We start from the raw sequence: 72,089 nt of genomic DNA on the forward strand, positions 1-72,089 counted from the left end.
ACTTAGGTGAATGATAGTGTCATTGAAAGAAATAATGACAGTCAGAAGGAAGAACAGAATGGGGGAAAGACAAAGAATTTGGGTTTGCGCATGTTGAGTTTAAGCTACTGGTGGGGGAGATTAGTGAAAGCGTACTTACTGTAAACTGTTCCAATGCAGGGCTAGAGCTCAGAAGAGAGGGCAAGGTGGGAGATCTTGGGAGTCAAGTGGGAGTCATTTACAAGAAGGTAGTAGTTAAATTCATGAGGGAGAACATAGAGAAAGTGTAAAGGTTGAGCCTTGGAGGACATATATTTGGGGGTGGGGGGAGGAAAAGGATGAACATTCAATGAAGGAAAGAGAAAAGAAAAGGAAAGTGAGAAAGTCCAAAAACCAGGAGGGCAGATAGATGAAATATGTCACTGAAATCAGGAGAAGGGAGGGAGATAACTTAAGGATCTCTGATTTAAAGGAGTTTTTAGAATTGGGATTAATATTATGAATATGGCATGGGAGCTCTTTAATTTGAAACAGATCAAACAAAGACTTAATGATAATTGTGGCTCACATTTACATAGCAATTTAAGGCTGCAAAGCATTTGATATACATTATCTCCTATGATCCTCATAACAGTCCTAAAAGAGAGACTTCACTAGAGCAAAGAGATCTGGGGGAAACAAAAATGAGGTGGTAACTATGTGATTTTAGGAGTGAAGTTCTAAATTCTGTAGATCACCACAAAGATAACTGAACTTGATTTGGGAGTGCCTAAAAAAGAGATCCTCTTCAACAGTAAGAATGCACCCTAGGGGAAAAATAAAGGTGTACAAATGTTTGCAAACCAAATGTCCACTTTGCTCTTGTGTCCTCCAGACCACATGAACATTGAAGAAGAATTCTAAAAGCTACTAAACAAATGGTACTGAACACTGTAGAAGTGGTAAGGAACACAAGGAATGATAAAAAAGAAGCCATGTTTTTTTAGTTTAGTAATGAAGGAAAAGGGGGAACAGAGGGTTAGAAGTCTAGAGCTAGAAGGCTATCTACTTCAATCTCATTTCTCAGATAAAGGGCCCAGGGAGATCTGTGTAATGAATTATTTTACCAATGTCATATGGATAGTAACCTTCAAATACGTGATTTGAACCAGCCTTTTGAGTCCTAAATCAGAACTTTTTCTACAAAACAAATGTACCATAACAATAGCTGGATAGTGGAGAAGGATAAAGTGAAGACTTTTTGAATATTAGGTAAAATTGAACATGTTAATGGACAGATTTCAAATACCAAGAGTAAGAGGGTGATTGATGATGCAGGAGTGATAAATTGATCAATGAAGCAAAGTCCAGGAAAAGTTTGGAGGGAATGGGATTTTAGTGTAGAAACTCAGATATTAATTAGCCTTAGTGAAAAATAGGAATGTCTTCACTGTGACAGCAGAAAGGGAGGAGAAAATAAGTGAGGATGCTAAGAATTAGGAACTAGATGAGGGAGATGAGAATCTCACTAGGGTGTCTTCAGTCTTCTCAGTAAAGTAGGAGGCTGTCATTTGCTATAAGTGAGAGGATGCTTGGTATGGTTGAGAGATTGAGGAGAGACAGAAAGGTTTGGAACAGTCAATGAAATAGGGAGCCAGTATACCAATAACAGCTGAGGAAGTCTCCAGGTGTAACGATTTTTCGTGCCACTGGACCCAGGCTTCCAACGCAGAGAGAGTGGGACTGTCTCTGTGCATCGGCTTTTCCACTTAAATCTCCTTCATGCACAAGTGTCTTTGTGCACACTCATCTATCATAGATGAAAATGCACAGAGACAATCGTCATCCTTGGTTACCGAGAGACTACTACTATATACCAATAACAATTATTTATATTTATGAAGAACAGACTTTTAAAGTTAGAAGGATCTTAGAGATATTCTAATCCAGCACCACATTTTTCAGATAAAAAAAAAAGGCTGATTGATGAGAAACCAGTTCTCACAGCTTGGACCACCATTTCCTGAGGCATGATCATTCTCCCAGTACTACTCACTGTCCAGATTTCTCCATCTTCCCTCCAGCAATCATCCTTCCCACCTCTCTGCTTTTTAGCTCCTCTTTATGTATTGGGTTTTTTACCCATTAGAATGAAAGCTCCTTAAGGATAGGAACTATATTTTTTTATTGTTCCAGTGTATAGCATAGTACCTAGAACATAGTATTTTGTAAATCCTTTGTCTATCCAGCTATATGCATGCATGTATGTAATTTACTATCTGTCTATCAATCTATCAATCTATCTATCTATCTACCTGTCTGTCTGTCTGTCTGTCTGTCTGTCTATGTATCTATCTATCATCAGGAAGACTTGGGTTTGAATCCTGCCTTTCATACTGTTAATTCTGTGTCTATAAGCAAGTCAAAAATTCTGAGTTGGAAGGAGCCTCAGTGACCATCTAGCCCAATACATTCCTAAAAAGCAAGCCTCCCTATAACACACCTGGCAAATGGTCATGTAGCCTCTTGCATAGACTCCCAAGGAGGTGGATTCAATTAACAAGCATTTAAATTCTTACTATATTTCATGTACTCTGCTAGGTGCTGGGGCTACAAAGTTCAAAATGAAACCATTCCTGCCTTCAAGGAGTATGTAGTCAATAATCTCTCCCCCTTTCACAATTAAACTCTTTAAAAAGACCTTCAACTATTGCCTCCACATGATCTCTTCTTACTGTTTAATCCTTTACAATGTGGCTTGAAATTTCACTACTTAAATGAAACTGCTACCCCAAAGTTGTTGGTGATCTCATATGTTCCAAACTTAGAAGTCTTTCCTCAGTCCTTATCCTTCTTCCACTCTTCGCAATATTTGCCACTATTGGTAACCATTTTTTCCTAGAGACTTTTTCTCTTCTGGGCTTTCATGAAACTAATATTTTTTTTGGTTATTTTCCTATTTGTTTGACAATTACTCTGGTGTTCTTCACTGGTTTATCATATACATTATAATCCTTAGCTACAAATGAAGCCACAATTCAGTTTGGGGCTATTCTCTCTTTAAAATATCTCACTTGGTAACCTCATCAGATTCCATAAATTCCATGATAATCTTGGTGTAGATTACTCTAAAATCTACATATCCAGCCATAATTCCTCTCCTGAACTTCAGCAATTCCTGTTGCCTATTGTATATTTCAAGCTGGATATCTCATGATTATAATTTAAAACAATATATCCCAAAACAAACTCATCTTTCATTCCAAAATCATCCTCCTTTTGAATTTACCTATTTTTTATCTAGGACACTACCATTTATCTCAGGTCCACACTCCTCATCTTACATATTCAATCACTTGACAAATTTTGTTGTCTTGTCCATACAATGTCTTTTGTATCTCTTCTCTTCTTTCTACTTGTAGGATTACCATGCTGATGCAGGTTCTCATTATTGCAATTGCCTCCTAGTTGGTCTCTTTGTTTAATCTCTCATCCAATGTGATGCTATAATATTAGTCTGACCATATTACTTTCCCACTCAATAAACTCTACTTATTGCTTTCTCTTTTTTGACTCCTTATTGCCTTCTGGAAAATTAACGTTGGTTTGAGTTATCATGTAAAATCATTTTCCCCTTCAGCTTTCCAAGCAGACTGAAACAGCTTCCTGCCACACTTGAGGCTAGTTCCAAGTTCCCCTCTCTCCAAGGTTATCAAACTGGGTTAGGATGTTCCTTCTTTTGTTAAGAAAATAAAAGGATGAAAGGATTTTAAACAGGACTGATCAGCCATGATAAACTTTGATCCATTTTGAAAGTTAGGTGGCTGGAGGGCTGGCATCTTCCAGGATTATTCAAAGATATGTACTGAAGTAATGAGGTAGAAGTTGAGGTGTATAAGTCCACCTTCTCTTTTGAAATATCCACCAATGTGGACTGTCAGGGAGATCCAAAGGTTGAACTATCAGGCCAATCAGAAAGAGAACATAACTCCCTTTAAGCAAAAATCATTTACCCTATTTTTGGGTAGAAGGAAACTAGGAATAATGATCTATTCATTGTTAATGGGAATTGCCTTCCCCCATTAATAAACAATGTTATTCTTGGAGAAATGGGATTATATTCTTTATTGATTGAAACTCAAATGCTACATTCTCTAAGATTAAAATATAAGCTGTTTTTCTCTTTTAAAATACTTCACAACCTGACAACCACCCACGTTTCCAATGTTATTATATATTACTCTCTTTATTGAACCCTCTGGTCCAGTCAAACTGGCCTTCTGAAGTGTAGAAAGGAATATAATATTCTCTTCCTGATGCCTTGGGCTTTTCTTTTAGGAGAATTGGGAAGAGAAGATAAATTTCCTTAGAGCAACAAGAAAAATGTGTGACACAAAGTGATAATTTCGATAGAAATTTTAAATAATCAGTTATTCATCAAGCTTTCAAGCACTTATTATGTGTCTGACACTGCTTTAAGTGCTGGGAATACAAACAAAAAATACAGTCTGCTTTCATGAAGCTTACATTCTAATGGAGGAAGACAATACATAAAGAGAAGTTGAAATGGTGGAGAGAGAAAGAAGGGAAGATGGTACTGGCTTGAGAGTAGAGTAGATAAAATAAAGTCCAGAAAATTAGAATCAGAGCCTAAAGAAATGCTACATTGGGCACTTTCCTTAAAATGGCAGTTCTAGGGAAAAAATGACCAAAAAAGGGCTGCAGAAGGAGAGCAATCTTCTATGTCATTAGAAGACTAATAGGGTAGAGTAATCTTCTAGAGTGAGAACACTGCTGGGTAATAGTGGAAAAAAGAAGTTCAAAGAGTGGGGAGAGAGAGAAAGAGACAAAGAAAGAAAGAAGTTAGCATTCATTTTAAGTGCTTTTAGAACTCAGGGAAGGGAAAAATTAGAGGGGACTAGAATACTCAGGAAAGACTTTGTGAAGCACAAGATTAATTAGAGTGAGCAGTGTGACATGACAGCCACCAAGTCTCCCTTAAAGTACTGAGACCTTTTCTAGACAAGATGGAAATTTCCTTTTTTTTTAAATGAAGTGCTAAATAAATGTTATTTATTATTGTTGTTAAAAATATCACACAGTTTTCTTAATATTATTGTTATAGCCTTACTATTTTAGACATAAAAGAAGAAAAATGGTATAGAACTACAAAATGAAAGGAATGAAGAGTATCAAAATGAGCTGGCAGTACCTTTCCATTATTTCCATAATTATTTCAATTATATATTTCATTTTACTTAATTATTTATCATGTTAATAATATTTCATATTTATAAAGTGCTTTAATGTTTGCAAAGTACTTTCCCCCCAAAATCATGTCAGGTAGGTCATAGAAACATCATTATTCCCATCTATTTGAGGTCCCTTAATATTACATTTTTACTTTTTTTTAACTTTTTTTCAGAAATGTTTGTTTTCTTCCTCAATTGCCAGTAAGCATAATCTTGGGCATTGGTTTTTCTAATATTTTGAGTTGCACATTTTCTCTCTCCAGCCTCCCTCACCTTCCTCCCTGATAAGGCAATTTTCTATTGGTTATACATATGATATCTTACAAAACATATTTCCACATTAATTATGTGGAAGAACACCATTTAAAAAAAAACAAAGAAAATAAAGTGAAGGATGAGCTGCATTCCAACTCCATCAATTCTTTCTCTTGCTATGTATAACATTTTTATCATATGGTCTTTGAAATTATTTTGGGGTTCATTGTATTGCTGAGATTAACTAAGTCATTCATAATTGTTCATTATGTAATATTGTTGCTGTATACAATGTTTTCCTGGTTCTGCTCATTTCACTCTGTATCAGTTCATGGAAATCTTTCCAGGTTTTCCTGAAATTCTCATGCTCATCATTTTTATACTACAATAATATTTCATTATAATCAGAGATGGGCAATTATAATGTATTGTCATTGAATGCTGATCTCATCAGAGCATATCTGCAGCATTGTATCCATATCTGATATTAAATTTATTTATGGTTGAACTTAATATTTAATTAGTAAATTTATTGTGGTTGGACTTGAATATATTAATTGGTGGTCGCCAGGGACTTAATTTCTAAATCCCAAAATGAATTACTAAAGTAGAATGGAATTTATGATAGTTTATTTTTACAATAGAGGGAAGATATTAAGGAAGAGAGAAAAGGGGAAAGAGAGAGGCAGATAGAGCTCTGGCTTCCTCATAGCCAGGTAGAAATTCTAAGTCCCAGCCAGGGGAAAGGAGTGTCGAGATGATGGGCCTTTCTCAGAAGTTCATACCTCCATAAAGGCAAGGAAACTAAGTCAGCCTTTCACTCACCATAGTGATTATCTAAAAGGAAAGCAGTCTGAGGTCTCCTGCACGAGCTCCTCCAGCGGTCCAGTTCCACAGCCAAGTGTCTTCACCCCAAGTCTGAGTGTCTGTCTTCCAGTCTCTCCTCAAGTGTCTGTCTTCCAGTCCAACTCCGAGGGATTGAAGATCTCTTGATTCATCTTGTGTGCCTCTATTTCCTCTATTCAAAGATCTTTTTCTCTTGTGTCACCTCCCCTAAATTCTACATCTATAAATCACAGCAGATGCTCCTCTCTAAGCCTGCCCACTCAATGTATGAAATGGGTGTCATACCCTTTGTAGTTAGTTAACACGTTTTTTGGTTAGTTAACACCTTTCTGTAGTTAAAATGTGTAGATCTACTTTAAATACTGAGTTAACACTTTGGGGATTAAAATCTAAAAATACACCAGGGATTACAATTTTATCTTCCCAATAAAGGAAGAGCTAATTACCTTCATTGTTGCAATCAGGAGATAGCTAAATCCAGTCTTCACACTGAGCATCATGTTTGGGGGTTGAAATAATGAATATAGTCTGGATGGTATTTTGGTAGAAGTGAGATGTCAAGGTTTGATGTTTATTTGATATCCCACAGTGAAAATAGGCCCAACAGGCCTTCCCAAGGGCCTAGGGTGCTTATTTGACTTTAGACCAGCTTAAAAAACAAAGACGGGGTTTTATTTGAATCACAGAAGAAGGTGGATGGGAGGATTAGGATTAGGATGCCCTAATTGAAAATCTTCCAGCTAAAACCTCTCCCCTTTCTAAGGTCCCTGTAAAGTTTATTCCAGCTTGTGAAGATTAAATTAACTCTCCCCTGCCCACTTTTGGATTTAATCACCAAAAGCATGTATATACCCCACTTACAGTTGAGTGGGGGAGGTCTGTGACCTACATGTGCATTAGTGGGTGACAAACTGGAATCAACTGAATTGGTACAGGTAAAATGGAAGAAAGTCACAGGAAGTGATGAAAAGGAATGATCTTTAAAAATGCCAAGAACTCCCTGTGAAGGGGCCTTTCCATCTTTCCTCTTCAATTTGACTTTGGAGGAGCTCTGACGGAGGATTTTGGATTGCTTTGACTTTCCTTAAAACTACCACGTGGGGTGAATGAAAAAGGCTGACTCCTTTCCTGGATTTTCTGAAGGGACTAACCTCAGGAGAGACCAACCCTCTTTAGAGAGGCTCCCTGTATCCCCAAGTTGCCCCTCTGGCTAGGAACTAACTAGCCCTGCCAGGGTTGAGCCAGAGTTGGAGCAAAATACTTAGTGTATACAGACTAGATATCTTACCCTATTGTCTCTCTGATTTTCTTACATATACTCTTCTATATTTTATAAGTAAATTGTTAAATAAACCTCTTTGGAATTAATTAAATTCCTGGTGACCGTACTCTTGAATAACTCAGTCCAACCTTTTATAAAAACCCTTCACATTTCTACCCCTTACAAGCTGCCTCATCCTCTACTCTGCCTGTCTATAATTTTCCCAGATATCTTACTACCTGACTAAAAATCCTCCAAAATAAGGATTGGCAAGGTTTATATAGTTCTTTAGACTCGTAGTCTGATCCTTTATTCCAAGGATCAACTCTGGCCAGTTAGGCCCAAGATGGCCATTGGCCTTTCTGGTCTTCCTTCAATGGCTGTCTGTACACAGAGCTCAGGGCAGCTTGTGAAGACTGAATTTGACTCTCCTCTGATTGTAACAATGAAGGTACTTAGCTCTTCCTTGATTGTGAAGATTAAATTATAATTCCCTGTCTATTTGTTGATTTAATCCCCAAAAATGTAAGCACAGTACTTAAAGTTGAGTGGGAAGATCTGCCCGTGTTTCATCTAATCACCAAAGATGTAAATATCCCACTTAATCATGAAGTGGGAGGTCTGTGACCCACCTGTGGGATAGTGGGTAACGAATTAGAATCAACTAACTGCCTTCTGGGCAGTTCTAGAGCAGAGAGTCTGTTGCAATTGGTAGATATGGAATTAGGGGAAGTGATACAAGAAAAAGGTCTTTAAAAAAAAAAGAGACAAGGTCCTGAAGAAGGCTGGTTTTTGAGGGTTGGTCTTCTGGGAGTTGTTGGTGGTTGGTCTTCTGGGAGTTTGAAAGAGATACAATTGGAGTAGAGCCTGCTGGAGTTGAGACTGATAAAAGAATCTGCTGATTGAACTGACAACATGGTGAGTGTAAAGGATAACTTCCTTCCTTGCCCTCTGTATCTGTCTCTCTCTCTCTCTGTGTGTCTCTGTGTCTCTCCTTTTTACTCTTCCTTAATATCCTCCCTTTATTGTAAAATAAACTACCATAAATTCCATTTTACTTTAGTAATTCATTTTGGAATTTAAAAATTAATTCTCTGGTGACCAATTAAATATTCAGTCCAACCATAAAATTTAACAATCTGGAAACTCTCTCTCCAGAGGCTGGAACATGAGTAGATGGCAAGGTGTGACAGGTGTTTTCACTCAGGATACCAGAGCTGGTGGTTTTGGTTTCAAGGGGACAGGAAACAAACCCCCTCCTTGACTTGATGGAGATCCCAAGCAGGAGGAAGTTTGAGCTTCAGGTTCTTCCAGAAACAGGAAACCAAAAAGCCCCAGACACCTCTTTGTGTTCCCTTTTTCTATTTCCCCCACATTCTAGAACATAGTCTATATATCATTCCATGGCATGAGGGTCCAGCACACTGATCTTTATGCAAAATCCTTTCACTTGCCTGCTTGTACCCATTTCTCTCCTTTCCTTCTAACAGGGAGGAGATTGGAAAAATAAGCAAGTATAGAAGAAGGTGACCATAATGGTCAGGGGACTGAAGACCATCCCATCTGGAAGCAATTGCAGGACCTTGGCGTGTCTGGCTTTGAAGAAATGAAATTTAGTGTATGATATAGTAGTTATCTTCAAATATGTAAAAGTAAGTTCTTTTGAAGGTAGATTACATTAATTCCATTGTCCCCAAAGAACAGAATTGGGAGTGATGGGCAGAAGTTGCAAAGGGGAAGTTTTCTGCTTCATGTAAGGAAAAACTTCCTAATATTTAGAAAATTCCAAAAGAAGAATGGTTTGCCCTAGAAAGCAATGGACTTCCCATTCACAGGAGAAATCTAAAAGTAAAAGTTGGATAACCACTTGTTGGGAATTCTGTGGAGGTGATTCTAGTTTAAGTCCAGGATTGGACAGGATGACATCTAAAGGCCTTCTGGACTCTAAGATTTGTAACTTCAGCTTTGCCTTGACGGGTGGATATACTCTGAATCATCAGAAAGGTAGCAAAGGTGACACTGAGATTGTCTGATAAAGAATGCAAGTCAAAACAAGTTCTAATATATCAACTACTGACTTGGAAATATTTTGCAAGCAGCTCTCCTATCTAAAGTTCAAATTTGGCCCTATAATCTAACTCAAATAAATGAGCAGATTTGAATTATTTGGGTTAGCTATCCAGGACACCTTTAATTAATCAACGAATTGTCCTCTCTCTCTCTTCTTTACATTGGTCATCTAGATTTGCCTGAGATTCAGGCCCATTTCCTCCTCACATCATTAGACGTGCATAAAAATGTAATTGAGCAATTAATTTCTTTGTCCTGGCCACTTAGAGCATTCCATTTAACCTTTTATGTCATTGATGGATATTTTATTTCTGTACATTGGCATAGAGGAATAAACATTTACTTGTAAATGGTCATTTATTGGCTTTGGGTCCATCTGTACTAGACAATTTATGACTAGAGGATTTGCTTGTTGCCACAGAAGATGATTAATTCAAGTCTATTTATCATTTCCTTGTTTTTGCCTGTGTCATCTAGAGAGCTCCCCACCAAACTGTTCAAGTATCTGATGCCTAACAATTCCAATGTTCCCATCCTTGATGAATATGCTGCTTGTGTACAACGAGCGTTAGCCTCTTTCCAGGTAAACAAGCAAGGTTTCAAGTGGAAAGAGCACCTTTCAGAGTATTTCAGAGGATCAAAGGGTCTTAGAGTGACAGCTTCATGAAAGCTCATCTTGTCTACAAATTGTTTCGGTTGTGTACCTGTACTAGTAAAACAAAATAGTATACATCCTCAGTATGTACATAATAATTACTAGTATTCATATAATTCTTCAGGATTTTCAGAACACTTTATAAATGTTATCTCCGTCACGTAACTGCTATTATTATCGTCATTTTACAGATGAGAAAACCAAGGCAACTGAAGTAAAGAGAAGTTAAATTAATTGTTCAAAGTAATCACATTGTGGGTAAACATCTGACACAAGATTTGAACTCAGATCTTCCTGACCTGAAGCCCCTTCAAATCATCCATCTATTTAAATAGCATGAGTATATGTACTAATCACTCTGTACATTATACCAGTTGTTACATGTAAAATGGATGTATAAAAATATGAGATAAAGATGAAATAATATTTTATCCTCTAGTGAATAGGGAACCCCTTGAGTTATATTGAGTAAGGGAATGAAGAATAATATTTTTGCTTTAGGAGAATCAATCACTTTGGTCACTTTGTGGAAGTGGATGGGTTAGAAAAGGAGAAGTTTGAAATGGAGATAAATTAGGTGGATATTAAAAATAGTCCAACTAAGAAATAAGTACTTGAACTACGGGATAAGATAGGAGAAAGCTATAGCAGCGTAAATAGAAAGAAGAGAATAGAAATGAAAGAAATACAAAACCGATGAGCTATTTCATTCAATTTGAAATATGGACATGTGGTAAAGGAAAGTGACAAGTCCAAGATGATTTTGAAGCTTAGAGTAGCCCTTAATATATACTTGTTGAAATGACTTGACTTGTAAGAACTTTGGTGATAGAAAGGTATGGAATATGAGGAGGTTTGGGGTAAAGGTTATGTCATCATATCTGTGCTTTAAATCACTCTCCGTCTATGTCCTCAATTTTGGGTGACTTACTCTGACATGAAAAGGCAGGAAGTGGGCTTCTTACTTATTGTCCTTAGCTCCCAAATGCCACCCTTTTATAGTCACCTGGAGGAGCTATAGGATGATTATTTAGGGGTGGGGGCAGAATTTCTCCAATGCTCTCTGCAGCAGGGGCTGAAGGTAGCAATTAGTTTAGGCTATGACTTCCCTAAGGGTCCAATGTTCTCTGGGCTGAGGTTTGGATGCCATATTTCTTTCTTGACCATATTTCCAAGTGAATACCTTCCCCTGACTCCTTTTCACCTTCTTTTAATGATTATTTTCTTTTATTGGACTATGACTTGGCAATGGGGGATGTTACATAGCAGAAGGAGGAGGGCAAAACAGGGAAACTTTTGGGATAAAGGTCAATATGGAACTGGGCGCCATCATTGTCTCTAGAAACAAGAGTGGGATGTAACTTGTCTTCCCATTCATCTGAATGATTATACTCATTCCTTGGAGTCAGGCCACAGAATACCTAAAGATGATACCTCAGATCTGCAAGAGACCTCACTCAGTCTTCACTTTTGATACCATCGATTTAGTCCAACACCTTTATTTTTTAGTTGAAAAAACTGAGATCCAAGAATTTAAATAATTTTCCCAGAATCAAACAGATATTAAGAGTCATAGCTAGATTCAAACGCAGGTCCTCTAACTCCAAATTCAGCATCCATCCCAGAGTATCATGCTGCGTCTCAAATCCAACATTATCATTGGTAGATGAGGGGAAAATGGAAAAATAGTGATGTCATAAACTAGCTGTAGGCCTATGGGCAAGTGACTGCCTCTATGTATAAAGTATAGCTAGCTATACCTCTAGTACTATACTCTAGTTTGCTGTTATTCAGACATTTTTCGGATGTGTCTGACTCTTCATGACCTCATTTTGGATTTTTTTGGCAAAGACTCTGGAATGGTTTGCCATTTTCTTCTCCAACTCATTTTACAAATAAGGAAACTGCGGCAAGAAGGGTTAAGTGACTTGCCCAGAGTCATATTGCTAGTAGGGTCCAAGCTCAAATCTGAACTCATGAAAATGAGTCTTCCTTATTCTACATCTAATGCTCTATCCACTGTGCCACCTACCTACCTATAGTAATTAAAGTACTCTGACTATTAAAAAAAAATGAAAGAATCAGATTCGATGATGACTATGGTCCCATCCAGTTCTAACACTATTTCTCAGAGACTTTTGGAGGAAGTGAACTGCTCTGAAAGAATGCTTTGATACTCTCTACACAAGGTGGTCAACCTTTGTTTGAGGCTTTAATTGTATCTTATTAATTGTGAATGAATAGGCTGAAGTTATAGTGGATTAATTAGGGATGAGTTAGTTGGCTCACTGTTGTGAGTCAGAATTGTCCTTTTGTGCTGGGCTCATAAAGAGGGAGATATTTTAACAATTATGGATAGTAACAATTTTCCACATTCATTTTCTGAAGTTCTAAGATCCAAATTATCTCCCTCCCTTCCTTCTCTCTCCTCCCAGAGATGATAAGCAATTTGATCTGGATTATACATATATTATCAAAACATTTTTATTATACACATCATTTGTCTATCAATAAGTGGCCCTGTGTTGTTTCACCAAATGTTTAGTGTCTCTTAAGTCACAAATTTAAATAATTTCCCCAGAATCAAACAGATATTAAATGGCATAGCTAGATTCAAACCCAGGTCCTCCCACTCTAAATTCAGCATCTATTATTATTATTATTATTATTGCAAACATTATTTGAAATTATTATTATATTATTATACAGAATATATTTCCATATTGTTTGTTGTTGTAAGAGAATACTAATATAAATCCAAAACTTTGGGGGTTATCTTGGCAAAGATACTGGTCTAATTTGCCATGTCCCTTTCTAGTTCATTGAACAGATGAGGAAACTGAGGCAAACAAGGTTAAGTGTTTTGCCCTGAGTCACATAGCTAGGAAGTGTCTGAAACCACATTTGAACTCAGGTCTTTCTGACTCCAAGCCCAGCATTCTATACATTGCACCACCAGTTAAACCACTTACTGCCCAATAAACAGCTAGTATGAGTGCTGATTCTGGAATCAAGAAGACCTGAATTCAAATCTAGCATCAGAACCTTATTAGTTATGTGACTTTGGGCAATTCACTTAACCTCCAATTGACTCAGTTTTTTAATGGAGCTGGTAATGACAACTACCCCCCCTCCCCCCAGTTTTGTTATGAGGATCAGATGAGATAATATTGTCAAAGTGTTTAGCACTTGGTGCTATCCAGGGAGGTAGGTGCTATTGCCCACTTTCCATTAAAGGGGCTAATAAGTTAATCAGTACCAAAGTTTGTTCATTTGTAAGGTATTGCATTGGGCAAAGGATATTAATTGCCTGGAGAGGATCCAGAGGGAGGCAACCATGTTGGTGAGGAGAACCATGTTCTCCAAAGGTGGATTGAAGGAGCTCATAATGTGAAATTTGGAGAAAAGAAAACTTGGGTAAAATATGATCTCAAGTAAAACACTGTCTGCAAAAATTTTCAGGGCTCTCCTGTAAAAGATGGGGGAGGCTTGCTTTGCATATCCCTAAAGGACAGCTGGGTGGTGCAATGGTAGAACCCCAAACTTGGAGTCAGGAGGACCTGAGTTCAAATACAGTCTCAGATACTCATTAGCTGTGTGATCCTGGGCAAGTCACTTAACCCTTTTGCCTCAGTTTTCTCATCTATAAAAGGAGCTGGAGAAGGAAATGGCAAATCAATCCAGTATCTTTGCCAAGAAAAAACCTAAAGGAGTCACAGAGAGTCAGACCCAGCTGATCCACTGGGGCAATAATGAGAAGACAGTGTTAAAATAAAAGAGGTCAAATCTCCAGAAAAGGTGACATCAGCTCAGCCATTCAAGATATTCTAAGGTAGAGAGATGGGGGACCTCCCAGTATCTAAGCCCCTAGTAGAGCCTGGGTGAATCCAGTATCAATGGCTGATTTACCTCCACTCTCTGAGGAGCCACTCCTGGCTCCAAGATTGCAACTCTTCTTTCATTGTTCTACCTTCTTCCTCTTGACAAGCAAAGAGCTATGGAAATGGACGTGGAATCTGGAGAGAGCACTTCAATGAGAACAAGTAAATTCTTTCATTTCTCCAGACCGGTGTCCTCATCCATGTTGTCGTATATGACTTCTGAGGATTCTTCTGGCTCTTCATCTATGACCCTACAAGCTCTTGTTCCCCCACCTGCATCCCCTAGAATGCAAGATAACTGAGGGCACTGACTATTTGGTTTTGTCTCTGTATATCCCATTCCTACACAGTGTTTAGCATATAGTGAATACTATGGGGCAGCTCACTGGATAGAGCATTGGTCCCATAGTCAGGAAGATCTGACACATTACTTGAGTAATCATGGGCAAGTCACTTAAGCGCTGCTTGCCTCAGTTTCCTCATCTGTAAAATGAATATACTAATAGTACCTATTTTCCAGGTGGCAAGGATCAAATGAGATTTTATTTCTTAAAATACTTTGTAAACTTTAAAAAACCAAATAATTAGCAATTATTATTATTATTATGACTTAAAAGACATTAAACATTTGGTGAAACAACATAGGGTCACTTATTAACAGATGAATGATATGTCCCCTCAGCATAATGTAATTTCCTTCAGGAGAGGGGCTGTTTGCTGACTTGGTCTTTGTATCGCTAGTTCCTAAACAAGTGTCTTATACATATACATAGTATGTATTTATTAAATATTTGTTGAAACTAATTTAATCTGTATATTTCCTACAGTGCTTGGAATATATATAGTATATATATATAGTATATATATATAGTAGGATATATATATATATAATATATATAATATAGTAGGAACTTCATAATTGTTAAATGACTGACAGTATATAGCATTAAATAGATGATCAACCTATAGGAAGTGAATCCATGAATAGGAATGGGTCATTCCAATCTGGAATATTCTTAATTATAAGTGTATAGAATTCCTCAGGTCTGCCCTAGTGTAAGGCCTACAACTCCAGATTGGATTTACTGGAAAAGGTGAAAAAACAATCTGAATAGTTTTCCCCATTACTTTACTCACGGTCTATATTTTTCTCTACTATTTGTTTTAAAAGATCAGTTGGATTTGAATGAATCCATTTCCTATTTTGAGCAAAGCTTATCCAGATTTGGGCAATATGACTGATGTCCTGATATTTGCTACGTAGCTATTTGATGTTCAAACAAGTAGCTGGCTTTTCTTCTCTTCCTTCAGTGGAAATGTGTTTTTAATTCTTCTTGGAATGATACACATTATTTTTTTAAAGAAACCTATGACCATATCAAAAAATGGAACCATGACAAGGACTTATAAAGAATCCGAGAATGGAAAAATATTTTGCAAACTTTATTGCAACATCAGGGAATTGATTATCTGCATCTTTTCTTTTGCCTAATGTGGTAACTTCTTCTCTATGCTGTCCTTGCATAGCCTTCTGCCCCTCAGGAAAGGAAGTTAAAAAGAATGTAGTTCTGAACTAGAACAGGCAGCATCAGGTTTCCCACTAACCGGTTTTGCAATGTTGGGAATCCTCTTGATCCTTCCCTCATCTTTAGCCCTGGGAGCCTAATGACTGACAAATTTCACTAACTAATTTCCATAACATCTCTCACATCCATTTCCTTCTCTCCAATCACTACGTCTCTACCCTAGATTGGAATGTTTTCACCTCTAATTTGATCTATTACAATAGTCTTATAATTAGTATCTTTTCTTCTTTCACCTCTATGATCCATTCTATACATAGATAATGAATTGGCATTCCTAAAACACAAATCTATCCATGTTGTTTCTATAGCTCAAAACTTTCAATGAGTCCCTATTGCCTTTAGAATAAAAAGTAAAACTTCCTCAGTCTGATATTTAAAGCCATCTACAGTCAGGCTCCCAAACAGCTTATTTCATAGCATTTGCATTCTCTCTATTCTAGGTAAACTTATTTGCTAATTCTTTCCTTTATATAATATTCCCTCTCCTGGATCTGTACTTTGCACAAGTTTTACCTTATTTCTCTTATCACCTGTACCTGGTAGAATACTTAGATTCCATCAAAGCAAAGCTAACCTCCTATGAGAGACTTATCCTGGTCTTTCAGGGTATTAGCAATTTATTTTTTGTTCTTATCTATTTGGGAATGCACACTGTCCTTTCAGTAGATTGCAAGCCCCCTGAGGGCAGGAACAACTTCATTTTTGTCTTTGTATCTCCAGCATCTTTGCAGAGTCCTTTTCATATACTATAGGCTTTGTTGAATGAAATATATTGAATCAATTTGGAAAGAGAATAAATTTGGAAGGGACCTTAGAGATACTAGCTAGTCTGACTCCTTCATTTTATAGATGAGGAAAAGATAAGAAATTAAGTGATTTAAGAAAGAAAAGTTAAGAAGGGGGTACTTAGAGATGCATTATGGAAAGATGGTATAGTAGAGTGTGAAACTTTAACTTCCTAACAACTCCCACAAACAAAGAAAAATAACTCCATAGAATGAACTCTAAAGGCTGTCAGAAGCAATTAGGAGTTGGCAGTGAAATTCCACAGACAGTAACAACTGTGGAGGAAGGTATCAATAAACTTTGGGGATGGGAATAGAGCAAACAATGCAGAATCCACAAGAAATCGCCGAGGTCAGGATTAGGAACCTCACTGTGTTTGCTGAGCCCCAGAGTTTACAACCAGAATATTCCTGTTAAAATTAGCTATAGTTTCAACCAACTGATTTAGCTACTTTTAGGACCCTCCCAGAGCCACACAGGTCATAAGTGTCCAGCCATTATTCATTCTCAGAATATCCAGATTCTAAATTCATAATTCTTTCCATTGTGCCATGCTGCTTCATCAAAAAGTTAGACGTGGTGAGGCTGTAGACTTGACTCTGAGATATTCCTTTTGGTAAGAGGTAGGAGATGGTGTCAAAGTTAGATCTAGACTAAAGGGAGAGTCAATAAAATTGGACAGAATCTGGGAATGTGAAAGGGAATCCTGTTTTGCCCTTTCTATAAGAATAATGTCTCCAGAACCAGCCAGGACTCATTATAGGGTCATTTATAGGACAGCCCCATAACCCTCAAACAACATTTTCATTGACTGACCATAATGCCTTAAATTCTATAAGGATGATATTAGAAAATAAGTATTGTTTTATTAGTTTAGAGCTAAGAAGTAGAGTGGCTGGCTTGAGAAAGAATCGGAGTTTGAAGCAGAGCTGAGAGAGCATGTCAATTTCAAAGTTATCAATTATATTGGTTTTCTCTTCTGATTGCCTATCTTTCTCATCTTGGAAAACATAGTTAGCAATTCTCCGAATTTCGTCAAGATCCATATCAAACCAATTTGGACAGCTACTCTGAAAATAATTTTGGACCACAGGGCATGCATTTTTCACAAACTGCCTGAGAATGTGATTTACATTTTCATCTGTTAAAATATTCAACACAATCCATTTTTCTGCACAGTCAATAATTCTATTGAAGAAAGTTGGAGGGAGTCTCTCGCCATTATTATTTTTACAATTCCCACCATTAAAATCACCTCTTGGATTAAAACATTGGTTCCAGAGGACTAATGGGAAGGGGGGAAAAAACAACAAAGGATAAGCTTTCTGGGAGAGGAGAGAGGACAAATCTTTTAAAATAATAATAGTAAGAGCAATAGAAGCACTAATCATAAAAGACACAGGATGGTAACTTGTCTTAGGATTCTTTGTGGCTGAACTCCATCAAATGAGATGACAAGATAATAACAATACTAAACATAATGATGATGACTCCTCTATGTGGTTCCCTTATGTGCCTAGTCTCATTTGAACTTCACAACATCCCAGGAGTGTAAATGTCCTTATTCTCATTTTGTAGATTATTAAACTGAGGCACAGAGATAATCTAATCAATTCATGACAGAGTCAAATCAAGGACTCAGCATCCCTAACTCCCAGTGCTAGTTTCTATATTTTTTAAAATAATATTTTCTTTTCCCCCAATTTCATGTAAAAACAATGTTAAAAATTATTTTAAAATGTTGAGTTCAAAATTCTTTTCTTCTCTCCTGCCCTAACTCATCTTCCCCCTCCTTAAATTTATAAACAATTGGGTATAGATTTGATTTTATTTTTTAAACATTTTACCTTCTGTCCTACTAACAGCTCTAATATACAAAGGCTAGGCAAATGGGGATAAATGATTTATTCAGAGTCACACAGCTAGAAAGTGTCTAAAGCCAAATTTGAATCTCACTTTTCCTGACTCCAGGTTTGGTGCTTTATCCACTGTGCCTCTGGATTCTGATATAGATTTTACGTGTGCAATCATGTCAAACGTTTTTTCATATTAGGCATTTTGTGGAAGATATATTAAACAAAAAAGAAGAAAATCATATGCAGTATATTTTGGCCTGCATTCAGACTCAAAGGCAAGGACATATGGCCAATAATTGGCAAAGCTAGGATTTAAGCCCAGATCATCTGATTACAAGGCCAGGTTTCTTTCCATAATACATGCTGCTTAGCAACACATTAATATGGACTTGCTTAACACCTTATTTCACTGCTTCCATGAAAAACAGAGACTGAGTCCCTGAAAGAATGGGGTTTGGGACAGCTACAATTTGAGTGTGTGAATGGAGGTAGAGAGAAGGAAGCTGTAGAGAAGTCAGAAACTAGAAGAGAGTATTATGGCTTTATCTATTTAGGAGAGGAAAGTGATAGAGTTTGCCCATATCACCATTTTAATCAGTACTGGCCCCAAATATGTGGCAGAAAAAAACTGGATTTATAATTCAGTGATCTGTGTCTGAATCCTGGTTCTGGCAGTCAGTAGCTTTGGAACATGGGAAAATCATTCAGCCTCTCTGTTATCATTTCTGTAAAATGGGTATAAGCGTACTTGCACTACCTACTTTTAGAGGTTTTTGTAAGACAAGCATTTTGGAACCCTTTAAGTGCTTTATTCACATATTTCCACTATTATCCAAACTGTTGGAAGCTGTAAGTGAAGTGTTACACAGACCTAGAAGGAGGGCAACAACTTTTAAAGTGAGGAAACTGAGGCACAACATGATTCTTCCAGATTCCTATTATGATGTAACTTCAGAACATGGTTTTCATTGTCAGAGGGATCTGACTACAATTATGTCTTCTGCTCTTGGTCTTTTGAGTTTTGATCTGTTCTTTTTAAGATGCTTTCCAGAAATGGAGTGCATCCATCTTCTGTGGTACTAGTGGAAAGTTTTCCTGTGAGCAAAGAAAAAGAAAAACAACCTTAGGGTGAATTCTCATGGACTGGGTTAAACCTTGACTAATTTTTTTACTTCTTACTCTGTGTTATCTGGAAAAATTGATTTCTAAGCCCAGGCATTCCTAAGGCTACAGAACCAAAAAGGGAACACTTGTCCTTGTTGTTTTTCTCAGGCCAATCTCATTCCTTGCCTCCTTGGTGTGGATTCCCTTCTGCAGAGGCTCAGGGACTTGCCCTCTTTCCACCCACCCTAGAGACCATGATGTGACGCCCACTGTGTCCAATTAGATAGAGTAAGACCAAATCTCTTCTCTGCTTCCTCATCTTTCTCACATGCTTGGTCAGGTGCTGATGTGCTCATTGCTAGGAATCTGAGGCCCAGAATCTTTAGAGGGAAAATGGGGCATGGGTTGCTAAGCAACAGCCTTAGATTAGTCTATGCTCTCCTTCTGGCTTTCTCCTCCAGAACCCCCCAAAGGGGGGAAAACAGTTTCTGCCCTTTCACCTGTGAAGGACAGAGTAGGTAGTAGTGATGATGGGGATAGTAGGAGAGAGAGGAGTAGGTAGCAAGGACATCCATTAATTTCTCCCATATGAACTCAGGAAAGCCTTTAAGGGAAAGATGACCCACATCTGAGCATGGGCACATGAGTCAGGAAATTGCACCATGTTCTGAAGTTACATCAAAATAGGAATCGGGAAGAATCATACTGTGCCTCAGTTTCCTCACTTTAAAACAGGATGAACACTATTAGGAAACTTCACTGGGGCAGAGCTGTTGGGGGGACCATAGGTAAACATTCTGATAATATAAAGCATTATAAATATACTAACCTCTACCAAACAAAGGGATTGTGATCAGTGCAAATCTGTAGGTGATTTCAGCACATGCACACGAATAAGCCCTTTGTATTGACTGACTAACTACTCACACAGGACACTTGAGATATAAAGTATTGTTATTTTTTGGTTGTTTCCCTTCTCTTTGTGACTCTAATTGAAGTTTTTTGGCAAAGATACTGAAGTAACAGCCCTGTTGTAGAGTGGCAACATCCATTGCAGAGTAGCAGCTTCTGCCATAGAGTGGCGGCTTCCATTTCCTGTGGATCAGGGTTGGCATATTTATTAGGGTCTGGTAGCTTAGCATCTCCCTTTCCAAACTCAGGTGGAGGTATGTTTTGGGGTTTATTGCCATAGGCAATAAGGAACCTGTGCAAGATTGGGGGATTCTTCTGGGTAAGAGGAGAAATAAAACCCTTATTGTTGATGTTATTTTTTTTAGCTAGGCTGGATGGTGTTTGAATCCTAGCAGGGTTGTCTTCCTTCTTAACCAGAGGCTCTCAAGGGTATGTCCCTGTGATGAAAACCGAGTATAGAGAAAGACAGGATCCAGTATGCAGATAAGAGACATCTAAGGGGTCAAGAATTGTTGACTTGCCAGGACTTAGCGAAATGCCTGGCACCCAGGTATCCTTTCTGATAAGGACCCTGTCAGGAAATCAATAATGGCGGGCAACCTTCTGTTTGACTTAATCAAAGTTCCTTAGAACTGACTCCCTGGGAGCTGCTGGGTGGCTCAGTGGATTGAGAGCCAGGCCCAAAGATGGGAGGTCCTGGGTTCAAATATGACCTCAGATACCTCCTAACTGTGTGATCCTGGGCAAATCACTTAACCCCCATTGCCTAGCCTTTACCACTCTTCTGCCTTAGAACCAGTGCACAGTATTGATTCTAAGACGGAAGGTAAGGGTTAAAAAAAAAAAAAAAGAACTGGCTCCCTATTCCCCATCACTCTCTATATCTTTGATATATTCCAAGAACTTATCTGACTACATTCAATATAAATTAACATAGTGGTTTATTAATGGAACAGGTAAGGGAAAGATTTAGGAAAGTGGGATTCAGGAGATCCTAAAGCTAATCTATTCAGACTGGTCTTGAGTTCTCCGCTGTGGCCTCTAGCCAAAACCAGTCCAAAAGCAATTCTTCCTTTTCACCTAAACTATATTAAACTTAAACTAAATCCCTAAGTATAAGTTTGAGTCTTGAGTCTTGAGAGGTAACAAAGATAGATGATTCTTCTGACCAGACACACAAACTGCCCTCCTAGGATTAATCCTTCTTGGGTCAATCTCAAATGTCCTGTCTGACCATCAAAGTTTCACAAGATGAGCTGTAAGATGATTAAAAAAAAACCCTCACCTTCCATCTTGGGATCAACACTATGTATTATTAATTCCAAGACAGAAGAGTGGTAAAGGCTAGGCAATGAGGGTTAAGTGACTTGCCCAGGGTCACAAAGCTAGGAAGCATCTGAGGTCAGATTTAAACCCAGGACCTCCTATCTCTGGGTCTAATTCTTAATCCACTGAGTCATCTAGCTGCTCCCTTTGAGATGATTAATTAGAGGCACTGCAGTCTATTTGGGACACTCCAGGCAATTAGATGAGATGAGATTTCCCCAATCAGAGCTCAGGATCCTCCTTCCAGGGCTCAGGACCCAACTCCTCTTGAGTCAGTTGAAAACCTTCTCATCATCCCTCTGGACATTCCCCCTCTCCGTCTATCATCTCTTCTCCTGTGTTCCATCTCCCCTTTCCATTTACACCTATTCCTACCTCTGGAATGCCAGAGTCCCCAGAGTACAGGTTCTATGTTCCTCCATTGTCCACCTTGTCATCATTTGTCAATGCAGGAGAGGTCTTGCTGCCTTTCTAGAGTAGGAATGTGGAAAGCAAGGAGGGATGCGCACTTCAGAGGACAACTCTAGGTAATTAATTATTTCCAAGAACATAAAGCTGATGCCTAGTATAGAATGTTACAGATCCAGTGCACAGGGTGGGTAACTGAACAACCTACAACTCATGTTTGATTAATGCTGAAACTACAGCTTTTACAGCCAATGTTTAACTAGCGCTAACTATGGAGAAATGCATGATTTCAGAATATGAGGGTCCCTTTCCTATTACTGCCCCTTACAGCCCACATCAACCTGACATCAAACCATTCACGGGCCACTCTTTTAGGTCTAGCCATTGTTAGCAAGGATAGAGTAAGATACTTTCTCAAGTATTTCAATCTATGATCTTATGAATGTGGGTGCCCTCATCATTGGTACAGATGGTAACACATCCGGTGCTGTTCTGAAATCCCAGGTAGATTCCATCAATAGTATTAGAACAGCAGGATCCTGATTCTAAGCAGAATACTAGTTCTGGACCCAGGAAGACCACGATCTCAGTCCCTTCCTTTGACATGAACTAGCTGCATGGTCTTGGGTAATTCACTTCATTTCTCTAAAGATCAATTTTTTCATCTGTATTATTCAGTCTTTTCAATCATGTCCAATTCTTTGTGATTCTATTTGGCAAAGGTACTACAGGGGTTTGCTATTTCCTTCTCTAGCTCATTTTAGAAATAAGTAAACCGAGGCAAGCAAAGTCATCTGTAAAATGGGACTAGTGTATGTCTTGTGAAGTATCAATGAAATAAGATATGTATGTAATTTATTGATGTACTTTTTATATTATGATATATTGTATCATATGATAATATAATATTAGGTTATTCTATAAATATTAAAACATTGTATAAATTTCAGTGACCATGTATTTATTTTTTCTGATTTATAATCTTGGTAATCCTATGAAATAATGAGGAAATGAGATCCATATGACATAACTTCTCTTAATAAAGACATGTTCTTTTATAGATTTTAACTTCAACCTTCCTTTCTAATTACCTACAAGTCATCCTTCTAATAAAATCTTCTTGGGGCAGATAGGTGGCTCAGTGAATTGAGAGCCAGGCTCAGAGACGGGAGTTTCTGGGTTCAAATGTGGCCTCAGACACTTCTTAGCTGTGTGACCCTGGGCACGCCACTTAACCACCATTGCCTAACACTTACCATTCTTCAACCTTGTAACCAATATACATTATTAACTCTACAATGGAAGGTAAGATTTTTTTTTAATAATATATTCTAAATTTTTTTCCAGGAACATAAAGTGCACTGATCTATATTTGAAGGTTCTACCCTCTGATCCTTTTTTGTCACTGAGAAAATTATCCTTCTTCAGTCCTAGGGCACCTTTCCTCTCCTTCAAGTAAGAAGACCTGAGTTTAGCCTGAAATCCAGCACTTGCAAGGTCTGTTACCCAAGCAAGTCACTTAATCAATTATGTGTGTATCAGTTTTCTCATCTGTAAAATGAGTTTTTTGGTGGTGAGGAAATGATTTTTCAACCTTGAGATGCTCTACGAAGGTGAATTATTTTCCATGTCACTCTTGTAAATCTTGAAATTTCTCAGACTTGTGAATGTTAAAAATTTCCACATTGAGGAATCCTCCATTGGAACAAATTCCCTACTGGGAAACATTCCCCATTTTGATGTGAGAACTCACCAGGATCAGAAATGGGAGGACCTCTACTCCACCTGTACTTAAGACTGCTTTAGGGGAGAAAACTCCTTGCTAAACAATGAAAGTACTTGGACCCATGCTTATAATAAGGCAAGGCGTTCTTTGAGCCATGCCTGTTTTTTAGAATTGATACAATGAGATGCTAGGTACCTAAAAGGGTCTTGCAAGTTTTCTCTTAATGAGATTAGCTGACTCAGCTGTGTTTTCACTGGTTCAGACTTACTGAGGAGATTAGTCAACACAGCAGCATTTTTTATGGTTCAGACTTACTGAGAAGATTAGTTGACTTAGCAGGAATTCAGATGGGCAGTCCTTTGGAAAACATCTACAGTGATTGGTAGATGTAAGGACTTAGGGGAGGTGACATAGGAGAAAAAGCCCTAAATAAGAAAAAGTAGAATCTCTTGAGATAAAAATCCTTTTGGAGGATCTCTGATGAGGATCACTTGGGAAGAATCTCTTGAGAGAGGCTCTAGAGAAGGGAAGCTCTTGGAAGACAATCTCTAAGGAGGTCTTGCTGGAGCTCATCTGAGGGGACTCTGTCCCTCTGGAGGCTCTGGAGAGAGGCCCTTTGGAACAGTCTCTGGCTGGAAGGCTCTTTAAGGAGGACTCTGGCTGGAACTCTCTCTGGTGAAGTCAGCTGAGATGGAGCTGGCCTGGTGTCACTAGAATCCTTGCTTAGACAGACCTTGTGGTGAGTGTTAAAAGACTGACTGACTGATCTCTCTCTCTTAAGACTCAGGTCTAGGCCATGTTGGCTTAAGGCCCTTCATACTTATTTCCTTTTTCTCCCTTTCTCTCTTTTCTTTAATTCCACATTTGTATTAATTAAAAATCTCTATAAAACCCAGTTGACTTGGGTATTTGAATAATTGGGAATATTTCCCTGGCGACCACCTTATATTTGATTTAAAAACCAAGACACTGTAGTGAAACATATTTTCTGCAGTCAAATTTACTCACCCTCTCTTATATCTATCACAATTTATATCTTCCACCATTTTAACTCACTACAGTTTACAACATCACTCTTTTAACTGTTACAGTTTAAGGCCTTCAACCATTTTAAATCTAACACTCTTTGAAGGGCTCAAGAACCCAAGAGGACACTGGTTAGCACTTGAATTCCAACAGTTACCATGAATCAATTCTTAGAGGTAGCTTGACAGCAAATTAAAGGGATGGGCTTGGGAATCAGGAAGAGCTGAGTTCAAATTTTGTGTTAAACATGATAAGCTAGTCACTTATTGGTAAGGCTCTAGACAAATACTTAACCTTTCTGGTCATCTATAAAATGAGAATACTATAAACTTCATAGAATTGTGAAGATCAAATTAGATTACATCAGCAATTTGTTGTTGTTCAGTCATTTTTCAGCCATGTTCAACACTTCATAATGCTGTTTGGGGTTTTCTTAGCAAGATACTGGAATGGTTTGCCATTTCCTTCTCTAGTTCATTTTATAAATGAGGAAACTGAGGAAAATGGGGTGAAGTAACTTTCCCAGGGTCACACAGCTAATAAGTGTCTTGGACTGAATTTGAATTTAGGTCTTCCTGATGCCAGACCTAGTGCTCTAGCCACTGCAATGTGTAAATCGTAAAGCACTACCCAAATTATTATTATTGTTCTGTGAACTGTAGTGAAGTCTTGATTCAACTTGGTCTTGGGTTCTGGAGATGCAACGATAGAAGCTAAAATACTTCCTGCCATCAAGGGTCTTCCAGTCTGTCCACTTGTGAGGTGAGTAAAATGCATACAAGTGAGTATGAGCCAGAGTTTGAATAGGGCAAAAGCAAAATCCAGCCAACATGCTCTAGGAAAAAAATTGTGGCGAGATCTCTCATATGAAATGCTAGAAAACTTTACAATGAGGAGGAGCCTAAGGGGAGCTTTGAGGGAATAAATGAATTCCCAGAAGCAAAAACGAGAAAGTGTTTTAGAAACAGGGGGACAGTTTGAACAGATGCTCAAAGACAGGAGAAGACAACCATTACTTCATCTGGTTAATTCAATAAAAAAAAGTCAGTTTAGTGAAGAGACTCCCATTCGATTGACTATTTGACTTTTCAGTTCATTTCAGAAGGTAGCCATGGAAGGCACTGGACCAGGTACTGCTCAGGGGAGGGAGTAGACAAAGATGTCGGTGATGAGGAATGGGCAGTCTCCCCTCAGTTCTCCCCCAAGAACACTCCATGGGGTGATGCCATTATCCCAGTCTTTCCTCCAATCAGCCCCAGCTCCACTCTGGGGTGGATGATGGATGGGATGAGCTGCAGCAGTCCAGAATTTAGGCTGCATTGCCCCTACCTACTGGCAGAACCAAAACTTGAGTGAAGTGACCAGGGCTGTGTGAGGCCCCAGGGTGCCAAATTAATGCTAGTAGTCCTTTAGCAGCAGAGAAACCAATAATAGAAGCTAATATTGGCATAGTACCTACTATGTGCAAGGCACTCTGCTAAATGCTTCATAATTATCTTATTTGATCTTCACAACATCCCTGGAAGGTGGGTGCTATTATCATACCCATTTGGCAGATGAAGAAACTGACACAAACAGGAGTTAAGCAACTAGCCCAGTTTCACACCACTGGGAAAAATCTGACGTTCTATAGGGCTCAGCTCTTCATGACACCAGGTCCAGCACTCTGTCCAATGAATTTAGTCCCTAATCATTGAAAATTGGAGGCTCCTAGATGGCTCATTTCTTTCCCCAGTGATTATACCCTAAATGAACTTATCCTCTGTCGTGACTCATCCCACCCTACTCCCTTTACCTCATTGCAGTCTTGAAGCATTCCAGGGTTGACACAGCCACCCCTCCACAGATGAATTGATGGTCCTTCACCCCAGGCACATATCTGCTGATTTCTGGACAAGAGAGATTATTACTGAGTGCCCTGCCTCCCTCTGCCTCCCTCCCCCTTCTGGAAACTTCCCTTTGAGAGATATCATCATGAATGGATGAGAGGGAAGGCAGTCTCCATCCTAATCACTTCCCACCTCCTCCTGGCTGGTATTTTCTCAGCCACGGACCTTCTTTCCCTCCAATTAGCCTTCATTCCCTAACTAGAACAGTTGAGAATTGTCTTTGTTACCCACAAGCAGGGATGCCACGCAAGCCGCAGCCTTGAGGTTTTCAATGGGCAGTACAGAAAGATTGTTTCCTGAATGATATCACCATGCTCTATTCTTTTTTTTTTTTTGTCTTTGTGGGAGTTAGTCAGAAATGGGCTTCTCCTTGGTTGAGTCAGCCTGGAAGTCCCTCTTCCCATGATGCTTTCCTCTGTTTCTCTCTCTCTCCAAATATAAAATTGTGCATTTTTTAAATTCAATTTACAGATTTAGAAGTTAGCATTCACCTAGATCCACTTCATTTTACATAGGAAGAAACTGAGACAAAAGAGGTCAGATAATAAATATTAAATGGCAAAATATATATTTGAACCCAGATCCTGGGATTTGAAATAAAGAATATTTTATCTTTCTTAAAAAGATGGGTTTGGAAAAAGAGATACAACCATTGTAGAGCCTAGGTATTCCTGAAAGGTCCATCCCTTTTCCCTCTACCCAGGATTCATGGCAATGATCATGGTGGGTTAGAACAATCCCTGCCTAGGAGGGCTATCTCACCAACTTGGACCATTTCATGGATGAATATTTGGAAGAACATTAGAGCTGCTTATCAAAGAGAACAAGTTAGGGCTGACCTGGTTTTAAGTGCCAGTGATCAAGGAATTGAATGGATGAGCCTAGAGACTGGAAGAAGAAAGTGAAGCCAATTTCCCATCATGTCCCTTGGGCACAACTGATATAGTTAACCAAAAGGAGAAGCAGGACTGAAGGGCATATTCATCTCAAGTTCAAGATAATAATATTATCTAACATTTAGATATTTGTGAAACTTTTCTCATCACAACCTATGAGGTAAGCAGTTCAAATATCATGATACCCATTATACAGATGAGTAAGCTGAAGCTCTGAGAGGGTAATTGATTTGACCAGATTTCAACAAAGAAAGAAGCATTTATTGGGCATTATCATATGCCTGGGGAAGTTAGGTGACAGTGAATAGAGTGCTGGGGTTTAAGTAAGGAAGAATCACCTTTCTGAGTTCAAATCTGGCCTCAGGCATTTCCTAGGTATGAGACCCTAAACAAGTCACTTAACCCTATTTGCCTTAGTTTCCTCATCTGTAAACTGAACTGGAAAAGGAAATGACAAGTAACCCCAATATTTCTCCTGAGAAAACAAGAGGGAGTCAGACATGGCCAAAAAAATTACTGAATAATCAGTCACATTGTATATCAGGTACCCTACTAGATGTCAGGAATTAAAAGACAAAAAATGAAACATTTCTGGTCTTTCATGGCCTTAAATTCTACTAGAGTAGGGGATTCTCCTTTACCCTGGGATCAGTGAACATTTAAAGAATATATTCTGATAACTGTATGCCAACATGAGTGCTTTCCTTTATAATTTTGTATATATTCTTTTATGAACTTAAATGCATAACTCTGAGAATGGGTCTATAGGCTTTACGTGATGACTGATAAAGTGGTTCATGGCACACAGAAAGTAAATAATCCTAAGTATAGGAATAAGTGTTGAGTCTAGATCCACTAACCATCAGTCTAGGACTCTTTCCAGTATAAGACACTGATTTTGTAGAACCATCTGTTCACTCCTTTCTACAATCCATCATCCATCCATCCATCCATCCATCCGTCCGTCCAGGCAACGGACATTTATTAAGCATTTTCTATGTGCTAGGATCCATGCTGCATACTGGGATTTGGATATTACCAAGGATAGTTAAGTAGATGCATAAGTATTCAGACTTCTTCTAGTGTACATTATACCATGCTAGACAGTTTTGGAATCAAACTAGAAAGACTGAGGCAGGATACTATCTGGGAGGCTATTGAAATAACAGTCTTTAAAGGGACAGCTAGATGACTCAGTGGATTGAGAACCAGGCCTAGAGAAGGGAGGTCCTTAGTCCAAATCTGACTTGACATTTCTTAGCTGTGTGACCCTGGGCAAGTCACTTAACCCCCATTGACTAGCCCTTACCACTCTTCTTTCTGGGAACCAATACACAGTATTGATTTTAAGACAGAAGGTAAGGAAAAGGTAAGAAAAGTGGTAATCTTAAAAAATTGATCCTTTTATATTCTAGTGGCTTTCTTCTCTTCCCTCTATTGATGTTCTCCTATTTATCTGCTCTATAGCTTGTTTGTACATTGTCATTGGAATGTTTTCTCCCCCATTAGATTATGAGTTCCTCAGTCAGGGACCATCTTTTGCTTTTCTTTGTATGCTTGATACAGTGCACAGCAGAGAGTAGGTGCTTAGTAACTGTTTACTGACTGATTGATATGGTGGCTTATGGTTTACAAAGCCCTTTTCTTACAACAATCCTGTGACATAAAGATAAAATTACTGCCTCTATTTTATAGATGAGAATCTCAAGGACCCCAAGATGCTGAGTTACTTGCTTTGAACCACACACTTAGTAGGACTCAGTTGATTCCAATCCAGGTCATCTGACCTTAAGACCAGGGGGGTAGTTTCTCTTTGTCCTATCATACCAACAACACCAGGCAATGAGTGATGAGAGCCTGGCCTTGTGCACTGGCATCAGTGAAAAGAAGGAGGAAAGAATGAGTCTGAGAGACATTTAAAGAGAGGAAATAGCAGGACTTCTTAATGAATTGTAATAATTTACTGATCCAAGTGGACTCCAAATGTTCAAACCTGGGGGGTTGGGGGAGAAGATCACCAATTAAGAGGAAAGATGATTATGCTTTGGAAAAATTGAATTTGATGAACTCTCCCAGTGGACTTGTTGTCTAGGCTGTTATAGATATGAGAATATCATGCAGATCAAAGGTTAAGGTCAGAGATGCAGAACAGAAAGGCAATAATAAATTGAGCCATGGGAGTGGTGAGCTCAGTGAAAGAACGACTCTCTCTATACTACTGAAAGAGATGGTCAGCCGACCAAGGACAGATCTTCAGGGGATTACTCATTTGAAATGGAGGAGGACAAAAAAGAAGCCCTTACAATAACTAGAGAGAGTCAAATTAGGAAAGCAATGAGGAAAAGTATTGTTTGAAGAAAACTTTGGCAGAAGATAGTTTCACAGAGGGATTGGTCGGTGGTATAAAAATACTAGAAAACAGTGTTTTTAAGATAAGTGCTAATGAAAGGACACCAGAATTGGCAATAATATCTTTTCAGGGTTAAACTCAACAAAACTATAGGAATGGAATAAATTTTTAAAACATTGGATAGGTAAAAAATAAGAACACAACATATACTATAAATGGACATTTACTAGAAAAAATAAAGGGGCTACTATGTGGTATAGTGGATAGAACACAGGACTTAGAGTCAGTAAGATGAGTTCAAACAGTTCAGACATTTGTTAGCTGCATGACTTTGGGCAAGTCACTTAATCTTCTTTGCTTGTTTCCTCATCTGTAAAATGAACTGGAGAAGGAAATGGCAACCCCCTGCAGTATCCTTGCCAATAAAAACCCAAATGGGACTGGGAAGAGGCACTCACAACTGGAAAATGACTGAACAACAACAGAAGAAAGAAAGGAATAGAATGGCAGCATATAAGAGACAGTAAAATCAAACAAAGCTCATTCTTTGAGAGTTGAGCACATCAGCAGGCAAAAGGAAAGGAGCCTATGAAGAGAGATTGAAGATTAGAGGAAAAGAAATAACTGTGGAATCAATATCCGAGAGGGGACATGAAGAAATGAAGTCAGAAGTTTAATCATTTCCCCTATTACTGAAAAAATGAATTTCAGATACATACTCTTTTTCATCATTTTATTTCTAGAATTGGTAAATAATATGATGCAGAGGAGAGGGTCCTCACCCCCTACTTTGGCATCAACTGGACTCTTACTGCAGCAGATCCCTGCAGCTGTATCTCGTGCTTTGGATCCTAATCTGCATAATAGTCCTATACTTAAAGGACACTCCACTGGATTGATACGTCAAGGTCAACTTTCCCAAGATGTAATTCATCATCCCATATCTCTTAGGCATGCTCCTTTTCTTTCAGGTGCCTAACATTGGGTATTGAGCTCTGCTTCTGCCATTTGCAATCTCCATGACCTTGGATGAATCAGTTACAAGTTAGATGGATACCATGCTGAATCACAGTTATTTGCTATTGGTTCATCACTCCAACTTAGACACTTACTACCTTTGTCATTTAGAATAAGTTAGGAAGCTTCCCTCCCTAAAGATTCTTCTTCCCTTCTAGGTCGATATTATCTTATCGATACCAAGGGATTATAGATCTATAGCCAGAAGGGATCTCAGAGGATTTTACAGGGGAGACAACTGTAGGTCAAGGAAAGTTTAGTGACTTGCCCAAGTTACACAGGTAGTAAGCCTCAGAGGGAGAATTTTGCATTTTCTGCAAACCACAGAAGGTTGTACATAATGAAAATAAACTTTGCTGACTTCACAATTTAGACTTGGATTGTTTAAATGGATAGAAACTGAGTGGAAACATTTGTTATCTTTCTTTGCTTTGCACAGTTTGGTTGATCTGAATGAGACACTTTGTTGCTACTCCCTTTATTCAGATCAATGTAGGCTATTACAAGTAGAAGGGCATTAACCCATCTAAATCCATCTCTTCATTTTACAGATAATAAAACAGAGGTCTGGATTGTCCATGGGACCAGCCCACGGTCACCAAGACAGTGACAGAGTGGTGGAATTCAGGCATCAATTGATGCTTCTTGAATTTTTTCTTTCTATAATATATAATAATGCTCTGGATTACTTATGAAGCTCAGCCTTTTTTTGTTTTAAACTCAGAATAAAGGAGCATTATTCCTAAGAATTCATCAATCCAATGTTCATGGAGGAGGATTCATTTTAGAGAAGAAAAGAGAAACCTCTCCATGTGCTGCTACAAGGCAGAATTGTGGCAGGCATGTGGTGTGAAGCAGATGTGACTCAAGATGTGGTGAGTGGTTTCTATGTCTTCCATAATGAATGAGCTGAGGCCATCTACAGGGAACGAGCAAATTGGGATTGGAGGAGGGAGTTGGAAGGAAAAGTTACTGAGAATGATATTACCACCCTGGTGTGGAATGTTGCAAACCCTTTTTGTAATTTTTTGTCTAGAAGAGACTTCTTTTTCTTTTTAATATTATTTTCAACATGAGATGGGAATCTGAAAAATGGAAGGATACTGGTAGAAATTTTGGTGATGTAAAAAAATATATCAGCAAAATTTTAAGAAAAAGAAATTACCACTATGGAGAATGTCTGAGAGATAGATAAATTGATTCACAAGCAGCATGGTAGGGCCACTTAGAACATGACATTGAAATGGGCTACATTTGCATGGAAATCTATTTTTGATTTTTTGCAACATCCCTATAAGAGGTAGAACAGGTATTATGGTCCCATTTTAATAGATGAGGAAAGTGAAGTTCAGAAAAGGTAATGGAGTGGCAAAAAGTCACAGTGCCAGCTAGTTAAGATCTGGAACTAGAACCTAGGCCTTTTGAGACCCACATCAATGATTTTTTTACTATTCGATAATGCTGCCCCATTCATTCTTCAGTGGTTCAAAATCCCATAGGGAGTATAATTCACAGGATGTTCCTGAATAGCCTTCGTATTTAACTGACAGGTTTGGAAAACTAAACTAAACAAAACCAGAATCCAGTCCAACATAACAACACATGCTGTCATTCACTGGAGACATTTCCCTTGTGACCAAGCAGCTGTGGATGCATACAAACTCAAGTCATTCCAGTTAATGTTGACAATAACTTATGCTCTGAATTCCCCCTATGGGACTGCTTCTTTCTGAAAGAAAACTTGTACTAACATTGCACCCTGATGAGAAATAGCCAAGCTGACATCCCTGGGGATGCAACCTCTTTGGATTTTCTCAGATCTGGTTTTATAAATGGGAAGGATAAGGCATACACCTCCCTAAACAGTTGCCTGGGCGACCAACATGTAGGTCACAGTTCCAAGACAGGAGAGTGCTTCAGAGCACTCAGCCTTGGGGTCCTATTCAAAATTAGTCCTACCAAGTGTTCCCAACTCTTATTTACCTTTTATTCTGACCACCTAGCAAAAGTGTAAGTAGTTTGGTTCCCATTACTCTCTTCAGAGGGAGAACCAACCCTGGTCTTTATTAAGGGTAGCAAGATGGAAGGTATGACTAGTAGCCAACATAATATACAAGCAAGTAGGTAATATGGCTAGAATTATTGGTGTAACCTGGATCACCCCTATAACATGACTCCAATGGTGTTATTAACAGCCAGCATATATAAATATATATATATATATATATATGTGTGTGTGTGTGTGTGTGTGTGTGTGTGTGTGTGTGTGTGTGTGTGTGTGTATAATCAACATAGCTGCCTTCCTGGTGCATCTTGGAATAATCTCATTAACACAGCTCCAATGATATGTCCATGGAGAGGCAGAGAGTTCTAGTGGAAAGAGCCAGAGACTTGAAGGCAAAAACCCTGACCTCTGAGTTCCCTTCATGTAAGTCTCACTGTGAGCCATTCATTTTCCCCATGAATCACTTAGTAAGTACCTTCTATAGGTAATAAACTGAAATGATTCTAGAATAGATACGATACAAGAAGACAAAACAGGACCGCTTCTACTAGGAATCATTCTAACTCTCATAGCTTTTCCCATGAGGACAGCAGTCAATAGAATAAAAGACTTATTGTGTGCCAGCCACTACACTAAGCACTTGAGGCTCAAGGAAATTTTCTAAATATAAATTAATGGTGAATCATCTTTGTATTCTCCCACAGAAGTCTTTTGATGATACCTTATGTGGTAGGAGGAGTATCTACTGAGCTCCCCTTCTATGTGTTATTTTCCTTAAAAGATACTGAAACCGTTCAGGGACTCAATTATCTCAAAATTCTAAAAGCTTTGGCCTTTGTGTGGCTTCTTGGTTCTATTATATCACATTGGTTCCTTACCTTAAATATGAATTTCTGGATTGGGCAACAAGGTGGGAATTTATAATACACCTCTCTTCCATCTCTTTAACTGAGAAAATCCTGGTTGCTTTGACTGGATGTAAGTCAAGTTTTGAGTACAAAGGCAGAGGTGATTGACACAAGAGATTATATGGAACAATGAAGAAGTAACAATTCCTAAAAGATCTCTCATGATTGATATTGCATCACCTTTTCTCAAGGTAGGAGACAAAGTAGTCAGATTCTTGAAATGCCCCAAGCTCAACCTGTATGTGACTTAAGCAACCACTAGGGTATTCAGGGAAGAACCTCTTGTATGAGGGCTTGCTGAGTCCTTTTCAGGATTGCTTTCATCTCTTGATGTCCACCTGCCACTTAGCTCTCATCTATGGCCCCAAGAAGCTGTGGCAGGCACAGTGGGCACACCTGCGTAAACTATCTCAACAGGTTGGCTACACAAAGTTGAAGGTAACCAACAGTCTTTAAACCTGTCTCAAGCATGTGAAGACTTTCCATGGTGGAAAGATAGATGAGATAGGGGATGTAATTACATCCTGATAAAAGGCAGTATGAGGATATTCCAATGAGGAAATATCAGTACTCAACATGAATGCACCAAATTGCATAGCATCCAAATTTCTAAAGGAGAAACTAGTGGAGCTCAAGGATGAAATAGATAGAAAAACTATACTAGTGGGAGACCTGAACCTTCCTCTATCAGAACTAGATAAATCAAACAAATAATATCAATAAGAAAGAGGTAAGAGAAGAGAATGAAATCTTGGAAAAAATAGAGTTAGTAGATATGTAGAGAAAAATAAATAGGGACAAAAAACAATACACCTTTTCAGCAGCACATGGTACATTCACATAAATTGACCATGTATTAGGGCATAAAAACATGGCAAACAAGTGCAAAAGAGCAGAAATGCAACCTTCTCAGATCACAATGCAATGAAAATAATAATTATTAAGGGTACATGGAGAGTCAAATCAAAAATTAATTGGAAATTAAACAATACAATTCTTTAAAATCGGTTAAAGAACAAATCAAAGAAACAATTAAAAATTTCATTGAAGAAAATGACAATGATGATACATCCTTTCAAAATCTATGAGATGCAGCCAAAGCAGTACTCAGGAGAAAATTTATATCCTTGAGTTCATATATTAATGAATTAGGAAGGGCAGAGGTCCATGAATTGGGCATGCAAATTAAAAAAACTAGAAAGTGAACAAATTAAAAATCCTCAGATGAAGACTAAATTATAGATGCTAAAAATCAAAGGAGAAATTAATAAAATTGAAAGTCAAAGAACTATTGATTTAATAAATAAGACTAGAAGCTGGTACTTAAAAAAAAAACCAATAAAATAGACAAAGTGCTGGTCAATCTAATTTAAAAAAGGAAAGAATAAAACCAAATTGACAGTATCCAAGATGAAAAGGAAGACCTCACCGATAACAAAGAGGAAATTAAGGCAATCATTAAAAATTGTTATGCCCAATTATATGGCAATCTAGGTGATATGGATGAATATTTACAAAAATATAAATTGCCTAGAATAACAGAAGAAGGAACAGATAACCTAAACAACCCCTTATCCGAAATAGAAATTGAATAAGCCATCAAAGAACTCCCTAAGAAAAAAATCCCCATGACCAGATGGATTAACAAATGAATTCTATCAAACATTCAAAGAACAACTAATCCCAATATTATACAAAGTATTTGACAGAACAAGCAAAGAAGGAGTTCTACAAATTCCTTTTACAACACAAATATGGTACTGATTTGACAGAACAAGCAAAGAAGGAGTTCTAACAAATTCCTTTTACGACACAAATATGGTACTGATTCCAAAGCCCGGCAGGTCAAAAACAGAGAAATAAAAGTATAGACCAATCTCCTTAATGAATATAGTTGCAAAAATCTTGACTAGGATACTAGCAAAAAGAATCCAGCAAGTGATCAGGAAGGTTATTCACTATAACCAAGTAGGATTCATACCAAGAAGGCAAAGATGATTCAATATTAGGGAAACCATCCACATAATTGACCATATTAACAAGCAAACTGACAAAAATTACATGATTATCTCAATAGATGCAGAAAAAGCCTTCTACAAAATAAAACACTCATTCCTATTTAAAACACTAGAAAGTATAGGAATAGAAGGGCCTTTCCTAAGAATAATAAGCAGTACATATCTAAAACCATCAGCAAACATCATCTGAAATTGGGGTAAACTAGAAGCCTTCCCAATAAGATCAGAAGTGAAACAAGGATGCCCATTATCACCTCTATTATTTAACATTGTATTAGAAACACTAGCAGTAGCAATTAGAGAAGAAAAAAGAAATTGAAAGTATTAAAATAGGCAATGAGGAGACCAAGCTATCACTCTTTGCAGATGATATGATGGTCTACTTAAAGAATCATAGAGAAGCAACCAAAAATAGTAGAAATAATCAACAACTTTAGAAAAGTTGCAGAATACAAAATAAACCCACATAAGTCATCAGCATTTCTATATATCCCCAACACATCTCATCAGCAAGATTTAGAAAGGGAAATTCCATTTAAAATTACCCTAGACAATATAAAATAATTAGGAATCTATCTGCTGAGGTAAACACAGGAACTATATGAACAAAACTACAAAACACTCTCCACACAATTAAAAATAGATCTAAACAATTGGAAAAACATCGATAGCTCATGGGTAGGACAAGTTAACATAATAAAAAATTATAATCCTACCCAAATTAATTAACTTATTTAGTGTCATACCCATTGAACTACCAACAAACTTTTTTTTACTGAATTAGAAAAAAAAATAATAAAGTTCATTTGGAAGAATACAAGATCAAGGATATCCAGGGAAATCATGGAAAAAAAATGCAAAGGAAGTTAGCCTTGCAGTCCCAGATTTCAAACTATACTATAAAACAGTGGTCATCAATACAATTTGGTACTGGCTAAGAGACAGAAAGGAGGATCAGTGAAACAGACTTGGGGTGTGACCTCAGCAAAACAGTCTATGATAAGCCCAAAGATCCTAGTTTTGGGACCAAAACCCACTATTTGATAAAAACTGCTGGCAAAATTGGAAGACAGTGTGGGAGAGATTAGCTTTGGATCAATATGTCACCCCCTACACCAAGATAAACTCAGAATGGGTGAATGACTTGAATATAAAGAAGGAAATTATAAGTAAATGAGATGAACACAGAATAGTATACTTGTCAGATCTTTGGGAAAGGAAAGACTTTAAAACCAAGCAACAGATAGAAAAAAATCACAAAATGTAAAATCAATAATCTTAATTACATCAAATTAAAAAGGTTTTGTACAAACAAAACCAATGCAACTAAAATTAGAAGGGAAGCAACAAATTGGGAAACAATCTTCATAAGAAAAACCTCTGACAAAGGTCTAATTACTCAAATTTACAAAGAGCTAAATCAATTGTTGAAAAAATCAAGCCATTCTCTAATTGATAAATGGCAAGGGACATAAATAGGCAATTTTAAGTTAAAGAAATCAAAACTATTAATAAGCACATGAAAAAGTATTCCAAATTTCTTATAATCAGAGATATGCAAATCAAAACAACTCTGAGGCATCACCTCACACCTAGCAGATTGGCTAATATGACAGCAAAGGAAAGTAATGAATGCTGGAGGGGATGTGGCAAAGTCGGGACATGAATGCATTGCTGGTGGAGTTGTGAATTGATCCAACCATTCTGGAGGGACATTTGGAACTATGCCCAAAGGGCACTAAAAGACTGCCTACCCTTTGATCCAGCCATAGCACTTCTGGGTTTGTACCCCAAAGAGATAATAAGGAAAAAGACATGTACAAGAATATTCATAGCTGCGCTCTCTGTGGTGGCAAAAAAAAAAATTGGAAAATGAGGGGATGTCCTTCAATTAGAGAATGGCTGGACAAATTGTGGTATATGTTGGTGATGGAATACTATTGTGCTCAAAGGAATAATAAAGTGGAGGAATTCCATGGAGAGTGGAACAACCTCCAGGAAGTGATGCAGAGTGAAAGGAGCAAAACCAGGAGAACATTATACACAGAGACTGATACACTGTGGTACAATTGAATGTAATGGACTTCTCCATTAGTGGCAATGCAGTGATCCTGAACAACTTGGAGGAATCAATGAGAAAAAACATCCACATTCAGAGGAAAAAGTGTGGGAGTAGAAACACCAAAGAAAAACAACTGCTTGAATACATGGGTGGAAGAAATATGGCTGGGGATATAGACTCTAAATGAACATCCTAATGAAAACACCAACAACATGGAAATAGGTTCTGATCAAAGACACATGTAGTACCCAGTGGAATTGCATGTCAGCTATAGGAAGGGAGGGAAAGAATATGATTCTTGTAACCAAGGAATAATGTTCTAAATTGACTGTATGAATAATTTACAATAAAAAACGAAACAAAGGGTCCAGGTCTCAGAGATTCCAGAGCAGAAAGAAGGTATGTTTGGAACAGAAACAGCACATTATAAGCAAGGTCAGGCTCAAAAAAAAATCAGAGGTATTTTCTGAATTATCAGACTTTCATGTGAAAGATCTATTAACCTCATTTGGTTTGGCTTCAGAGAGCAGAACTGGGAGTGAGTGATAGCTACAGAAAAGCAGATTTAGGATTGATGCAAGGAAAATTATATGAGCAATTAGAGCTATACCCAAGTCTAATAGGCTGCCTCAGGAGGTAATGGCTTCCCTTTCACTAGAGGCTTTCAAGGGAAGGCAGAATGATCACTCTTTGGCCATATATTAAAGTGTCTCCATCTGCCCAGTACGTAGAGGGGTGCATCACCCTGCAAATGACTTTGTATTTATTTGTAATGTAATTGACTTTGATCTTATTCTTTCAGGGCCAGGCCCCCTACATTTACAAATGTCATTAGGTGGCCTGACATGATTAGGGAATCTTTTTCCTCTGCTGTTGACTTAAGGTATCACTGACTGTTATTTACTTCAATGATGTCTCACATCTAGGGGGCATAATCCCCCTTTAGACCACCTCAATCTTGAGATCTCATAGTTTTCCTTAGGTCCTATCTACATAGCATTTAGTCCCACCAACTTTATAGACAAAGTGAAATGCTGGGTTCTTTTGAATTAAATTCTATAAACAAGAGGCCTGGGTCTCTGTGGCTTTCTGGGATAGACATAGCATTCAAGACTTAGGATATCGGGCATTTAATGCTCCCTGTCAACAGTGGCTTGGGCCACCTTAGATGAATCACTTAGCTTTTCTAGTTTCATTTCTCCCCGCTAAAAAAATTGGAAATAATAAAACTTGCTCTATTTCAGAGACCTGGAGACATAGAAATGATTAACCAGATCTCCTCCATCACTGCCCAGGGAAAGAAAGGATAGAAATGCAAAGTGCTCTTTCCACACCATAAGTGAGTTTCAAGTAACTTAGAAAGGAAAACAAAACTCCAAGTTTCCCAACCCAGGAAAACAAGAAGACTAATAATACCTCCTAGCTACCTATTATGGTGTTCATCAGGAGAGATGCAGTATTATCTAGAAATAGATACCCACTGAGATCAAGGTCATGTTCTAGAGGTTCTCACACAACCAGAGGTAGAGCCAAGGGTAATAATCTAGGCCACAAGTGTAATGAGTTGGTTCCTTTTCCATTGGAAATATAATCATGGAGCCCCTAACGGTGGGGGTTCCTACAGAGAACTACTCAGATGTTACTTCCTATATGAGAAGGAGGAGGAAAAGAAGAAAAAGAGGAAGAGGAGGAAAAGAAAGAGGAGGAGGAAGAAAATGAGGAGGAGATGAAGAAGAAAAAAGAAGAGGAAGAGGAGGAGAATTCTATTGTCACAACACCTTTGAGATCTCTTCCTTACTTTCCATTCACATTAATCCTAATCCATTCATTCACATCACCCCAGTTCAGACCTAAACCAGAACTGTCAAAACCCAACAGCTTGTGGCTCTCAACATTCCCAGCTACAGTCAAACCAGATTAAAATATAATTAGGAAACATTTTGCAAAACAAATAAAAACATAACATATATAATTTTCATTTGTGGTTTTCAAAGTCATGTTGCCCACCGGGATCTGCTTCTTTTTGAGTTTGATACCACTGAACTAGACTACAATTGTCTCCTAAATGGGCTTCCTGCTTTTAGGCACTCTTCTTCACAAAATAATCCTACTAATAATTCAAGGAATTGCTTATGTTACTCTTTTACTCAACAAACTGCAATGGCATCCTGGTGCCAACTGAATAAAATACAAATTCTTCATCTTAATACTTAAAATCATTCACAATATGGCTCAAATCTGTTTCCATTCTAATTTCATTTCACTCTCTTTAACATGCTTTACTTTCTAACCAAACTGGGCTCTTAAATTTCTACCTTTGTTTCCAAATTCTTTGCATTTTATCTTCTTTTTAGTTTTCTTTTTATTATGCAAAACACACTTCTCTATTGGTCATTGTTGTATGAGCACACTCATACAAAACCAAACTCCAAAATAAAATCATAATACATTAGTGTGAAAAATAGTATGCTTTGATCCACATCCATCTATATGCTAACAGTTCTTCCTCTGGAGATGGATAACATTCCCCGTTCTCTGTCATCAGTCTTTCAGGATTGTCTCAAATCATTGCATTGCTAAGAGTAGCCAAGTTTTCACAGTTGATAATTGTACAATAATGCTGTTACTGTGTACAATGTTCTTATTCAGTTCTGCTTATTTTGTTTTGCATCAGTTCATGCAGATCTTTCCAGATTTTTCTGGAATCTTCTTGCTTATCATTCCTTTTAGTACAAAAGTATTGCATCACCAACATGTATCACAATTTGTTCAGCCATTCCCCAAATTGATGGACATCCCCTCAATTTCAAATTCTTTGCCACTACAAAAAGAACTGCTATAAATAGTTTTGTACATGTTGGTCCTTTCCTTTTTTTTCTTTTTTCTTTTTTTTAAACCCTTACCTTCCATCTTGGAGTCAATACTGTGTATTGGCTCCAAGGCAGAAGAGTGGTAAGGGCTAGAAAATGGGGGTCAAGTGACTTGCCCAGGGCCACATAGCTGGGAAGTGTCTGAGGCCAAATTTGAACCTAGGACCTCCTGTCTTTCTTTTTAGTGCTTTGCATTTTCCATGACAGTCAACAAACATTTATTAAGTCCTCATCATGCTTCAAGCACTTTGCTTAGTCCAGAGGATCCAAAGAAAGACAAAAAATGCCCCTTGCCTATTTTAATGAATCCTCAAGACCCAACTTGGGTAATATCTCCTCTGTGAAGTTTTCCTGATCTCATCTGAGAGTGATCTCTCCCTCTGAGTTTCCCATTGCACTTTGTCTAGTCCTCTCTCTTGATTTTATTTCATCCTACCTTTGGTAACATGCATTTTTGCCCTTTTCTTATGCCCTCTGTAAAACTGTATGTTTCTTGAGGGCAAGAACTGCATCTCTTGTATCTGCAGTCTGCAGCTAATCATTGTTTCTTATACTGATGCTGTGATTTTGCATATGGTACAGAGAAGGCTCAGAGCTTCAAAGGGACAGTAACAGAGAGGGGTCTGTATTTTAAACTTTGTTAAGGGTACCTACATACCTTGTCCCAGCTCAGGGAGTGGCAAAACCTGGAGAATAGCTTCTCAGATCCTGCTTCTGCAGCCTTGGAGAAAAGATGATCTGAGTAAGCTGGCTTTTGTACAGAAAATGTCTGATTTCATCTGAATTTAAAAGGGGAGAAAAGATGTGCCAGTATATTCTGTCATAGGGGATGCCTGTAAGACTACCGAGCAGCATCAGTTGAGCCTGTGCACAAATCCCATTCACCCTGCTGTTGTCACATTAGGACTTGCAAAAGAATTTGCTTTATCTAGTGTGCCTTACAAAAGAGACTATTGGTGGGATGATGTGTGTTTGGGAAAGATACACTCTTCCAAGGGAACAGTATTCTCCCATCTCAGGCAGAAGGGCTGGCAAATAAGATGGTGCTCATCTGTGGAATGCCTGCTATGGCCCAACACAGCAGACATTTTGCTCCACTTACCTAATTACTTTGCTACCAATGGGGAATTTAAAAAAAAACCCTACAAACATAAAAGTAGCGTTACCTTAGCAACCAACTCATTAGATGTTGTTTGGCCATCTCCAGGTAGATTAAATCATCCACAATCTCTGACAACAATGCTCAAACAGCATCATTTCTAATAACAGACTACATTTTCCCACTTGATCTTTTCGCAGCCTATAGGCATAACTTGATATGAGTAGCTTATGAGTAGCGCTTACGTCCATACCGGGCTTTATGAATGCATGCATCATCTCATTTGATCCTCACTGCAGCCCTGTGAGGTAAAGAATATGAGTATTTTTATCCTCATTAAATAGAGGAGGAAGCGGGCTGAGATGTGCCTGACTTAATGACTTTGCCAAGGTCACAGTGCTAGGAAAAGGTGATGATGGCACCACTTCTGCATTAAATATTCACACAAATCCATCCCTCATTCCTATAGTTCACTCCCTCTTCATCTTCAGAAGCTTTGTGTTCCTTTTAAACATCAGTCCAAAGGTTATCTCTTGTATAAAGCCTTCCTACCTTCTCTGTTACTTTCTCTTTTTTTCCCTCCATCCATTACTTTCAAGTGCATCAGTCTTTTTATTCAGTCATGTCTGACTCTTGATGACCCCAATTGAGGTTTTCTTAGCTATGATATGAGAATGGTTTGCCATTGCTTTCTCCAGCTCATTTTACAGATGAGGAAATAGGCAAACAGAATTAAGGGATTTGCCAAGGTCACACAGCTAGTAATTATCTGAAGGTAGTCTTGAACTCATGAAGAAGGCTCCTCCTGACTCCAAGCCCAGCATTCTATCCACTGTGCCACCTAGTTGTCCCAAGGACATCAAGGGTATCTCCATTCTCCTCATCACCCACGTGTATTGTCAAGGTGTTGTCTTCAATTCTTCATTCTCTCTCATCCCCCATATTCAAGTAATTACCAAGTCCTGTCAATTTTACCATTGTAACATTTCTCATATATACTCCATTCTACCTTGTGACAATGCCATCATCTTGGTGAAGACCTTTAGCTCTTTTTGTCTGTACTATTGCAATAACCTTCTAGTTGGTCAGCTTGCTTCAAATCTTGCCCCATTTGAGTCCATACTCTACTCAGCTATACAAAAGTGAAATAGGCTTCCTTGCAAGTGTGCTACTACTCAACAGTGGTCTTCAAGCAAAGCCTGGATGACCACCTGCTAAATAGAATGAATTATAATGTTCTACTGAGTCTTAGGACAGATTAAATGTCTTATTGAGGTCCCTCCCAGCAGTGAGATCCTCTGATTCTGTGAAATTTTAAGCCCCCTTTTGGCTCTGATATTCTAACAATATAAGTTTTACAGTTCATAAAGGTATGGAACTTGGTTCATAGGCTGAGAGAAATCTGGGCAATGAAAATATTCAGGAAGGATATCCCTCATGAACCTTGACTTCCCTTTAACGTCTTGTCTCTACTATAATCAGAATATGAGCTCCTTGAGGGCAGGGTATATCTCTTGTATATGTGTATCATTAGTGTTTAGTATAGTCCATAGAATAAACTAATAAAAAACATTTAATTTAACTGCTGATTGCATGGTATTGCCTGGCCCTCTCTTTACAAAATTTTTATTCCTAGTCAATAACTTGTATTTGATTGTATTGCATTTGTCTTGACCTTCATTCCCAATACCATCTGCTCCAAGAATCATAATAGAATCCTCTAACCAGTTACCTCTACTTAGTAAGGCTTTAGTCTGGCACTGGAATCTATCCCTGATCCATCCAGGGAACATCTGGGTGATTACAGCTGTGACATCTGAAGCATCTCCTTCCTCTGGGTGCCATCTCTAGCCTCCTTCTCTGCCTATCCAGTGTTGAGACCAAGGGAAACTGTATACGCTGAGGCTATAGGGATTATTGGTAGGATGGCCTTTCCACATGCCAGGGACCCATTCTGAGGAAACTGCGTACCTTCTTTATAACTTGGGACTCTTTGGTCATATGTCAATCACATTTATTTAGTCAAAGACAGTAATCAGTGCAAAATCTACTTTCCTGGATCAGCTCAGTTCTAAAAGTAGATTTCTGGGAAAGTGTAATAAAATTTGGCTCATGCAATTTTGACCCAGAAGAATAAAAAATAAGTTATACTTCTCTTGATGGATAAACAGCTTTGGATATCTTCAGCAGAGTAAATCTTTCAAAAACTCTGGAGTGAGATGGATTTCCACTTGGCTTGACTGCAGTCTTCAAAGGGAAACACATTCATATTTTTAAAAATTCTGTCACTATAAAATCGGGATTGCCAATAAGGAGTCAATGCCATACAGAAAGCTAAGAACAATAAAATGATGGTTATCAAAAATACTATTTTCCATAAATAAAAGGAACAACAAAAACAATATACTGCTTTGCAAAGTGTTTTCGTAGGCATGTGATACCCATAAATAGCCCTGAGAGGAAGAAAAGTCAGGTGTTTTCATCCTTACTTTCTAGATGGGAAAACTGAGAGTTATGAAGGTCAAACTGGTGATTCATAAGGGATGACATAGCTAGTGTCAGATCTAGGCTCTGCTCCTTGTCTGTTGAACTTGAAGCCATTGGCTTCTCAGAGAACTGGATATATGGATGGGGTAGTCAGAGGAAGAGGCTAGAGGTGGCTCCCAGAAGAAGAGACTTCAGAAGTCACAGCTGTAATGTCTGCCCTGGTCTTTATCTCCATCTGATCTGGAATCAACCAAGAATTCAACAAAAGCTAGTATCACTGATTTGGTACCTCCTCTGTTCCAGAGAGCAAAGCCAAGCCTTGTGATTCCAAATCTAGTGCTTTGTAAACTCCAAAATGATGCCTACAGCAAATAAGGCCATTTGGAGGATGTCATACTTCTGGAGTCTTTTTTAGACACTGAAGAAAGATTTAATCAGTCAGAGCTTTTTATTTAAGCACTTACTTTGTGCTCAGTACTTAAGCAACCCAGTGTTCTACCCACTGGTGCTCACTGTGGTGAGATACAAAGAATACTAGACCTATAGTGGAAGACTTAAATTTGAGTCTCACTTCATATAGGTAGAAGCTATGAGATCCTGGGAAAATCATGGAAGGGCTCAGACCCTCAGTTTCCTCATCTGCAAAATGGGAATAATGATATTTCTACCACTCTCTTTACGGGCTTGTTGGGAGAAAAAGTGTTTTGAAAACCCCTGAGTGCTTATACAAATATGAATTATTGGGGGCAGCTGGGTGGCTAAGTGGATTGAGAGCCAGGCCTAGAGATGGGAGGTCTTAGGTTCAAATCTGGCCTCAGACACTTCCCAGCTGTGTGACCCTGGGCAAGTCACTTGACCCCCATTGCCTAGCCCTTACCACTCTTCTGCCTTGGAGCCAATACACAGTATTGACTCCAAGACAGAAGGTGAGGTTTTAAAAATAATTATTGTCTCTCTGGTTCTTAATTTCCTCCTTTATGAAATGGAGGCCTTGAATAAATTATTACTAAGGTCTTGGAGTCAGTCATTTGAGTCTGAAACTACCTTGATTTTAATTGGGAAATGCTTAAATAACTGCATAACACAGGGTAAAAGGAACTCACACTTTCCTGGTCCCAAGGTCAGCTCTCTATCCACCATGCTCCATGGCCTTCCCTTTGTTTCATGTAAGGAGGGGTATCCCAAACATCAGAATCTTCAAGGGCAAAATAGGATGCTGTAGGACAATGGTGTCAAACTCAAATGGAAACAGACCATTAATCTGTAGAGAGAGATCCCTGTGGGTCACATATTGTCTCATTTTTAAAATGTTATCTGTGTTTTATTGTATATGAATTTATTTTGCTAAATATTTCCCAGTAACTTTAATCTGGCTCCTGCCTCACTTTGGGAGGGTCATGGCTAAATTTGGCCTGTGGAATACTTTTTTCCTTTTCTTTTTCTTTTCTTTTTTTTTGGTTACAATAATCACATTATTTCCCTCCCTCCCCTCCACCCACCCTTCCCAGAGTCTATGCACAATTTCATTGGGTATTACATGTGTCCTTGATCAGAACCTATTTCCATGTTGTTGTTTGCACTAGGAGTGTGGGATACTTCTGCCTTAGAAGGCAGTGAATGAATTCTGCTTCAATTGGGGGGATGGAGAGAGCAAAGAGAGAGGAGACATAAAAGCAGAGACCAGATGCCCATTGGAGGCAGGAGAGGAATATTTTAAAGGGAATTCTTATAAATAAATAATTATAAATTATAATACATTACATTATATAAATATTACAAATAAAGGGATATACTGGATGGTAATAGACAATGTGGTGTAGACAAGGTGGTGTGGTGGACAGGAGGATGAATTCTGAGACAAGAAAAACCTGGGTTCAAATTCTGTTAATAATGCTTTGCAGTTCTATGACTTTGGGCTCCCATTTCAACCTCCATTTACTTGACTAAATTTAAAGGACTATATAAATGCAAATTATTCTTACTGGTCAGTTCTAGGATAGACTCAAGTCAAGTCAACAAGTATTTATTACACCCAACTATGTGCCAAGCCTTATGTTAAGCCCTGGGAATATGAACCAAAAAATAATCCCTCTTCTCAAGGGGAAACAACCCATCAAAGGAAGCTGGATTGTGGAAGGCCAAGAAATGAAGGTCCCCAGGACAAGGACATTGTAGAGAGATTCTGGAAAGAAAGTCAGTTGTAAAGCTGGAAAGGAATGAATCTGTTAGCTTTTGCCTTTGTGTCTTCAGGCTTTATTTAGCACAGTGCCTGGCACTTAGTAGGTGTTTAATAAATGCAAGTTAATGAATTTACTAATTAAATGATCAATAAAGCTTCCTTAAGACTGTGGGATTTCTGATAAAGCCTAGGAAAAAAAGGAGGCTGAAGAAGAGTTTTAGCAATGGTCTTTCGATAAATTACCTACCAGAAAATTCTGAGAGAGAGAGAGAGAGAGAGAGAGAGAGAGAGAGAGAGAGAGAGAGAGAGGGAGAGGGAGAGGGAGAGGGAGAGGGAGAGGGAGAGGGAGAGGGAGAGGGAGAGAGAACACAAGATGAGAAGGAATAAATTCTAGAAAGAAGATTTATTTGAGATTTCAATAAATAATTTCTGATATTGTCTTCTGATCTGGAGATCTTTTGTTAAAGGCTAAATGTGCAGCTCTCTGGGGAGGGAAGAAGCATGCAATGCTACCTGGAAACAGGGGAATAAACTATCCCTTGTAGTCTTGTTTATGCATCTTCATTTGCAGTTCCATTAATTCGCCTCAAGTACATTGTACAGAGGCACTGTCCCTTAAATGTGCCAGAGCTATTAATGGTGTTTACAGGTCAGGTAGTTCAGCTAAAGGTTTATTTTTTCACATTATGCCTGTTGCTATGTTCCCACTGTCAGCAGCCAGGACTATGGTCTTGGGCAACAACAACAAAGTATGTCACTTCATGTGTTTCTATCTTTGGCTATGTATGGAGTGTTCAGGGAGGAGTAGCACCTCTAGAGCTTGCTGAGCCCTTTTCCTGAGCTGCTCCTACATCTTTGGCTTCTACCTTTTATCTAACTTTCACTGATGGCTCCAGGAAGCTATAGCATGCACTGCAGCAACACCCTGGCAAATTACTCTGGTTAAACCAGGTTAAGAAGAACACAGAGACCTCAAAACCATTGGAGAGGGAGGGTGGGTGTCTACCCCAAGCACATGAAGACTTTCCTGGGTAGAATGGGTAGATGAAAACAATCTGTTCCAATTGCCATGAAGGTGGCTGACATAGACGCTATGAAACTTATAGATCTTGGGTGGGTATTAAAGACACAAAGTTTATCCATTCCATCCCACGTCATCACTAGTCCATCTTGATTTTTGTCCTGCCACTGGACTTTGATGAATGAAAGAGAGACTGAAGCTTGTGACTTTGTCCAATTCTGTCTCATTTAAATCCATGTCATTGACAAGTCAGCATAATCGCCCCATGATGTAATTTGTCATATTCAAAAATGAGGGCTGAATAACAGCAGGATAAATAACATCATTGGCCATACAAGATGATGGTATCCTTCATACTTTCCATGCAGACATACCAGAGGACCTGACTTTAAAAAAATCTACAAATAAATAAATAAATTCAAATTAAAAAAAATCTTTGGGGAATGGGGGGATCTATATATTGATATCACTTTCCCAGCAGAACTGTATTCTCATTATGTAGAGCACTTTGGTACTCATACTAATAAAGTCATGAATTGGTACCCTTTGTGGATTTTGTTGTTCTATTCTCTATTCTCTTACCCTGGAAGGTGACATGTGTAAGCCCTTGATCATAAGAGAGGGAATATGATTGGCCCAGAGCCAGTCTATCATCCCTCTTATACAGACACTCAAATATGCCCTATTGATGGTGGATTGGCAATATTATTGTTACATATCAAAGATATGATATATCACCATGTCATCAATTTGTTCTCATCTTTTCCATAGAGCTAAGATAGAAATGATCCCAAGACTGGTCAGTAACCTGTTATCATTCTTAAATACGTATAGGCTTTCAAACTTCAATTCTTTCACATTTAAGATTCTGTGGACTATTTGTATAAGTGAAAAAAATGACTCCTTTTTGTAATTGAATAAAGGTTTGGGATTTTAGCTCAGTCTCTGAAGGCTCTCTGAGAGCATCATCAAGACAATTCAAGTAGCAAAAGGATAATGGATACGATACATATTTTTTTCTCTTCCCACATCATTTTCATAGCATCTCAGACAGTATGATATCCTGGAAGCCACTGAGTCTAAATCCTTCAGCTTAAAGATGAGGAAGATGAAACCTAGAATAGTAAAATGAATTACCCAACATCACACAGGTTAAAAGTTTGTTGGTGCTCACTTATTTCTTGTACTCTGACTCTTTGTGATCCCGTTTAGGATTTTTTTTTTTTTGTTAAAGATTCTGGAGTAATTTACCATTTCCTTCTCCAGTTCATTTTATAGGTGAGGAAATTGAGGCAAACAAGCTTAGGATACTTACCCAGGATCACACTGCCACTAAGTACCTGAGACTAGATTTGAACTAAAGAAGATGAGTCTTCCTGACTTCAGATCTAGTATTCCATCCTTTGTGTTATCTAATTGTCCTGTGCTAAAAGCTACAGAACCAGAATTACAATCCAAGTTCTCAGATTCCAAATTCTAAACCCTTTTCATTGTATCCTACTTCATCTCCATAGACTGTCTAGAATTTAAAGACTTTTCATTCCACATAGTTTGGAAATTATAAATATTAAATTTAGTGAGATTGCCTTACAAAGTCATTCTATATAGTCCCAGTATTGTTGAAAGATGGTTTCATTTATGATAATGCTTCAGTTCTGATAGTATACTTATTGAATTTTCATGGTTATTTGCAAATCTAAACTTGTAATTTAGAGATCTGTGGTTTACAAACATTAGCAAGCTATATTATTATTAATACTAAATCTTATTCTCATCTATTTGGAGCCTCTTGGAGTTGGGGACTTTCTTGTTGGGTTCACTGCTGCCTTGATGACTTAGATCATGAGGATTTTTCTGCATTGGGACCTTTCCTGGATCCTGCCTGGCTTGCTGGTAAGTTACTAGGATTCCCATGTGGAGAATAGAACTCTGTCAGGAAGCGAGCTTCATTTCACCAGATCAGCATTTAGGGTAGGCTAGGCAGTCTCCTTACCTCTTTCCCTTCCACATTTCCCTCTTTTTTTATTAATATTCCAATTAAATAAAATTGTTAAAAGCTGCTAATAGTTTTCCAGACTTAATGAATAATAATCAGCAACCACTTTTTATAACTCTCTTATTTAGTCAAAAACACCAATTCAACCATTACAGGTATAAATAATCAGGGGACAAATTGTTATCTTCCTTTTTAATATTTAATGTTGTAAAGACCATTTCATGGATGGATAAAATTATTTCTTTTTCTAGTTGAATAAAGTTTATTAAGATGTCAGCTCATGTTCCCTAGGCTCGCTGAAAGTACAACCTTAGGACCAGATAGAACACTGAAAGATGGCGTGTGCCACTTCCAATTTCCACATCTTGTTGATTTCCTCTGTGAGATCCTGAAAGTTTTTCAGTCCATGTAGCTTGGAGATTATGCACCTTTGGCATGTAGCCATAAAAACCGAACAAAACAAAACATAGTCCTAAAATCTAGTTGCAGCAGTAAGAATCTACACAATCATGGGCAACAGTTTGAGTCATGATAAATGATCTGCTTCCAGGTCATTTCATTGATTGATTTCTCCAAGAAGTTTTGAGGTTCATAGTTGAGGTCATGGAAATTTGTTCTATCCATGAAAGACAGTAAGCCTCTTATGGCTATTTCTAGTAGTAGTAACCATAGTAAGAACTTATATTTATGTAGTTCCTTAAGGCTATCAAAGAAATTTCAATAAATCTTCTCTCTGTAATAAGAGAGGTCAAATATTCTACAGCTTATATAGGGCGAATCTGGATCTCAAATATAAGCCCAGTGTCAAATATAACCCATGAAGCAACCCATTTCCTTATCCCACACTGCTGAGACCCTTCCTGTCAGTGAGGAGAGGGATCTGACAAATCCATTTATTCCTAGGTGGTAGGGAAATAATCAGCTATCCTTTTCAGGTTACTTATATTTGAATAGGATCTCAAAGAAGGCCAATATTAACACAAAGGAAGGACCTTCTAATGGCAGAAAATATGGATGGAAACAAAGAGAAAAAAGATGTCAGTTCTCCGAGGGAGAAAATTAAGATAATTAGTTTCAAGTTCCTTATCTGTGAAACAACAGTAATAATATCTCTAGTACTTACTCTATGCCTTGAGATAATTTGGGCAAAGCCCTTTGCAAATCTCAAGGAGCTATATGAATGTCAGTTAAGACTATTACTAAAGAAGGCCTGAAGTGTCTTGAGGGACACTCACAGATAAGGAGGGGAAAGGCACAGTGCATTGTAAATGAACATCTCTGAGTTAGCACTCTGGCAGTGTGAGGGCAAGTTTTGAGTCCATCCTGATCTATGTGCAGAAGTAGAAAGGCACTGGGTCAGAGAAGCCTGCATCACATCCTGACTGTTCTAGTCTGCATAGACTGCCTTATTCCATCATTGGGATGCTCTCCCTCCTAATAATCCTAATTTCTTTTAAGGTTCAAACTTTTTATTTGAGGTTTTTCCCAATTGTTCATTACTAGTATTTTTCCCCAACCAAAAAAAAAAAAGTTTTATTTATTTTGGTGATTGCAGGGTAGAAAGAGAAACCTAGTCATTTGGTATGGACCCACACTGCTCATGGACAATGAAGAGTCCATAAAAGAACAAATGAAGTGAGGTAGCCTGGGCTGCTTGAGAGGAGTTCATTGAGGGCTTGTTCAATTTCTTTTTCTGAGATGGGATTATTTAAGTATTCTATTTCCTCTTTTGTTAATCTAGGCAATTTACATTTTTGTAAATATTCACTGGACTGCTTTTGAAAAAATGTTGTTTGTACATAAATAAATGAACAAATAAGTGAATTAATTAATTAATGAACAATTAAATAAATGAATAGAAAATTAGGAAGTATTTTGATAACCCAAGCTTTTCGCTAAAATAGAAACCCTTCTTTTGAATAACATTTTTCCAGTGATGTTTTATGGTTGTGAGGAAGCTACAACTCATTAGCAATCATGAATTATATAAATTATTGAAAGAATCAATATAGGCAGGGGTGTGGTTTAACTACTAGCATTCTAGAAAAATAAAAAGGTACAAAGACATATTTCTAAGGTTAATCTTCATTATTAAAATTTGTCTATTACTTCCTTAATTTAGACATCAAAAAACCATATTGAGCCCAGATTTATAGTATTTTCCAAAGCATAAATGCTCACACTGGATATTTAACAATCTGGTCCTATAAGCATACCCCTGGGTATAAAAGGTCATCAACAGGGACAAGTATAAATGGAAAAGACGATGAACCAGTCATATGACAAAAGCAAGGAATATATGATGGATAGTCTTTGCACTCTATGGGAGGAGGTATTTGATGTCAAGGAAAGAAGAATGGCCCAATGTCTTTGGGTGGATCCTTGTGAAAGATTAATGAGAATATATGTCTAGAGTCACACAGGCTGAGAGAGAGAGAGAATGGATGAGTTGTGATATGAATTATTGGAGAGAAGACCCATTGAGAAGGGCAGGAGCTTCATCTTACAGTAGTAGCCTTCTCAACTACTACCATAGAGCTTTGCACAGATCCACTTTAATGTTTCACAATATCTACAATAGATTAGGGGCCCAAAACAAACAAACAAAAAAAGCAGTTATTATCTGGAGGTCAGCCTTCTAGTAATGACCCTTCTGAATTTAGATAGGTTGATTTCCAAATAACAGTCGCCTAGTGCCTCATTAAATTCAGGTCCAAAGTCTTTTCCAATGGTTAGGACTTCTAAACATGGGCTTTATAGTGACATCACTTTTTAGAAATCAGGGCTATCTGCTTGCAACAATGAGGCATCCGCAGAGGACTTTAATGGAGGTTTTACACACTTGAAACATATAATATATCTTAATTGAGTAAATGGGTGACTTTTTAATAATGATATTTTCCTTTGAAATTAGAGGAAGTTCTTGGTATATAAGATAAATGCAGGAAAGGAACAAAATGCAAGAGAACTGCTTCATTTAATTAAATGTGACACTACAACAAATTGCCAGGTAGCTTCTTCCCTGGATAATTCCTTATTAATATAAATCCATTTGTGATAACTACAAGTAAGTTGGGCTTTGATGACCCCTTGAATTCACCTCTAGTTAAAGATTTATGTTGCAGTGTTGTTGTTGTTGTTGTTGTTTTCAGATTCTTCACATGATCTACTTCATGGAATTTGGTTGTGATATCTTCTTTCCCTGAGATATGACCTGGAAACTGCTTTTGTGGGTGCCACAGTTAAAGTAATTAGAGATCCAGAAAGAAAATTCTCATCATCAAAGTCCTTGGCAGTATCAAATAGGGGCAAGTTTTTGCCCTTCTATGTTAGAGTTACTAAGTTGTTTTTTAATAGCAGCATTTTTTAAAATAGAAACTGCAAACAAAACTGATATCATCAAATTCAGAATGTATAAATGCAATGTGATAAATGAAGATATGAAGAGTATTTTCACACTATACAAAATGTGGATGTGAAAAATACAGAGAAGCAGAGGAAGACATATTAACTGATACAAAAATGAAAGCAGAATCAGCAAAACAATATACATAATGATTATGACAATTTACATGGAAAAGAACAATGAAATTAAAAACAAAATTGAAATCTGCATAATTATAATAATAAAACTTATTCCCAAAGAGAAAAGGAAATATACCTCCCTTTTCTGCAGAGGTCAGAGAATACAGGTATGAAATATTGCATATACTGCCAGTTTGGTCTGTTATGGTATTTTCTGAAAATGGACTCAAGTTACAGTGCAGCAAGTTCTCTCTGAAGATGGGTAGAGGGAAATAATGCAACATCAGAAAAAGATCATTTTATCCATGGAAATTACTTTAAGGGAGAAGCATCAACATTTGCTTTGCTACTGTAACCTAAGTGCCATGGTACATTTGTGAATGATTTGTGGCAGAAATTTTCTCTATGTGTTTTTCCCCATTTAGAATATGAGGTCCTTGAGAGTGGGAATTGTCTTATTTTTCATTTTGTTTTCCCAAATCTTAGCAGAGTTCTATGCACAAAATCAGTACTGAATACATGTTTTTTTTTTTACTTATTCATTCTTTTTCTTGGCAAAGATACTGGAGTAGTTTGACAATCCCTCTTCAGCTTATTTTACAAATGAGGAAACTGAGGTAAAAAGAGTTACTTGATTTGTTCAGGGTCACCCAGGTAGTAAGTATCTAAGGCCAGATTTGAACTCAAGGAAGAGAGTGTTCATGACTTTAGGATTGGCAGTCTATCCACTTGGCTACCTTGCTGCCTTTAAACCAAAGTTCCTATCAGCAATTGGGGGTTTTACTTGAGAAGAACTTTTGTGCATCAATTGGCAAAAACAAAGCCCACCTCTGGGCAATTTATAGATTTCTTGCTTTCATGTTAGACTTGTATTCTCATGCACATTCAATTCAAAACTGGCATGGGGAAAAGTCATTTTCCTGAAGGTGTTAAGAGTTTAACTTCCTCTGCTTGTCACCTGGTGGATGTTTCCCAGAGGCATATAGGAAGTGGTGTATGTAACCTGTATCAGGAACAGAAAAGCCAATAGTTAAAATACCAGAAAAGGAATTTTTTAATAATACAAATATAGTAATTATCATGGTTAACATTTGTAAAGACTCTAAGGTTTTAAAAGTATTCTCTCTACATTTGATCTTCATGAATTAACAAATAAATTCCCTGATCCTCTTTTATCTTGATAAGGCATTATAATAGAAATAGCTATCATTTATAGAACATTGTAAGGGGGAAAGGGGGGAGGAATGTTCCATATCTGTGATTTCATGGGTCTATGAAATGTTTCATGTGCCAAATTCCTCTGCCAATATAGACCAGTCATTCATTTCTGTATTAGAATCTTAAGAGGGAACCTGTGGTATTCAGTGATTGCCTCCTAGTTGAATATCTACTATGTCCAAGAATCAAGACTTGACCGCAAGTCCTCCTGATTCCAAAGTCAGCTCAGTATCCATCATGCTGTATATGTAGTCTCTCTTTTTATAGAGCTTTAAGGTTCACCCATCGCTCTGTGTATATTATTTAATTTGATCCTCAGAATAACCCTGTTTGGTAGGTACTTCAAATAGTATCTTCCAGAGGGATATTAAGATTCAGAGAAACTTACTTGCCCATGGTCACTCAGCTGGCAAGTATCAAAAGTGGGATTTGAACTCATGTCTTTCCTGACTTCCAAAATAGCACACTTTCCCCTCTACTACCTAGATAATCTGACAAACTAAATCCTACCTTACTCCAAATGAATGTGTGATGGTGGAATTTTAGGCATAAAAGCAAAAGATATTTTTAGGCAGGAGAGATTTGGGGAACCTCGCAAATCATACTTACAGGGATTTCCCCTATCTACCCATTTCCAAGATTTGGATAGTATCCTTAAGGACCAGATCTCATCTTTGTGGTCATTTTTCTAAGAATGTAAATGTCATTATGTCAATGATTGAAGTAAATAGCATTGAAGTCACGCAAGGAGAACTAGGTTCAATCTAGGCAATGAGAGTTACCAGTTTACCCCCTTACAAGTGATTTATCCAGGTCTCTAAATCATTTGGGTCCTCAGTTTTCTCATCTTTGGATTAGGAAGACCAATTCTGGCAGTCAGAAATAGATTAAATGCGGTAAGAACACACACACACACACACACATACACACACACACATACACACACACACACACATATATATATTGTGCTGCAAGCATGTAGATTACTTTTGTAAGTCAGTAAGACACTACAAAGGCCTTGAAGTCAGATGAGTTGGTTTGAATGCTGGGTCTGCCATTTACCAACCACTGGATATCCAGGGAATAGTTATTTAATCTCTGAATCATCTATAAAATGACTATAAAAATACTTGTACCACCGATCTATCTCCTGAGGCTATTATGAGGATTAAAAGCAATAACATATGGAAAAGAGTTGGATACCTATGAGTGATTAGAAACCTAATAACACATTTTTGTGTCCCTAGGGCTTTTCATCCAAAGCACAATTCATTCAAGCTGACTCTTTACAAAGCTCTTCCTTTACAATCACCATAGGATTATCCCTATTTTATAAAAGAGGAAATTCAGACTTCAAAAATCTGTCTTGCTCAGGATTACAAAACTATTGAGTCCCACAGCCAGGATTTGACCTGAGATCTCCTCACGGTAAGTCCGGGACGCCCACCCTTCCCTATGCCAAATTATTTCTGGTCTTACTTTTTCCCCCTTTTCTACAGTACCATACACTTTTGAAAAATATAATGTTATGTTAATTATATATAATAAATATGTTAATAAAATACATAAAAATATAAAATACCGTGAATTTGCATGTCATCTTCACATAGGGTCCACACTAATCTTCTCTGTATCATTTCAATTTTAGTATATGTGCTGCCAAAGTGAGTATAATACCTTAAAATATTTTTTTCTTAGATGGAGTTCTGTAGAAAAGAGATTATATCTACAGGGCTCAGAGTCCTTTGGCTTTTGGATATTTTTCCCTGCTTTCATGGAAAAATAAACATGCAACAATTATCTTGCTTCAGCTTAATTCCAAGAGGCGCAGCTCCTCCAGGGAAAATGAGTGATGCATTGCTCAACTGTAAGACACATTTCCTGAGCCCAAAGGTTACTTGTACAAGTAACAGGAAACCACAAGCCTGCCCTTTTCAGCACCAAGGATAGAAAACATTTCCCCAAAGGCCAAAAATACTGGGAAAGCACAGCACCATTTTCCGACATCTTTCATTGAACTGCCTTCATTTATTTACTTATCCTACAAATTGGTTGCCACAGATAATCAATGATGTGTTGGTGATGGTGATGGTGTTCAACCTACAGCTGGCCACAATAACTAAGACAGGAAGGCTGATGGGGGCTTCTGTTTGGTGCTCAGCCTCAGCTTCTTTTCTGCCCAGGAATGGAAGACCATGTTGATCCAGGCTCAATGGAGAGAGTACACTGTTCCATTTCAGTTACTTCATTCTCTAGTATTCTATTACCTTTGATTTCATCCCAGCAAGATTTCTCTTTATTTCTTCTCACAGGGCAAGGTTGGTAAAATAGGACCTCACCTGGGTTCTCTCCATGTGTCACATTCTTCTGTCCCCAGTAAGACTTCATGAGGAAGTCTTCAGAGAGCTCTCCTGGCATCCACTGCTTGGAATACATAGTCCCTTCAAGACTGTTCAGGTGCCATTTCCAACAGGAAATTATTGATGATCTCCCCCTCTTCTCTCCAATTACTTGCATACAATTATCCTCCTGGTTGAATATAAGCTGCTTGAGAGCAGGGGCCATTTCATTTTTGTCTTTGTGCCCCAGTACCCTACCAACAACAGTAACTTGTATATGCATAGTAGATGCTTCATAAATGGTTTTTGAATTAGTTGAATTTGTATTCCAAATGTGCTTACTACACATAAAACCTTAGATAAAGCATATTATTTCACTGGGACTCAGTTTCCCCCTTTGAAAAAATGATGGATGTGGAAATATATGGTCTCTAGCTTTTTTTTTCCCCTTGGCACAAATGTCAAAACCTTTTTACACTGATCAAATATAATTGTTCAGAACTCTGGGTGAGTCAGAGGCCAGTAATAATTATGTGTCGCTATTATTACTCAAAGCTACTAACAATATGCCACTTTAAAATTAATTATTGAGAAGGACTTTTTACATTTATTTTATTGTTTTTTTCCCTCACAACAGCTCTGTCAAAGGTGCAAGTTATTCTCTCCATTTTATAGATGAGGAAACAAATGCAGAGAGTTGAAGTACCTTGCCTAAGTTCCCATTGATAATAAGAGGCAGATCCAGGACTCCAACCCAGATCTTTTGACTTCTAAAGAGGCAGCTGCTAGCAGAGTAGAAAAAACACTGGGCTTGGAGTCGGGAAAATATGGATGTAAATTTAGCCTCAGATATTTATGAGGTTAAGCAGTTTACAAATATCTTATTTATTTCATCCTTACAACAACTTGAGAGGAAGTTGTTATTATTATCCTCATTTTACTGATGAAGAAACCGAAGCAGACAAGTGGAGTGACTTGTCCATGGTCACACAATTACTATGTAGGTAAGTCCAGATTTTAACTCAGGTCTTCCTGATTCCAGGTTCAGCACTCTGTCTCCTGTTTTCCTAGCTGCCAAGAAATGTCAGTTTCTCTTTTTTGCTCTTCCTCAGTCTCAGAAAAATCTTTAAAAAGAAAGCTTTTGTAATTTAAGCGAAGAATTTCCCCATTTATGGGTCAGAGGGGCCAATACCACTCCTTACCTCTCCCAATTCTCCTTGTCCCTTTGGAAATGAACTTTATGTACAATATAGATAATATTTGGTTATAGCAGATAGATTTTCATTTCCTCTATAAAAAGGCATAAAAATGCAAAGGACTCTCAGGGAACATGAACAAATACAGAAAACAAAAACGCAAATAGCCCATTAGAATTCTCATTAGACCCCTTAAAAGGGAAATTTACTGTATTTTATTGAGTATGTATGGAAATGACATTGTCAGGTATGCATTTTAAGAAGATCCCTTTGACACATGTATGGTGAATAGAATAGAGTGGGAAAGATTTGAGGCAGGAACAGCCATTTGGAGACTTGTCCTAGTCCAGGTAATAGGGGATGAGGATGAGGAAATAAACCTGAATGGTGGTTCTCTTAGTGAAGGACAGGGATCCCATTCCTGTGTAAGTGCAGATGCTGGCTAAGAGTTAAGAAGTAGCAGCCTGGTGTGTTGGGAACAATGCACCTGAACAGTCTTGAAGGGACTATGTATTCCAAGCAGTGGATGCCAGGAGAGCTCTCTGAAGACTTGCCTCTAGTTTTTGTCACTAACCAGCTGTGTGTCCTTGAGCAAGTCACTTCAGCTCAATTTCTTCAATGCCATACAACAGGAATGGACGAGATGACTTCAGAATCCTCAGTGGCAACTCTCCAGTGGTGTTGCTATTTGAACAAAGAACAAAATTCCATTTTTGGCTAAGATCTTTAAACAAATTGAGTTCTAATCAGGGTTTTTTTTTTGTTTTGTTTTGTTTGTTTTGGCATCAGGGCTATGTCAAGTGGATTGAGGCACATCTGGGACATTGTGTAGGCAAGTATTGGACCAAATGAATGCTAAGCCCCTTGAGGGTAGGGCTTGTTGTTATGTTTGTTTTTGTTTTCTTCAGCACCCAGTATAGTGACTTCACATAGAAGATGCTTAATAAATGATTGACAGACTAAATTGTTCCTTGGGAGCTGGGCGAATTACACTTCATTTTTCATCCCTGCCCACCCCTCCCTCTACCCTTGATTCCATGTAATGAAAGTAATTTATCCTATATTTTCTCATCATCTGAGTAATTTAATTACAAAACTCTTGTTGACAGGAAAAAGCAAAGGAATCCTCTTTCAAGTAAAATGAATTTTAAATATGCCTTTCTAAAAAACTTGCTCCAGACCCTTCTGCAAGTTCCTACTTTGCTCCTGTCAATCTTTTGTTAACTAATCTACAACCTGCTGAGTTGTTCAAATGCAATTCCATCATTTCATTCACTCCTCTGCCTGCTATGGGCTCTTTATTTTTATATTTAGATGTAAACATTTATATTTATCTCTGCAGGATGGAGATGTGGAAAGAGCACCAGACTGGAAGTCAAAAGACTTGTTTGGCTCTCCCTTAATTAATTATGGGACGTGGAGTAAGTGGTTTGGATTATCTGAGCCCTCTGAAAAGTGGGAATGGACTGCTCTGCCTACCTTACCAGCTTGTTATGAGGATCAAAGAAGGTTATATAGGTGGCATCTGGATCAGATCCAAGAAGCCTTAGAAAGCATCCCAAGGAGGTTGGAAAAAAGAAGAATCACCCTGCTGTCAGAGTTTGTATTCCCGGCACCACAAGGCATCAATAAATGAAAGTGTCAGGCAACAATAAATAGCTATTGTTATTACACCTTTAGGGCTCTTTCTTGGCTTTTACCACAGCTGGCTAATGCCAACTATTCTACCAATGGGTGTGTCCTGAAGCTCAAAGGAGACTCACGTCAAACACTTTAAAATCAAAGGTCAGCTGTTGTTTTTCTCACAAAGTCTCTGCAGTTAGTATCACCCTCTCCACTTTCAAAATGGCAGCCATTTTAAATAGGTACCACATAACTTGGTTTCTTTGGCTTCTCAACCTTACTGAAGGTTGTACTTACATACTCCAGAAGACTATGCCTTTGCCTGGAAGGCTCTGTACTTATCTCCATTCCCTACACCAATGGGGTCAATCTCATGTAGAAATGGAGGCCACTAAACCATTCATTAGGATCCTTGTGGATGGCGTATTGATTTAGTTTTAAAATGTAACATTATCAACATTTTATCACTTTTTGCAGGTCACTGAATTTTCCTGATTGCATTTTAATCTGATTTTTCAGCCCTCCTTGGAAGTGTTGTGGGCCTATGAGGCTGGGAGAGTTGACAACTCTGCTCCATAGCCTCAATTTCTGTACTCCATGATTTGTTTTAAGGGTCCACCCAGATATCACCTCCTTCACAAAGACATTCCTAGTCTTCCCATCTCACCCAGTCCCCCAGGCAGCTAAGGATCTCTGCCTCCTCAGATTTCTCACATCACACTACCTGAATGTTCATCAACCCTTTCTGGGACTGTTATTTCTGCACCCCTTATTCCTGCCAATAGATGGTCTGTTTCCTATCTTGCATATAGGGATAGGTATTAGACTGGCACTTTTCTTGACATAGGAAACTCAAAGATGACAAATCAGTCACTTGACTGCAACTCACAGTCAGAGAGAGAGAGAGAGCTGCCTAGAGCCCTGAGAAATTAAATGATGGGTTCAAGGATACCCAGCCAAAGAGGGTCAGAAGAACAACTTGAACTTTGACCTTCCTGACTCCAACATTAGGTCTGTACTACACTATGTTGCATATTTGTTATTGGGTCATTTAAGAACTCTGCAACTCCTTGTGACCCCATTTGGGGTATACTTGGCAGAGATTTACCATTTTCTTCTTCTAGTCATTTTACAGATAAGGAAACTGAGGTCAACGGGGGTAAGTGACTTGCCCAGGGTCACAGTTAATGTCTGAAGCCCGATTTGAACTCAGGAAAATGAGAAAATTAGTCCTCTGAGCACTCTATCCAATGTGCTGCCTAGCTGTCAATAGTGAGGACTTAATAAACTATGACTGAATTGAACTGATCCACAGAGAGAACCATAGATTATATTTACAGTACAACACATCTTGCACACAGCATGTGATTAACAATTGATTGTTTAATTGAAAGGACTCGAACATGTGAAACATTTAGTCAATCAACCAGATGACTCAGGCTCATGATAGCAAACATCCTGCTCTCTGTGTGCATGGAATTATGGCTGAATTTTTCAGTTTTCATCTGATGCTTGATTCTGTCTGATAAAAATTCAGATTGTTCCCTCTGAAACAAAGAACAGAAGCTGGGAATCGCAGAAGGCACAGACCTATTTGTAAAGAAAGAAGCATTTCTATATTGGTTCACACACTCCCTCCTCTGGCCCTCCAGCAGCTATTCCATCCTGAAATAGTAGGCAGGCATTTAAATGAGAGTTTGCAAAGCTGTTTTTTTGGGTTATGTTTTTGTTTTTGTTTTTTGGCCCAGTAAAATTTATAGGCACATATTCTGCTGGCAGGCTGATTACAGGTGTGGCTGATCCATCTTTCCTAGATGAGTTCTAGATGCTGTCAAGCTAATCATCGCCTTACCAAATCACCTTCCCCCCACGCACCCCTTTGCAGTATGCCAGGTGTTGGTTCAACTTCTGCAAATATCCACTGAGAAACAAGCACATCCTGCTGATTCTCATTTGGAAATGGGTGATGATTGACTCCTGTTTTATCTCTGAGGGTAGCTGAGCACAGGTGATAGGAATTACTCACAAACTAAGCCCACATGCTCCAGAGAACACCTCTGCTTCCTTAAGGTGGCTCTCCATTCTGCAGCCCACAGAAATATACATCAACAGAAAGTGAATGTCAGAACTCCTGGGGGCTTCCGGGACTCATTTTACAGCTGAGATCAGCAGATGATTATTAATTGACTTCAGGCTGTGATAGAGGTTGTGACATTTCAGGTATCACATAGCTAGTAGAGTCAAGCCTAGAATCAATTCCCCTTTCCCAGCTCTTTCCATCTCTAAATTCCCACCTTTTGAAACATCTTAAAGCTCTGATTGTTCTTTTCTGAAAGCTCACACATCTCTAAATAGGTATTTGGTTGGGCATTGGGGTAAAGTTTTCCTCTGGTGTGTGCTTTCATTCATTCATTCATTCATTCATTCTTTCTTTCTTTAAAATTCTTCTCTTTCCTTTATCCCCGGGTTTATCCATTTGGCATTGTTTATGCGTCAGCCAGTCTCTTTCTCATTCTCTTCCAAAGGTTGTTGGAGGGAGAGGAGAGGCGAGGGGGAGTCAGTGCCGCAGTGCTGCCTTCTGATTGGCTGGACGCGCTGGACTGGACTATAAAAGAAACTCGGGCAGGTTCAGAAGGAAGAACTCTCAGAGGATTCCCACAGCATTCTGTCTGAGACAAAAAGGCTCAAGCAAGAAGCGAAAGCCGCTCCTGCAGTGTTTCTCGTCCGTCTGCACTTTGAAGGCAAATAAGAAAGGCAAGATGTGCAAAGGACTTGCTGCCCTGCCGGCCACTTGCTTGAGGAGGTAAGGTTGTTTCCATGCATTTGTTATGACAGATGTCCTCTATTGGTCTTAGACTTCTTGAACAGAGTATCCCAAAAGTCTGGGTGCAGTTTGGAGCTCAAAACTGAAGATTTTTGGCATTTCCTGTATTTGCAGTCAGTCAGTGCAACACCAACTTTCTAGACTTTTTTTCAAATATTAACTAGAAACAGTGACTTAAGGATTCTCCCCCCCCCCCTTTTCTTCTGATCCCTATTTACTGTATAACTGCTGTTTTAGTCAGAAGTCAGGGGTGGGGTCGGGGGACAGTGAGATTTCTGTTATGAATGTATTGAAATCTGTATCCTTGTCTGATGTTTAGTTGTAAGTCATGGTACTCATAAAAGTGATGTATGGATTTTCTGATTGATGCTGGCTAACAATGACTTTATAGACTTTGTCTATAAAACTGTCTAGTTTTTCTTTAATGAGATCTCGCTCTATTGCTATAAAAAAGTATACTGGGGTGTAGTATAAAGCATGCTCTAACTTGTGTATGACCTTGAACAAATCAGCTCCCACCCCTCTGTGCCTCAGTTTATTCATATGTAAAAAATGAAGATTTGGAGTTTGAAGATCTCTGGGATCTCCTTCAGTCTTACTATTTCCAATTCATAGATTTTGTCATTCTGTATTTGTGGATCTCTATTATATTGTAGCATCTTTCTGGATCACTGAAACCCCTAACCAAAAGGGGCATTAAAAACCACTATTCACCAAAAGCCTGGTGATTCAGTGTCTTATGCTCCTTGTAAGATATTCTTGGAGGAAATGCCATAGGGCTACAGAGATACCTTTGGAAATCACAGAGTTTAAGATTGACATAACAGCCAATAATCTAGCAAATGTAGTGAGCCCACCCTATCCTCCTCTAAAGTAGCATAGCACACAGGATTCTTGTTAGCTGTCATCTCTTTCTTCAAACAAATCAGTGAACACAAAGTATTCGATCAAATTTGTAAAAGTTTTGAAATGCTCTGCTACTGTTCATCTGTCAATGAAACTGCACTTCAAGGCATTTTTGCTTGTTTTGCTGGTGTGTTAGAAATTCATGGTTAACTTTTATGATGTCATAATTCCTAACCTTTCATAACTGGTGTGATGCTCTGCACAGAGCTGTTGTGTGCTGAGGCATTAGGCTGTATTTTCACATAAACAAAACATGTCTTCAAATCTAGCTTCTTCTCTCCATCCTCAGCTTTTGAAAGGTTTCATATGAGTGGTGGCTGATGGGAGGTTTTACACTGCAGGTGTTTTCTAAAGGAATCTACAGAAGGTTACATCCTAAAGATGGTTCCATGCTATTTAACCTTTAAGGCAGTTGAGCTACTGACATGTATACAGTTCTTAAAAAAAAGAAAGGACCAGAAAAACACCTTCAGCCCCTAAGACATTTTGCATAAAAATGAATGGCTACTATTAAAATAATATCTCTCATTTTATGCTTGTTGTTTTAAAGTAGAACCAAATTCCAAGGTATGTTTGGGTTTTTTTTAAAGCAAATTCAGAACAAGGTCATCCACCAGAGGGAATAACTTTGATTCCTACTGGTAACAGATTCCAGTTTACCATAGCCTTCTGATTCTTAGCAGGAAATTTGCCATCAATTCCAGGGACAGACTTCTCTTCTCCCCTTGTCTTTCCAAGGACAGTTAGAAAGATACCACTGATCTTAGAAAGGGGGCAGTTTCACCTGGGTCTGATTTGAGTCCTGAATAAGAACAGTTATAATAAGAACTTCTTCCCTTCCTCCAGTCTAGAGCATGCCACTTAGCATTCTAGGCTTCAGCTAAACCTCTGCAAAGTAATCAAATACATAAGTGTGGAGGGGTAGGTTTACTTTCCCAACAGCTTTGGACTTCAGATTAAAAGATAGATCTGAACTCTGCTCCCTAGATGAGATAAGCATCATTGAACAGGAGATCATCACTCCTCTCAATTTTCAGTTGAGAAAATGTGAGGTCCAGAGAAACTAAGACACTTGACAAAGATCACACAGCTTCTAAGCAACATAATGAGGACTTGTACCTGTAAAGATCTCTTCCTTCCTTCCCAGCACACTTTCTACTTCTGTCGCATCTAACTCTAAAATGCCATGCTTCTCTTGATTCAAGAATTACTCAATTGCTTGCTAGGAAAATGATCTTGCATATAAATGGACTGTTAGCCCAGAGTAATCAACAAGTAGCTAGTGAGCCTAATTGGAAGTTGATAAAAAAAATCCTCCTTGTGGAGTTAAGTATAACCTAGCTACACATGAACCATAGATAATAAGCTAAAAATGCTGCTTTAATTAAAGCAGGCTGTCAGTGTTAATGACTACCCCAGCTGCTTCCTCCCAAGTCCTCAGCCCACTTCTTCTCTCCCTTTTTTAATCTCAAATGTGTTTGTGATTGCCTCTATGATGTATTTATTAACAATAAATGGGAAGGGAGGGGAAGAGAGGGGGAACAAGTGCACAGGCGACCTAGATCCTCTGCCAGATATGTGTGACTAGAAAGATGACTTTTAAGTTTAATGGTCTCTTCTCTCCCTACCCTCTTCCCCCAACTCCCCCCATGCACCATACATTTTCACTTGGAGTCCAACAATTACCCCCACACCAGGTATCAGAAACTCATAGAGAAGGCTGAGCTGTGCACACCTTATTGAGGATGCAGAAAGCATCCAGCACTTGCTCTCCCTCCCTTTTTCCCTCCCTCCCTAATAGCTGCATTGCCTTTTCCTACTTGTCAGCATTGCGGTGTAGTGTCTGAGTTTGTAAGCAGCCAGGAGACAGACTGGTTTCAAGACACTCAGTGGGTGGCAGCACTATGAAGGGACCTAATTCTGCAGCTAATTTGCCATGCGTGCAGCCATTACTTGCTTTCCTATTTAAAAAATATTAAAAATACATATGTAGTAATTATCCAGCTCATATTCCTATATTTGGTAGGTTTCTTCTTCCAGGGAATGCAAATAAACTTTACAGTTTACATTCACTTGGTCTTTATGGTAGCCTCAATACTCTAAGTAGGGGTCTGGGGCTGAGAGTCCTGGGGTGCATATGAAAACCCCTAAGAGAAGTGGCTCTGGCCTCAAGGTTATCCTGGAAGTCAAAGACAAAAAGAGACATTGAAATCCAGTCATCTGGATTGCTCCCTCTATGTTTCATTCATGTACTTAACTTGCCTTTCCGAACTTTACCACTGAATGAAATGTCAGTACTGGGTTTAAGCTTCCCAACTCTTTTGTTGTTATCAGAGCATCTTTAGGGAAATTAGAGACATTATTAGCGGTTGATCTTCATTTCTGTTAATTTTCCCTTTTACAGTGCAAAGGACATGAAGCATCGCCTAGGATTCTTGCTCCAAAAAAATGATTCCTGTGATCAAAATTCTTCCCATAGCAAGAAGGAGAAAGCATCTTCTTCTCCGAGGTGAGAGAATAGTTCCTCCCAATGCCACATGTAAATTCCATGATGGGCATCTCATTTCTGAAATTTAGAAGGGATTTCAGAGGTCAACAAGTCCAACTCTCTCATTTTACAGATGGGGAAACTGAACCTAGAGAGGTTATGACTTGCCTAAATTCACATTAGTAGTGAGTGGCAGAGCTAGAGATTGAAACCAGAATTCTGAAAATAAAATAATCCCTCTTTTCTACTATGCCATGATGGGTACCTAGGAGTCAGAAAAACTAGTTTTGAGTCTTTTTGCTCTCTCTGAGTCAAATAATTTTGAATTAGTCAATAATCTTCTCTGACACTCATTTTCCCCATCTATAAAATGAAGATGAATACTTCTAAGACATACTTTACAGTAGGCATCCTAGGATCAAATGAAAAGGTATACATGAAGGGGTTCTAGAACAAACAGCAAGGAAGTTTTAATGATATAAGCTACTATTCTTTATATACAGCAAGTGATTGAAAACATGCTAGTATCTTCAGAGATTCTTCCATCTATTAGTAAATATTTTGGTGGTTTAGAAGTTAAAAGACAGCCCTTGGGTTTGTATTAGCATCCTAGAGTTTTTGTTCATTTATTTTTTAATTTCAAGATTCAGCAAATGTTGGTTGTCTAAAGAGCAAAACTGGGCACTGGTATTATTTGCTTATGGGTATGGTGGCAAAGGAATTTTGTTGGGCGGTGTGGGATGGGAATGGGGAGGAAATACATCCCTGCTCTGCTTTTAACTAGATGAGGATGGAGCTTAGGTCTTATCCTTATGTCAAGTCATCATGTTCAATTGTTCTCTGCCCTTTTCTCTCTTTTGCAACTAGGGTGAGCCATGAAGAAGTCAAGAAGTGGGCTGAATCCTTGGAAAACCTGATTAGTCATGATTGTAAGTAGGCATGTTCTCCATTCCTTATAATGAGGGACCCAGTGCCATTCTCTTTTAACATCTAGATAATAAACAATTGCTCTTTAGTGGAAGCATTTGGGGGTGACTTGGATTTTCCCCAGCAAGGAAGCTATGTTTTGTATGTAAAGACATTACCTTTCAACTTGAACTAAGGAAGAATTAACAGAGTTGTCAGAAGAGGGATGCTCGTGCCTTTTCAGACAGGGAACTCTTCCTCATTGAAGGTATTCAGGCAAGGACTGAGTGATTACAGTGTAGGTATGTCACAGAGAAGACATTTATATACATCCATTTTTGGAAGGTCAAACTGAAAATCTTCTCAAGTCCCTTCCATTTCTGCTTCTTAGTTGGGCCCCTAGGGAACAGGGACATCCTCTCAGCACAAAAATGTTCACCATGTCTTTTAAGGAAATAGGAAATAGCAACCACTGGAGACAAGGATATTTTGGTGAAAAGGAATTCAGACTCTAACTTAGTAAGTCATGAGAAAATAATGTGCAAGTTCTTTTTCTCAAGATCTTATAGTTCTGACCTTGTGGTAGCACTTGCATCTAGATGGAAGGCCACACTTAGGAAATTGAGAGGAAAGATGAAGTAAATTCACACTCAAAAGCTCCTTATTTCCTTGCAGATGGAGCCCTGTGATAGGAGAACTTTTATGAGGTCTTTTATTTTTCTCCCACTAATAGAAACATTCAATCTTCCAAAGTTTAGATGTTGTTCCTTTAGCTAGATTATCACATGATGCTTGATGAATCAGGTTTTCTGTCCTGTTTCATGACTGTTTTGTACAGTTTCAAGAATTCTTTCTTAAAAAAAAAAAAGAAAGCTCTCAAAGACATACCTATTAAGGAACTGGCCAAAGATCCCACAACAACTAGCCCCAGTGAGTTTCTGGACCCTTTTCTCAATGCCCAAGAAAGGAAGAACATCTGATGCATTAGCACAAAAGCAAAGGTAGCTAACATAAACACTTCCATCTAATAGAAACCTTGGGGCAATTTTTCCCTCAGCTTTGTCTTAAACATACTACCTCAAAAGAGATGCCCAACATAACAAACAAGGGTATGTCTCCTGTTTTGTTACAGGTGGCCTTGCAGCTTTCAAAGCTTTTCTGAAGTCTGAATACAGTGAGGAGAACATCGATTTCTGGGTCAGCTGTGAGGAGTACAAGAAAATCAAATCACCCAGTAAACTCAGCCCCAAGGCTAAGAAGATCTACAATGAATTCATCTCAGTCCAGGCGACTAAAGAGGTAGGTATCTATGGTACAGTGGTCTTGGGGGAGGAGGGATTTAGAAGGAGAGCATTTAGAGGAAGGATGGGTATAGTTTCTCAGGGCTATAATGCCTGGCCCGAGTCTTCAGTTGCCAAACAGAGGTAGCAAAAGTATAGAGAATATGCAAATCCTGTTCCCTGCTTCCAAATTCTACTTTTTCTTTAATCATACTTATCTTGCCTAAATGTTTTGCATGCTCAAGACTGTATTTTTCTGTTTGGTGGTGATGGGGCATGTGTTTGCATTCCTATCTCAACTAGCTCTTTGGGATTATTCCAACAGGATGATATATCCTAACAGATTTCTTGACTCTTATCCTCAAGGTGAACCTGGATTCCTGTACACGGGAGGAGACAAGCCGGAACATGCTAGAGCCTACAATAACTTGCTTTGATGAAGCCCAGAAAAAAATCTTCAATCTCATGGAGAAGGATTCATATCGCCGTTTTCTCAAGTCCCGATTCTATCTTGACTTAGTCAACCAAGCTGGTACCAACTGCTGTGGATCAGAGAACCAGAAAGGAGCCAAGGCCCCCACTTTAGACTGTCCTTCTTTGGTCTCCCAGTGTGCCTAAGCCCCTAGGGGAGGGGAAGGGTCACACTTCCAAGACTCTCATCTGGAACCCACTAAGGCAAATTACTGATCTGTATTATTAAGCATCAGTGCTGTAAACAAGTGGTAGCCTAGTGTCCACATCATGTCCCCATGACAGAGCTTGCCATCTCAGCCACTGCAGGCATGTGCAATGGTTCCTCACCTGTAGATGTTTGATTTCAGTGTTTAAATGTACATTTGTCTTGGCATTCATCAGGGCAGAAACCTCATCCAGGTCCCCTTTTCCTAGGTTTCCTTCAAGGTTGCCATCTAATTCTGTAAAACTCATTGTCAGAGCCTTAAGAGCTTTCTGTCCAGCTCTTTGATCCAGGGCTGACTGCCCTACATCATGTGGTATCCATATGTGCATAATGTATACTGTTAATCAATGCTTTATGCTGTAGATTTTGTAAGAGGGTGACCTATATCATATATGCAGCCACAGCTCTAAGAAGAGAAAAAAAAGGACCCTAGGTGCTCAGAACTACAGTGTGTATGTGTGTGTGTGTGTGTATTTTTGTATGCGTATGTTTGGTACAGGTGATCATTGTGCTTTTATCCAGAATTTGTATGGAGAAAACCATACCTACCCTTTTCCTTTGTTAGGCAAGCCTAGAAAGAAATCTCTAAGAAATTGCATGCTGAATCTCTGAATTCCATAAAGAGAAAGCCTAAAATGACCTTATTGAACAGATGGAGCAGAAGGAAACTGAGTGGCTCTTAGGGCCAGACTTACTGAGCCCATGTTAATGCTTCACCACTCTCTTGCCCAGCCCACAAAGCCCCATGTTGTCATTTCTCTTAGTCACTAGAGTACAAGGGGCTTGTCCATCATTCTCCTGGTAGAGACCTTTATTAAGCACATAGGTATTTTGTGTGCCCTCCTTAAATGATGGCATTGGAGGCAGAGAGGGAGGAGTATTTGAACTAAGAGAAGAAAGCAAGCTTGGGTCCTTCTAGACCTCATCAACAATGGTGTTCTGTCCAATCGAAATTCTGTTCCTGTAAGATCCAAGTGACACAGCAGGATTTAAAATGTTCTTCTCCACTCCTATCTACTTTACTCTCATCATTTTGCTTCTTTCTAGCAATGATGCACACTTGAGGGAAAGGAATCATAGAGCTGGAAGGGTCTTGATCCCTCTCATCTAGGCCAGACCCCTCAGTTTATAAATGAGGAAAGTGAAGGCTGGCAGGAGGGAGTGATTTTCCCAAATCAAATAAGATCATGTATATGAAAATGGTTTGTGAATGTCATTTTATTTATTATTATTATTGTTGTTGTTAATATCACCCCTCATCAAATAAGGTCCCTCATCTAATTTTGGCATATAGTTGCAATAGGTTTGGTCTTATCTCTCAAGAAGAGGAAAGCTTCAGTTTTATAGAAGAAAAAGTGGTTTGGGGCATCCCCAAATCCCCAGAGTAAATTTTCTTTGGGTTTCAGACCCAGTGATTTCCTCACCCCACTTCCATTCTCATGTATAGCCTGCATACAAAGTCTGGCCCTGCACTGATAGGAATATGAGAGGATGTGGATCATGAGGAAAGAAGAAAATGCCCAAGATCTGGTTACTACTGTTTGGAGGGCAGGTTGAATACTTGAAGACTCCTCATTTGTATTATTTATGACTTTATTTTGTATAATTTTTATTAATGTTGTTATGTTTTCTAAATGCAAGGTGTTTTGTCAAAATACTTTGGAATAGTTGGGAACTAATTTTCTTCTCATTCTTCTGAAGCTGCCATTTTAAATTTGTAACCACATTTTTAGATATATGTATATACATATATAAATCTTTTCCAAATTTTCATATGCACAAGCACCTTTTTGGCTTTTGAGTCACTCCCTCAGGCTACAAGATAAAGGCAGGAGAATAAGTTTGTGATCTGCTTCTGTATGTGCCCACCTAACACCATTTTATATTAGAAAGGCAGGTTCTTTCTATTATGTCCTTCCTGTGGCAGTCACATTTCACACCTCTCTCCTGAAAGATGGCATTTGGACTGACCTCTGACCCTCATCTCCTCTGCTCTGCTGCCTCCCCCTCCCTGCTCCATGTTGAACTCCAGGACTAGAGTCCCAAACCTATAATTGAAATGTAGTTGTCTTGATGTGTATTCATGAGCTGGTACTTTGTGTGGGGCAGAGACTGAATGGTGCCCAGGAGTTCATTCCAGAATGAGAAGTAAATTATGTAAGATTTTTTGGAAGTGTGGCTTTCATTTGTATTTTCTCCTCAACTCCAAGCTCCATCTGCTCCTTCCAAAATGTGCATGATTCCCCTTGATACCTACTCTGTGTTGTATAGGAAAGACCATACAATTCAATGCTGATGCTTCCAGTGGAAAAGAAAACACAGATATTTTATTAAGGATGAATAAATGCTTCATACAAAATGCTTGCTTATAGATATATCAATGAACCATGATCGGTGATGGTGTTATAGAATGGAAATCCCAGAGGGATGCAAAGACTCGCCCACCCACCCTCTTCACCTTTACATCATATACCAATCCAATATTTGCAAAAGAGAGCAGAAAGCAAATCTCTCCCACCCTTCAGCTGCCATTGAGAAGTATGACTAAATACTCTACCAAATAGTTCATCTAAAGGTTTTCATATCTGCTCTTAATTTCCCAGAACATGAGTTCAAATTTCATATATCCACCCCAATCCCCTGGTAATGTTGAGAGGGATGAGGGCAATAACATGTGGAAGTACTGGAAGTACAATGTTTAGAACTCCCACAAAGTCATCTGAAATTACTCATTTCCCCTTGTTGATCTCTCAACAGTTGTACAATTTTCGGGTCTGCTTCCTCTCCTAAGTCAGGGTCCCTGAGCATAATCATGCCCTTCTTCCTCAAACTATGCTTTTTTATATCAGAGAATCAAAGAGTTGGAATTAGTGGGAGAAGGAAAACAACCAAATGATGAAAACATTTAGTGCTGGAAAAGATGAGAGAGAGGAAGCGGAAAGGAAGGGAGAGAAAGAAAGAGACAGAGGGACTGAGGAAGGGAATTAAAGGATCATCATGTTCCAAACATTATTCTAACTGCAGGAAATATAAATATAAAAATATAATGAATGTAATTTTAAAAAACAGTTCCAGCCTTCAGGGGGCTTATATTCTAATAAAAGAAGACAACACATAAAAGGAAGCAAAAATATTGGTACTGATTCTAGCTTGGAAAATAGGTGGAAAAGTAGTTCAGAGAGTCTGAGTAGAGCCAGATTAGAAACAGTCATGGCTGGCATGAGTTTTTTCCTCAAATAGAAGCTACAGAGAAGAAACTTACAAAATGGAAGTGGACCCACCATAAGGCTGGAGGTGTTATCATTGTCAGAAGGCTTAGAGATCTTTCAATGAAACCCTCTCTTTTTATATATGATGAAACTGTTATTTACAGGAGATAAATGAGTTGCCTGAACTATGA

The 72,089-nt window shown here is 38.4% G+C and overlaps 1 protein-coding gene, 2 long non-coding RNA genes and 1 other non-coding gene across 6 annotated transcripts; 2 read left to right on the plus strand and 2 right to left on the minus strand.

Annotated features, from left to right (window-relative positions):
• Positions 1 to 19,213: 19,213 nt before the first annotated feature.
• LOC103097090 (uncharacterized) lies at positions 19,214 to 45,884 on the minus strand. Its single transcript, XR_461240.3, has 4 exons — positions 45,613 to 45,884; positions 26,704 to 26,797; positions 22,124 to 22,219; positions 19,214 to 19,501 (listed from the first exon to the last, which is right to left on the minus strand). It is a non-coding gene; the product is annotated as an uncharacterized LOC103097090 (long non-coding RNA).
• Positions 31,540 to 57,235, plus strand: LOC103096871 (uncharacterized). Its single transcript, XR_461239.3, has 4 exons — positions 31,540 to 31,935; positions 49,495 to 49,602; positions 52,858 to 53,397; positions 55,696 to 57,235. It is a non-coding gene; the product is annotated as an uncharacterized LOC103096871 (long non-coding RNA).
• Positions 56,014 to 56,120, minus strand: LOC130457707 (U6 spliceosomal RNA). Its single transcript, XR_008916993.1, has one exon. It is a non-coding gene; the product is annotated as a U6 spliceosomal RNA (small nuclear RNA).
• A 4,435-nt stretch (positions 57,236 to 61,670) lies between the features above and the next one.
• RGS4 (regulator of G protein signaling 4) lies at positions 61,671 to 71,048 on the plus strand. 3 transcript variants are annotated; one of them, XM_001363415.5, is made up of 6 exons: positions 61,671 to 61,826; positions 62,132 to 62,409; positions 65,741 to 65,845; positions 66,692 to 66,753; positions 67,863 to 68,029; positions 68,377 to 71,048. In XM_001363415.5, the coding sequence occupies exons 2-6, from the start codon at positions 62,366 to 62,368 to the stop codon at positions 68,626 to 68,628; spliced, it is 630 nt and encodes a 209-aa protein (XP_001363452.1). In that variant the 5' UTR covers positions 61,671 to 61,826; positions 62,132 to 62,365; the 3' UTR covers positions 68,629 to 71,048. The 3 variants fall into 3 exon arrangements, with proteins under 3 accessions (XP_001363452.1, XP_056671446.1, XP_007480738.1); XM_056815468.1 differs by lacking the exon at positions 61,671 to 61,826 and adding an exon at positions 61,837 to 61,961; XM_007480676.3 differs by lacking the exons at positions 61,671 to 61,826; positions 67,863 to 68,029 and having other exon boundaries at positions 62,115 to 62,409; positions 68,377 to 68,447.
• Positions 71,049 to 72,089: the final 1,041 nt, after the last annotated feature.

Source organism: Monodelphis domestica, chromosome 2 (assembly GCF_027887165.1).
Source record: "Monodelphis domestica isolate mMonDom1 chromosome 2, mMonDom1.pri, whole genome shotgun sequence".
In the NCBI taxonomy this organism is placed as follows: Eukaryota; Metazoa; Chordata; class Mammalia; order Didelphimorphia; family Didelphidae; genus Monodelphis; species Monodelphis domestica.

What these genes read in the sequence shown, in the direction of transcription:
- RGS4 (XM_001363415.5), top strand. Translation starts at nt 62,366, where the DNA reads ATGTGCAAAGGACTTGCTGCCCTGCCGGCCACTTGCTTGAGGAG. An exon ending in AAAGCATCTTCTTCTCCGAG is followed by an intron (nt 65,846 to 66,691) that starts GTGAGAGAATAG and finishes TTTTGCAACTAG; the next exon opens with GGTGAGCCATGAAGAAGTCA. An exon ending in AAACCTGATTAGTCATGATT is followed by an intron (nt 66,754 to 67,862) that starts GTAAGTAGGCAT and finishes GTTTTGTTACAG; the next exon opens with GTGGCCTTGCAGCTTTCAAA.